General features: G+C 43.7%; 7 protein-coding genes across 8 annotated transcripts; 3 read left to right on the top strand and 4 right to left on the bottom strand.

The window, feature by feature from the left end:
* The first annotated feature begins 27,076 nt into the window (after positions 1–27,076).
* Positions 27,077–27,525, top strand: LOC124677005. Its single transcript, XM_047213016.1, has one exon. It carries the CDS (start codon positions 27,115–27,117, stop codon positions 27,523–27,525), a length of 411 nt encoding a protein of 136 aa, XP_047068972.1. The 5' UTR covers positions 27,077–27,114.
* Positions 27,526–29,431: 1,906 nt separating this feature from the next.
* Positions 29,432–32,911, top strand: LOC124676995 (beta-glucosidase 24-like). Its single transcript, XM_047213007.1, has 12 exons — positions 29,432–29,480; positions 29,576–29,634; positions 29,704–29,779; positions 29,856–29,933; positions 29,999–30,086; positions 30,213–30,468; positions 31,366–31,481; positions 31,599–31,816; positions 31,905–31,936; positions 32,069–32,171; positions 32,299–32,407; positions 32,523–32,911. Exons 3-12 carry the CDS (start codon positions 29,719–29,721, stop codon positions 32,689–32,691), a joined length of 1,230 nt encoding a protein of 409 aa, XP_047068963.1. The 5' UTR covers positions 29,432–29,480; positions 29,576–29,634; positions 29,704–29,718; the 3' UTR covers positions 32,692–32,911.
* Positions 32,912–33,621: 710 nt separating this feature from the next.
* On the bottom strand, positions 33,622–36,711 carry LOC124689174 (CDK5RAP3-like protein). The gene is made up of 9 exons (XM_047222769.1): positions 36,404–36,711; positions 36,199–36,293; positions 36,010–36,104; positions 35,759–35,894; positions 35,503–35,652; positions 34,879–35,400; positions 34,408–34,616; positions 34,060–34,192; positions 33,622–33,850 (listed from the first exon to the last, which is right to left on the bottom strand). Exons 1-9 carry the CDS (start codon positions 36,597–36,599, stop codon positions 33,710–33,712), a joined length of 1,677 nt encoding a protein of 558 aa, XP_047078725.1. The 5' UTR covers positions 36,600–36,711; the 3' UTR covers positions 33,622–33,709.
* A 1,833-nt stretch (positions 36,712–38,544) lies between these two features.
* On the top strand, positions 38,545–39,435 carry LOC124676985 (thioredoxin-like protein Clot). Its single transcript, XM_047212998.1, has 2 exons — positions 38,545–38,881; positions 38,960–39,435. Exons 1-2 carry the CDS (start codon positions 38,719–38,721, stop codon positions 39,217–39,219), a joined length of 423 nt encoding a protein of 140 aa, XP_047068954.1. The 5' UTR covers positions 38,545–38,718; the 3' UTR covers positions 39,220–39,435.
* A 3,173-nt stretch (positions 39,436–42,608) lies between these two features.
* LOC124676975 (arabinogalactan protein 23-like) lies at positions 42,609–42,794 on the bottom strand. Its single transcript, XM_047212988.1, has one exon. It carries the CDS (start codon positions 42,792–42,794, stop codon positions 42,609–42,611), a length of 186 nt encoding a protein of 61 aa, XP_047068944.1.
* An 8,033-nt stretch (positions 42,795–50,827) lies between these two features.
* On the bottom strand, positions 50,828–55,217 carry LOC124688994 (E3 ubiquitin-protein ligase makorin-like). 2 transcript variants are annotated; one of them, XM_047222697.1, is made up of 7 exons: positions 55,093–55,217; positions 53,349–53,436; positions 52,413–53,263; positions 52,004–52,073; positions 51,327–51,415; positions 51,167–51,245; positions 50,828–50,959 (listed from the first exon to the last, which is right to left on the bottom strand). In XM_047222697.1, the coding sequence occupies exons 1-6, from the start codon at positions 55,104–55,106 to the stop codon at positions 51,212–51,214; spliced, it is 1,146 nt and encodes a 381-aa protein (XP_047078653.1). In that variant the 5' UTR covers positions 55,107–55,217; the 3' UTR covers positions 50,828–50,959; positions 51,167–51,211. The 2 variants fall into 2 exon arrangements, with proteins under 2 accessions (XP_047078653.1, XP_047078588.1); XM_047222632.1 differs by having other exon boundaries at positions 51,184–51,245.
* A 7,702-nt stretch (positions 55,218–62,919) lies between these two features.
* Positions 62,920–67,153, bottom strand: LOC124688887 (carboxyl-terminal-processing peptidase 3, chloroplastic-like). The gene is made up of 11 exons (XM_047222538.1): positions 66,669–67,153; positions 66,349–66,479; positions 66,158–66,244; positions 65,983–66,061; positions 65,644–65,732; positions 65,226–65,267; positions 64,900–65,019; positions 64,245–64,331; positions 64,008–64,157; positions 63,658–63,765; positions 62,920–63,521 (listed from the first exon to the last, which is right to left on the bottom strand). The coding sequence occupies exons 1-11, from the start codon at positions 67,069–67,071 to the stop codon at positions 63,258–63,260; spliced, it is 1,560 nt and encodes a 519-aa protein (XP_047078494.1). The 5' UTR covers positions 67,072–67,153; the 3' UTR covers positions 62,920–63,257.
* Positions 67,154–71,001: the final 3,848 nt, after the last annotated feature.

Here is a 71,001-nt window from a genome sequence, read left to right as displayed (position 1 = left end):
GCTTTGCATGAGATACGAATTTCGGACATTCGGATTTAGAGTAGGGTAATGCCAAGGTTTTCCACATAAAGTAAACCGGCATTAAGAATGACCAAATGTCGGGTTCAAATCACCTTCGCGGTTGCTCCAAGACAAGCATATCAAATAGGCAGAAACATAGTAAAGCATGGATGGCATTGCTATGGCTGGGTTCCAAGTGTTAATCTCTTGCATAAGGAACAATGCATATAGGTTATAGATAATAACGGAAGTAAACTGCCAAAGTTACCAACCAAGAACTCAGATTCCAACCTTCCCTAGCGTCCCCGCTGTTAATGTTGGATATTCTAATAAGTGGTTCGCATGATCAATCCCTAGGAAAAATAACATTGACAAGTTAGTCTACGATAATACAAAGACCAGACATGCACGCATCAATAACTATACAAGCTGTGCGACATGAGCATTCATGGAAAAAAATAGCTATAAGCTAAAGACGAGGTATAAGAGCAAGCAGATTGGAAATGCACATAGCATGATTATAAAAGCGAGTGTGAGAATAGCGAGACACGAGAAAACAGCTAGCGGCTAGCGGTGAGATAATGACGTGGTATAAGAACAACCAGATTGGAAATGCCCATAGCATGACTATAAAAGGAATAGCATGCGAGTACAAAAACAGGTTGGCGAGCAAATGAATGGGTCCCCTATAAATATGTGGATGCACACAGGTGTCGGTAGAATGAACAGGATGGTAGCGACCGGATAATGCTTTGGTACTCTGTACAATATTTAAACGAACTTCATGCGAAGTAACACATCAAGAAATTTAATGGCATATGAGATCTGCAAATAACTACACAAAACATGGCTAAAGAAACACCGCGATCTAACGGGCCAGCGTACTAACCAAGCTATGGCGGGGTGGACGGGGGCGGCAACTTGCATTCCAGGCGGCGAACGCGGGAGACGATGAGTCGACCCTCGTTTCGGTAGAAGCCGGCGTTAGTGAAGCGGATCCGGTTGGCCGGCAAGGGATTCGGTGAAGTTGATACAGCCGCTGCGCCGAGGTAGTCGGTGGAATAGATCGGCTTCGTGGAGGGGGCGCGGTGAAGTAGACACGGTTCCGTTGGAGAGGATCCGGTGCGTCGACGGAAAGGCGTTGATTGCTACGCTCGTGGATGAGGTCGGCGGTGAAGCGGCGAGATCCGTCGGTGGCGAGGTCGGCGGTGAAGCGGATCCTTCGGTGGCGAGGGCGGCGGGGGGAGCGGATCAGGTGGGTGGACAGCCAACACGATCAAGGCTACGCTATGGAGGAGTATGCCGGCGGCGAAGCAGATCTAGTACTATAGAGAGTCAGAGCTTTGGCGTGTGAGAGTATTTTTGAGCTAATGGGGCGAATGGTTGGTGGGTGGGTGTGAGCCTGTGGGGAGGGTTCGGGATCTAGGCAAGATATTTCATTGTTACCGAATGAGCCCTCCATGGTCGGTGGGTTGTAGCTTCCGGACCGGGGTTAAAAGGGTAAAACTGGTCACGGGATTTTCGAATGGATGCGGCGGGATGATTTGGCGCGCGGCCGAAATTTTCAGTTTCAAGCTACGAGCAGAACGACAAAAATAATGTTCTTCCCCAGGGAGCTCTCATTTCTTTCTCTTCTCTTTCTCTCTCGAGTCTCTCCCACTCCCCTGGCTCCTCTCCCCCTTCTCTCCGGCAGCCTCACCGAACGGAGACGAGGCCGACTTCTCTCTGTATATCGTACACCCTCTGAACTAAATTAATTGATTCAACTTTCCTTAGACGTGTATGTATCTCGAGTAAAAACATGTGTGGATACATCCATATTTAGATAAGCAAAGTTGAGTCAGTTAATTTGGATCCGAGGGAGTTCATGTTGTTGTAAGCTTAGATCCGTGTTTCCCATGAGCAGGAATGGCGCAATGGAGTCGGCGATCTCGTCATCGGCTTCGGATCCGGCCTGTGGTGAATCCGGCGGATCGGATCCGGCGGATCTTGCCGGCCAAACCCCGATCCGGTGCCATCAAGGTGATGGCGCTAAGCGGTGAGGCTTGCTTTGGTCAGTGCTTCAGATCTGGCCAACGGGGAAGTCAAGCTGCTAACGTTCACAAGCTCGGGGCATACGACGGCGTCATCCGTCTTGCCCGTGAACATCTTTGCCTTTCAGCGGCCCTTCTCAGAGCCAATATGCCGTTGCTGAGGCCCTTCTTCTCCTTCGTCCTGGCGACTACCGGCGACACCATCCCAAGTGGTGCGTCCCCGGCGACGGAGTTGCTGGAAAGGATGCGGAGCAGAGATCTGATGTGCGGTCAAGGACTCGATTGATTTTCTTCTATATGTTTTGGGGTCCTTTTTGTAAAGTTGCAGGTCCTATTAGTTATTGTCTAGTTCTCTTGGACCTCTATGTAATTTTTTGGACTAGTTTCCATTTGCACCGATAAACTTGAATTTTGACAAGTTCACGGGAAAAAAATTCCTTTGCACATATGGCCTATCATGTATGAACATTCTTGAGTTTTAAACTATATGTAATGGCCAGCACTTGCGCAAGGGGCTCGTCTAGTGCGCACTAGTTTCCATTAGCACCGATAAATTTGAATCTTGACAAGTTCTTGGAAGAAAAAATTGATTCACATATAGCCTATCATGTATGAACATTATTTGGATTCAAACTATACATAGATGGCCAACACGTGTGCAAGGGGGTCCTCTAATGTGCACTAGTTTCCATTAGCACTGATAAATTTGAATCTTTAAAGTTCTCGAAAAAAAATTGCTTCACACATATGCCCTATCATGTATGAACATTATTGGGATTCATATTATATATAGATGGCCAACACTTGTGCAAGGGGGTCCTCTAATTCTTGGGGATTTCAATCTATCTCTCTCTCTCGATCTATCGTTGGTGGCCAGAACAACACACATATGCATGCACTTTATGCGCAAAGGCGCGGGTGCCTCTAATAATTCATGTGTGTGCGTATATTTGAACATATTCTTGGGGATTTCAATCTCTATCTCTCGATCTATATATCGTTGGTGGCCAAGAAACACACATATATATACGCATGCACTTTATGCGCAAAGGCGCGGGTGCCTCTAATAATGTGTGTGCGCACTCGATCGATGATACCTAAACCTTAAGCCATAAAACCCTAAAACCCTAATCCCTAATTATACCCTAAACGTACACCCTAAATTAACACCCTAAACACTAAACCCTAAACCCCTAAACCCTAAACCCTAAACCCTAAACCCCATAAACACTACACCCTAAACCCTAAACCCTAACCCTAGACCCTAAACCCTAAACACTAAACCCCAACCCAAACCCTGCTAAACCCTAGACCCTAAACCCTAATTAATTAACCTTAACCCTAACCCTAAAACCCTAGCTAGCTAACCCTAAACCCTAATTAAACCCTACATATATATATAGGCCAACGACACTTAATTGCGCATCAAGCGAGCGACCAACTAATTAGCGCCGATAAATTAATTAACTTGAATCTTGACAAGTTCTCTCGAATGAAAACACATTTGATTAAGTTGCCTCATAATATATATACAATTAGTGTGCATGCGCGCATGGCATACCTTGCACATATCATTTGTGCATATATTTCAATATATATCTGAACATATTCTTTGGGATAAATATATATATTTCAATCTTTCTCTCTCGATCTATATATATATCGTTTTGGTGGCCAAAAAACACACTTATATATACGCATGCACTTTATGCGCAAAGGCGCGGGTGCCTCTAATAATGTGTGTGTGCACTCGATCGATGATCCCTAAACCTTAAACCCTAAAACCCTAATCCCTAATTATACCCTAAACGTACGCCCTAAACACCCTAAACACTAAACCCTAAACCCTAGACCCTAAACCCTAAACACTACACCCTAAACCCTAAACCCTAAACCCTAACCCTAGACCCTAAACCCTAAACACTAAACCCCAAACCCCAAACCCTAAACCCTAAACCCTAATTAATTAACCTTAACCCTAACCCTAACCCTAAAATCCTAGCTAGCTAATCCTAAACCCTAAACCCTAATTAAACCCTACATATATATATAGGCCAACGACACTTAATTGCGCATCAAGCAAGCGACCAACTAATTAGCGCTGATAAATTAATTAACTTGAATCTTGACAAGTTCTCTCGAATGAAAACACATTTGATTAAGTTGCCTCATAATATATATACAATTAGTGTGCATGCGCACATGGCATACCTTGCACATATCATTCGTGCATATATTTCAATATATATCTGAACATATTCTTGGGGATAAATATATATAGTTCAGTCTCACTCTCTCTCGATCTATATATATATCGTTGGTGGCCAAAAAACACACTTATATATACGCATGCACTTTATGCGCAAAGGCGCGGGTGCCTCTAATAATGTGTGTGTGCACTCGATCGATGATCCCTAAACCTTAAACCCTAAAACCCTAATCCCTAATCCCTAATTATACCCTAAACATACACCCCCTAAACACCCTAAACACTAAACCCTAAACCCTAGACCCTAAACCCTAAAACCCTAAACCCTAAAACCTAAACCCTAAACCCTAAACCCTAAACCCTAAACCCTAAACACTAAACCCTAAACCCTAAACCCTAAACCCTAAACCCTAACCCTAGACCCTAAACCCTAAACCCTAAACCCCAACCCCAAACCCTGCTAAACCCTAAACCCTAGACCCTAAACCCTAATTAATTAACCTTAACCCTAACCCTAAAACCCTAGCTAGCTAACCCTAAACCCTAAACCCTAATTAAACCCTACATATATATAGGCCAACGACACTTAATTGCGCATCAAGCAGGCGACCAACTAATTAGCGCCGATAAATTAATTAACTTGAATCTTGACAAGTTCTCTCGAATGAAAACACATTTGATTAAGTTGCCTCATAATATATATACAATTAGTGTGCATGCGCGCATGGCATACCTTGCACATATCATTTGTGCATATATTTCAATATATATCCGAACATATTCTTTGGGATAAATATATATATTTCAATCTTTCTCTCTCGATCTATATATATATCGTTTTGGTGGCCAAAAAACACACTTATATATACGCATGCACTTTATGCGCAAAGGCGCGGGTGCCTCTAATAATGTGTGTGTGCACTCGATCGATGATCCCTAAACCTTAAACCCTAAAACCCTAATCCCTAATCCCTAATTATACCCTAAACATACACCCTAAACACCCTAAACACTAAACCCTAAACCCTAGACCCTAAACCCTAAACACTACACCCTAAACCCTAAACCCTAACCCTAGACCCTAAACCCTAAACACTAAACCCCAAACCCCAAACCCTAAACCCTAAACCCTAGACCCTAAACCCTAATTAATTAACCTTAACCCTAACCCTAACCCTAAAACCCTAGCTAGCTAATCCTAAACCCTAAACCCTAATTAAACCCTATATATATAGGCCAACGACACTAAATTGCGCATCAAGCAGGCGACCAACTAATTAGCGCTGATAAATTAATTAACTTGAATCTTGACAAGTTCTCTCGAATGAAAACACATTTGATTAAGTTGACTCATAATATATATACAATTAGTGTGCATGCGCGCATGGCATACCTTGCACATATCATTCGTGCATATATTTCAATATATATCTGAACATATTCTTGGGGATATATATATATAGTTCAATCTCTCTCTCTCTCTCTTGATCTATATATATATCGTTGGTGGCCAAAAACACACTTATATATACGCATGCACTTTATGCGCAAAGGCGCGGGTGCCTCTAATAATGTGTGTGTGCACTCGATCGATGATCCCTAAACCTTAAACCCTAAAACCCTAATCCCTAATCCCTAATTATACGCTAAACATACACCCCCTAAACACCCTAAACACTAAACCCTAGACCCTAAACCCTAAAACCCTAAACCCCAAACCCCAAACCCTAAACCCTAAACCCTAGACCCTAAACCCTAATTAATTAACCTTAACCCTAACCCTAACCCTAAAACCCTAGCTAGCTAATCCTAAACCCTAAACCCTAATTAAACCCTACATATAACGCATCAAGCAGGCGACCAACTAATTAACGCTGATAAATTAATTAACTTGAATCTTGACAAGTTCTCTCGAATGAAAACACATTTGATTAAGTTGCCTCACAATATATATACAATTAGTGTGCATGCGCGCATGGCATACCTTGCACATATCATTCGTGCATATATTTCAATATATATCTGAACATATTCTTGGGGATAAATATATATAGTTCAATCTCTCTCTCTCTCTCTCTCTCTCTCGATCTATATATATCGTTGGTGGCCAAAAAACACACTTATATATACGCATGCACTTTATGCGCAAAGGCGCGGGTGCCTCTAATAATGTGTGTGTGCACTCGATCGATGATCCCTAAACCTTAAACCCTAAAACCCTAATCCCTAATCCCTAATTATACCCTAAACATACACCCCCTAAACACCCTAAACACTAAACCCTAAACCCTAGACCCTAAACCCTAAAACCCTAAACCCGAAACCCTAGACCCTAAACCCTAATTAATGAACCTTAACCCTAACCCTAAAACCCTAGCTAGCTAACCCTAAACCCTAAACCCTAATTAAACCCTACATATATATATAGGCCAACGACACTTAATTGCGCATCAAGCAGGCGACCAACTAATTAGCGCTGATAAATTAATTAACTTGAATCTTGACAAGTTCTCTCGAATGAAAACACATTTGATTAAGTTGCCTCATAATATATATACAATTAGTGTGCATGCGCGCATGGCATACCTTGCACATATCATTCGTGCATATATTTCAATATATATCTGAACATATTCTTGGGGGTAAATATATATAGTTCAATCACTCTCTCTCTCGATCTATATATATATCGTTGGTGGCCAAAAAACACACTTATATATACACATGCACTTTATGCGCAAAGGCGCGGGTGCCTCTAATAATGTGTGTGTGCACTCGATCGATGATCCCTAAACCTTAAACCCTAAAACCCTAAATCCCTAATCCCTAATTATACCCTAAACATACACCCTAAACACCCTAAACACTAAACCCTAAACCCTAGACCCTAAACCCTAAACACTACACCCTAAACCCTAAACCCTAAACCCTAACCCTAGACCCTAAACCCTAAACAAGTAAACCCCAAACCCCAAACCCTAAACCCTAAACCCTAGACCCTAAACCCTAATTAATTAACCTTAACCCTAACCCTAACCCTAAAACCCTAACTAGCTAATCCTAAACCCTAAACCCTAATTAAACCCTACATATATATAGGCCAACGACACTTAATTGCGCATCAAGCAGGCGACCAACTAATTAGCGCTCGATAAATTAATTAACTTGAATCTTGACAAGTTCTCTCGAATGAAAACACATTTGATTAAGTTGCCTCATAATATATATACAATTAGTGTGCATGCGCGCATGGCATACCTTGCACATATCATTCGTGCATATATTTCAATATATATCTGAACATATTCTTGGGGATAAATATATATAGTTCAATCTCTATCTCTCTCGATCTATATATATATCGTTGGTGGCCAAAAAACACACTTATATATACGCATGCACTTTATGCGCAAAGGCGCGAGTGCCTCTAATAATGTGTGTGTGCACTCGATCGATGATCCCTAAACCTTAAACCCTAAAACCCTAATCCCTAATCCCTAATTATACCCTAAACATACACCCCCTAAACACCCTAAACACTAAACCCTAAACCCTAGACCCTAAACCCTAAAACCCTAAACCCTAAACCCTAAACACTAAACCCTAAACCCTAAACCCTAAACACTAAACCCCAACCCCAAACCCTGCTAAACCCTAAACCCTAGACCCTAAACCCTAATAAATTAACCTTAACCCTAACCCTAAAACCCTAGCTAGCTAACCCTAAACCCTAATTAAACCCTACATATATATATATAGGTCAATGACACTTAATTGCGCATCAAGCAGGCGACCAACTAATTAGCGCTGATAAATTAATTAACTTGAATCTTGACAAATTCTCTCGAATGAAAACACATTTGATTAAGTTGCCTCATAATATATATACAATTAGTGTGCACGCGCGCATGGCATACCTTGAACATATCATTTGTGCATATATTTCAATATATATCTGAACATATTCTTTGGGATAAATATATATTTCAATCTTTCTCTCTCGATCTATATATATATCGTTGGTGGCCAAAAAACACACTTATATATACGCATGCACTTTATGCGCAAAGGCGCGGGTGCCTCTAATAATGTGTGTGTGCACTCGATCGATGATCCCTAAACCTTAAACCCTAAAACCCTAATCCCTAATTATACCCTAAACGTACACCCTAAACCTAAACTTAAACCCTAAACCCTAAACCCTAAACCCTAAACCCTAAACCCTAAACCCTAAACCCTAAAACCCTAAACCCTAAACCCTAAACCCTAAACCCTAAACCCTAAAAACCCTAAACCCTAAACCCTAAACCCTAAACCCTAAACCCTAAACCCTAAACCCTAAACCCTAAACCCTATACACTAAACCCTAAACCCTAGACCCTAAACCCTAAACACTACACCCTAAACCCTAAACCCTAAACCCTAACCCTAGACCCTAAACCCTAAACACTAAACCCCAAACCCCAAACCCTAAACCCTAGACCCTAAACCCTAATTAATTAACCTTAACCCTAACCCTAAAACCCTAGCTAGCTAATCCTAAACCCTAAACCCTAATTAAACCCTACATATATATATAGGCCAACGACACTTAATTGCGCATCAAGCATGCGACCAACTAATTAGCGCTGATAAATTAATTAACTTGAATCTTGACAAGTTCTCTCGAATGAAAACACATTTGATTAAGTTGCCTCATAATATATATACAATTAGTGTGCATGTGCGCATGGCATACCTTGCACATATCATTCGTGCATATATTTCAATATATATCTGAACATATTCTTGGGCATAAATATATATAGTTCAATCTCTCTCTCTCTCTCGATCTATATATATATCGTTGGTGGCCAAAAAACACACTTATATATACGCATGCACTTTATGCGCAAAGGCGCGGGTGCCTCTAATAATGTGTGTGTGCACTCGATCGATGATCCCTAAACCTTAAACCCTAAAACCCTAATCCCTAATCCCTAATTATATATACCCTAAACATACACCCCCTAAACACCCTAAACACTAAACCCTAAACCCTAGACCCTAAACCCTAAAACCCTAAACCCTAAACCCTAAACACTAAACCCTAAACCCTAAACCCTAAACCCTAACCCTAACCCTAACCCCTAGCTAACCCTAAACCCTAAACCCTACATATATAGGCCAACGACACTTAATTGCGCATCAAGCAGGCGACCAACTAATTAGCGCCGATAAATTAATTAACTTGATTCGTGCATATATTTCAATATATATTTGAACATATTCTTGGGGATATATATATATATTTAAATCTCTCTCGTTATCTCGATCTATATATCGTTGGTGGCCAAGAAACACACTTATATATATACGCATGCACTTTATGCGCAAAGGCGCGGGTGCCTCTAATAATGTGTGTGTGCACTCGATCGTTGATCCCTAAACCTTAAACCCTAAAACCCTAATCCCTAATTATACCCTAAACGTACACCCTAAACACCCTAAACACTAAACCCTAAACCCTAAACGTACACCCTAAACACCCTAAACACTAAACCCTAAACCCTAGACCCTAAACCCTAGACCCTAAACCCTAGACCGTAAACCCTAATTAACCCTAACCCTAACCCTAAAACCCTAGCTAGCTAACCCTAAACCCTAAACCCTAATTAAACCCTACATATATATATAGGCCAACGACACTTAATTGCGCATCAAGTAGGCGACCAACTAATTAGCGCTGATAAATTAATTAACTTGATTTTTGACAAGTTCTCGATCTCGAATGAAAATACATTTGATTAAGTTGTCTCATAATATATATATAATTAGTGTGCATGTGCGCATGGCATACCTTGCATATCATTCGTGCATATATTTCAATATATGTTTGAACATATTCTTGGGGATATATATATTTCAATCTCTCTCTTTCGATCTATATATCGTTGGTGGCCAAGAAACACACTTATATATATACGCATGCACTTTAATTTATTTGCCTCACAATATATATAATTAATATGAATGCATGGCCTAACCATGTATGCTTATATATGTGTTTAATTTGGGGATTTCAATCGCTCTCTCACCGCTCTCTCATTGGTGGCCAACAACACACACATGCACTTTATGCGCAAAGGCATGTGCCTCTAATAATGTGTGCGCAGTCGATCGGTCTAGTTTTGATTAATCATAGCACACAAATATAGAAGTTGTATTTGAATCCACACAACCCTAATCTAAAACACATAGCCCCTAACATGGCCTAATTAATCGACCCCTTCTCTCTAGCTAATTAGTGGAAATTGCACAAAATCAAAAGGGGTCCCTCACTAATTATACATATATATCTAGATTGTGATAAACTTTTGCCCCATATTTGGTGGATGGGTGCATCTTGGCATGTAAAACAATTAATGTTTGCAAATGGCGTTGTTAAAATTTATGTACAAATGATTTCTTTCCATCCAAAGTGCATAAAATGGGAGTTTTAATGAAGAAGGTACAAATAAAACAGCTCAACATGCCTCCACACCCCGATTTTCACACGAAGTAGAGCATATTTAAAGGATAATTCCAGAGTTTTACTATTTTTCAAGCAACTTTGCTAATTTCCACCCACTCACATGACTTTATGTCGATTTAACGAAAACAGGGCGAATTTAAACTACATGGGCGGGATAGTTTGAATTGTGCGCGCGGCAAAGGGAACCGCCTATTCCTCAACCTTGTGCACGGCAAATTACACACGCAACTCCATTAAACACCACCTACCGGGCGGCCCGGCCGCATGACCCCCACCCACCGCTACACAACTTATCCCCGTCCGTGCGAAGAGCTTCCCCTCCCCGTCCCGTCCGTGCGAAGAAGAAGCTTCCCCTCCCCGTCGTTCTTCTCGAGACGCACCGGCGGTCAAGTTGATCCACGGTAGGGTTGCTATCTCTAGCTCAATCATGCATCGGGCAAGACGGCGTAACGATTTATATTTTCTTGATGCTGCTAAAAAAATCGTCGGTATGCTCGAACTAATTGGCACTTTATAGTTTTCCGCTCGATTTGTCCTCGTTCAATTTGTTCATTTGCGTGGGCATATAGAGTCAGTTCTGCACTCGATCCGTTAATTTGCTGAAATGCCATGGCAGAGTTTTGTACACGATCTGTTTGCTAAAATGTCGATGGGCATTTTTTATTTTGTACTCGACATGATTGCGGAAATGCATAATCATGTACTAGTATAGTTTTGTACTCGACGGATATACATTTCCTACTTCGCCTTAAATTAATCACCAACCATTGTATCTCATAATTAAACATATGGATAGAACTTGGATACTGCATGGACACTTATGTTCCCCTTCATATATAAATGGTGTTCAACCCTTTATGGGGTTTATTAGAGCTCATGAAGGTCACGACCTGGACGTGTATTGCCCGCGCTGCACATGTATGAATGGTGAGAAGAGGCCTCACCATGTAGTGGAAGATCATTTACACATTTTTTGGATGGACCGCACATATGTTAGGTGGGTTTATCATGGTGAACCACATAATGATCCTTCAGCGGGAGAAGCAGATCTTGCTCACACTGTATGTGTGCTGGCATATGTAGTTAATTATTTATATTGATGCGGCCGCTGTTTCGATCAATAGTTTGCATTGCTGTGCAAGGTTCTGTACTCAAATTTAACTTGTTGCAGATGGATGGACGGGAAGGAGAGAAAAAGCGCTTGCTTCAGGAACCGGGTTTCAGCTCTGGGACATGTGTTGTGCCAGATGAGAAGGTAAATATGTAAAACGGCATTTGTTCAGAGTTGCATCCCTTAGATGTTTGTCTAATCTGTTGATGTACTAATTGCGTAAGCATAGAGTTGAAGAGGTCTCTCGGCTTGATGGGAGATTTGAAGATGAATCTCGGCTTGATGCACTCGTGGATGGTACCGATGACGGGCCTTTCATAGATGAAGATCCCGCACCCGAGATTATCCAGCCCTACGAAGGAGGCCGTGGACCGAGTACACAGCTTTGCGTTGAAGTGGATGCACGCCCGGAGATCATCGGTGGCGTCCGGGTAGTCTCAAGACCACCCAGCCCCGATGCACCCGTGGATGGTACCGATGACGAGCCTTTCATAGACGAAGGTCCTGCACCCGAGATTATCCAGCCTACAGAAGGAGGCCGTGGACCGAGTACACAGCTTTGCGTTGAAGCGGATGCACGCCCGGAGATCATCAGGGGCGTCCCGGTAGTCTCAGGACCACCCAGCCCTGATGCAAAATGTTGAGCTACTTTATGATTCGTACTCTTATGTTCTGGTGCTGTAGTTGTACTATCTTTGTTATGATTTGTACGCCTTTGGCGCTAGAACTATAATTAATCATTCAGTGGATGATCGCGTTGCAAAATTTGACACCCACACAATCAGTTCATCGTATGAATAGTAGCACAATTACTTCTACAGACCGGTCCTGCCAGCGCATTAATTGGTAGCATGAAACACTTTCAGGCACTCCCCTCCGATTCATATTAATTGACTCAATTTTGTCTAGATATGGATGTATCTAGATGCATTTGTTAACTAGACTAACAAACTTGAGTCAGTTAATATGAATCGGTGTAAACCGCCCAAGTCCTCGAGCAGCTAGTTTATTGACTCTGGACTCCAAGCCTCTCGCGGCAAGCCATCGACGAAGCTTTGACCAGATCTTGGCCCGCTTTTTTGCGAATAGCAAAGCTTTGACCAGTTCCTCTCGGGATACAGCACGCCGGTGAGCTTGCACGGTTGCCATGAGCACTTTCCGGCGGAACTTCCTCTGCAGCGCCCTCAAGCCGCCGCTGCGAGACAGCACGCAGTGCCTCGAGGTGGACGGAACGGACGAACTTGGGATCTCAGGGCGGGGGGTCCGCCTCGTCCGGGAACGATCTCCAGCGGGTTAACGAGGACATGCATGGCGGCCAGGGGATTTGGGTTTTTTTTGTTGTTGTTTGAGCTTGGGATTTGGTGTTTTTTCGGATAGGGGAGGAGGAACCGAGGAAGAGGAAGGAACAGCCCGCGTGCTTGGTGCGTGGCAGTGTGCTTGATTTTCGAATTTTTGTGAAATGTTTCATTTCCCCGCTACAATTCGGGGCTTTTCTTGACGCGCCAATGCGTCCCGCCGGGCAGGTTCAAGTGAATTTGGGGTGCCACACTATGGGCCCCAGTTTCAGTGAGACATGTAATGACTAGTCACATCGGTAAGTTCACCGTGTAATAAAATATGTTACCCCTCCCCTTTATGTAGCCCCCTTGTCTCTCCCGATCGAGTGCCGACAGCCGACGGATGCAAGCCGCTAGCTCGATCCCCTCCTTTCGCCTCCACCGTCCAGGCATCCAGCTTGGAGGGGCAAGCTGCATCTAGACCAAGCGGATTAGGTAGTACTAGTAATGCTCTTTCCTTTCTCGAGATCGGTTCTTTTTTCCTCACCTCGATATCTTGCGCATCTACTATTTCCTATTCCGGGCGAAGGGGTGTCTTTCTCGGTCACCCTCGCGCCGGGAGTGATTGATGGGGGTGGGGGCGGGGGCTACCTTTGCTTGGATTGGGGTGTTCTTCCTTTATTTGTCGACATTTGCAACCTTTGTAGTTTCGCGGATCCTCAATGTATCTTTTGTCAGCTTGTGCACGGAAAGGAAATACCTCGGTGGTGGTGGGGGGGCAATGGAGCGTAAGGCCACCACGCATGTGGGTAGTTGGCTGAGCCTCGAGCGGCGTCCCCGGCCCCGCAAAGCGGGTACTCCGTTTGCTTATCCACTCTGTCCGTCCGCATCCTCAACTGCGTTCTGTTCGGAAGATGCTTAAAGTAGCACATGTCTTCGATCTGTTTGTGCATAAAGCCTCCGTGACACCATGCTCTATATTCTCCGTATCGAGGTTGGTACCTCCGGGTTCCGTGCTGAGGCTATGGGGAACGAGAATAGCGCCCCACCGCTGCGGGAGCATGGCCCGATCTGCAGGCACAAGAAGCGAAATGCCACCTGCCGAGCCGGGCAGGGACCGCCGATACGTCTCCGACGTATCGATAATTTCTTATGTTCCATGCCACATTATTGATGATATCTACATGTTTTATGCATACTTTATGTCATATTTATGCGTTTTCCGGAACTAACCTATTGACGAGATGCCGAAGGGCCGATTCTTCGTTTTCTGTTGTTTTTGGTTCCGAAATCCTAGTAAGGAAATATTCTCGGAATCGGACGAAATCAAGGCCCAGCATCCCATTTTTCCACGAAGCTTCCAGAACACCCGAGAGTCGCCAGAGAGGGGCCACTGGGCCCCCAGATGACAGGCCGGCGCGGCCAGAGGGGGGGCCGCGCCCCCCTATTGTGTCGTCGCCCCGTCAGCCCTCCGACTCCGCCTCTTCGCCTATATAAAGGTCCCTGACCTAAAACCTCGAGACGAAAAAAACCACGGTACGAGAAACCTTCCAGAGCCGCCACCATCGCGAAGGCAAGATCTGGGGGGCAGGAGTCTCTGTTCTGGCACGCCGCCGGGACGGGGAAGTGCCCCCGGAAGGCTCCTCCATCGACACCACCGCCATCTTCATCAACGCTGCTGTCTCCCATGAGGAGGGAGTAGTTCTCCATCGAGGCTCGGGGCTGTACCGGTAGCTATGTGGTTAATCTCTCTCCTATGTACTTCAATACAATAATCTCATGAGCTGCCTTACATGATTGAGATTCATATGATGATGCTTGTAATCTAGATGTCATTATGCTAGTCAAGTGGGTTTTACTTATGTGATCTCCGGAGACTCCTTGTCCCACGTGTGTAAAGGTGACGAGTGTGTGCACCGTGTGGGTCTCTTAGGCTATATTTCACGAGAATACTTATTCACCGTTATGAATGGCATAGTGAAGTGCTTATTTATATCCCTTTATGATTGCAATGTGTTTTGTATCACAATTTATCCATGTGCTACTCTAGTGATGTTATTAAAGTAGTTTATTCCTCCTGCACGGTGTAATGGTGACGGTGTGTGCATCCGTGTTAGTACTTGGCGTAGGCTATGATTATGATCTCTTGTAGATTATGAAGTTAACTATTGCTATGATGGTATTGATGTGATCTATTCCTCCTACATAGTGTGAAGGTGACAGTGTGCATGCTATGTTAGTACTTGGTTTAGTTGTGTTGATCTGTCATGCACTCTAAGGTTATTTAAATATGAACATTGAATATTGTGGAGCTTGTTAACTCCGGCATTGAGGGTTCGTGTAATCCTACGCAATTAGTGGTGTTCATCATCCAACAAGAGAGTGTAGAGTATGCATTTATCTATTCTGTTATGTGATCAAAGTTGAGAGTGTCCACTAGTGAAAGTCTAATCCCTAGGCCTTGTTCCTAAATATCGCTATCGCTGCTTGTTTACTTGCTTTTACTTGCGTTACTACTGCTGCGTTACTATCGCTTGTTCATCGTCCCGGGCAAAGCACTTTTACGGTGCCGTTGCCATCGCTCATACTTATTTATACCACCCGTATTTCACTATCTCTTCGCCGAACTAGTGCACCTATTAGGTGTGTTGGGGACACAAGAGACTTCTTGCTTTGTGGTTGCGGGGTTGCATGAGAGGGATATCTTTGACCTCTTCCTCCCTGAGTTCGATAAACCTTGGGTGATCCACTTAAGGGAAACTTGCGGCTGTTCTACAAACCTCTGCTCTTGGAGGCCCAACACTGTCTACAAGAATAGAAGCTCCCGTAGACATCAACCGCCGAGGGGTAATTTTTTTTAACCAACTTACCATGATGTAGTCTGAATCTGATACTCCCTCAGATCCAAATTAATTGACTCAACTATCTGTAGATACGGAGGTATCTAGACAAAGCTGAGTCAACTGGAGTAGTTTTTTTTGTCTGTCCATAGCTAGTGTTCATGGTGCAAAAGGCTAAGAGTATCCACTATATGCATCAGTCTATCTCATACAGTAATTCAATATCACTGCCGAGGTCTGCCTTTTGTTTTTCTATTCATATGCAGACTGAAACTTTAGGGCCTTTACTCAAAAGGAAGATCAAAGCTGCGGCTGATCGGGCTGCCAGTATGTTGATGCCGCCCCCATCTTCTAAATGCCTCTACAAGCACAAGGCCACGCGCCCACTGGGTGGTGATCTTTTAATGAATATGGTATATTTTCTTAATCCACAAAACATGCCTTGATTTTTGTCTGTTTATTGTCGGTTTTTTCTAATGCTTGCCAAAAGTTTACAACAATAACAACAACAACCATGCCTTTCAGTCCCAAACAAGTTGGGGTAGGCTATAGTTGAAGCCCATAAGATCTCGAAGCCAAAAGTTTAGAAACACCAAATTCGTTTGCTTACAATCATCATACAGTAATGTTCATCTACTCTCCAGTTCCCCTAACCCAACAAAAAATGATGTTAACTACGATTTTTAGATTAAAAGAGCACCATTAGGCGCTGTTAATTACGATTTTGAGATTAAAATGTCATTTACAGTTGCTAATTACAATTTTGAGGCAAATGATTAGTTTAACCTTGATCTGTTCTGCTCTCCATTTTTCCCAACCGAAAAAATGTAACCATTCCATTCCTCTGAAATGGAACCATTCCATTCCATTCCACGCTGTTTCAGAACCGTACACACCCTTGCATTGTTGTGAACTGTTGTCCATACACAGCCATACCCTTCCACTTACATCCAAGCACTATATGCATCGGTCTGTCTCGCAGTCATTCAATATCACTGCTGAGATCTGTTCCCATTCTTATGCAGGCTGAAATCGCTGCGCCTTTACTCAAGTGGATGCAAAATGAGGTCGATGAGGTCTGCTGTGAGGACGATGGTGCCGGCACCATCATCCAAAAACCTCTACAAGCACGAGGCCATGGGCCAGTCGGGTGGTGACCTTTTAATGAATCTGGTATATTTTCTTAATCCACATACATGATTTTATTATTATCTCGTTTAATTACCGTTGGCTTTGCCTAATGCTTACCAAAAGTTCGAAACACTCGCGTTTGCTTACAATCATCATACACTAATTTTTCACTTTTCAGTCTGTCTCATCCAGTATATAAACTGTGGAGTTCCGTTGGCTTCTTTTGTAATCATTTGCATTGTTGTCAACTGTTGTCTATGCACAACCCTATTCTTCCACTTATATCCCGCAGTATTTGCATCAGTCCATCTCATAGATTTATTAAATATCAATGATGAGTTCTGTTGTTATTCATATGCAGGATGAAGCTTCTGTGCCTCTACTCAAATGGATAAAAAATGATCCTGATGAGGCTGCTGTGAAGACGATGGTGCCGCCACCATCTTCTGAAAACCTCCTCAAGCACAAGGCCACGGGCCAGCCGGGTGGTATCCTTTTCGATAGCAAGGTATATTTTCTTAATCCTCATACATGATTTGATTTGTCTCGTTTATTGTCGGCTTTGTCTAATTATGCTTACCAATAGTTCGAAACACACACAACCCTATTCTTCCACTTACATCCAGCACTATATGCATCGGTGTCTCATAGATTCATTTTATATATCACTCGCTGATGTCCGTTGCTCTTCAATTTTCATATGCGATCGAAACTGCTAAGCCTTCATTGGTCAAAAGGATTGCAAGCTCGCTGTCGATGAGGCATCCGCAGAGGCTGCCACCAAGTTACTCGTCAGCCCCACCTTCCGGATGCTTATATAAGCTCAAGTCCAAGGACCAGCCGGGCCGTAACCATCCAAGGGTTCGGGTATATTTTCTTAAGCCACATATACATGCCATGATTTATGTCTGATATTATCACCGGCTCTGTCTAATGCTTCTTGGAATTCGGAAACGCCAAATTAGCATGCTTATATTCATCATACACTAAATTTTGATCTGTTCGGTTTGTAACATAGTGTTATGCACTCGCTTGTCAACATTTGCATTGCTCTGAACTATGCACTTTACACAACCTAATTCTTCCACTTACATTCAGCGCTACGCACCGGTAGTACCTCCCATGTTTCCTTCACCATCCCGATGCCGAGCTTGCGGGAATATGGCGGGCCCATGTACATACCCCGCATATAACACCACCTATGGCTCTATCTACCTTTCTAATAACTCCTTCACAGAGTTACATGTATGTATTCTCAGTGGTTTAGCATGAATTGACATATAGTAAAGTCTTGTTTTTAGTCTTCCTGCTTCTTACTTTACTATCAATTTTCACCTGCAGACTGTACCTTGTGAACTTCGTCCAATGATTAACCGGATGTGTCCGCATGAAGGGTCTTTCACTATGCATGGCAATGGCAAATTGATGAACACCTACACGGTCTATGAGGTGTATGTCTACAAGACGCGAGGCCATCACATATTTGTATGGACATGATTGGAGAAAGTTTGCTTTTGACTACGGTCCGAAGAAGGGCGACGAGCCGAGGATCGAAACTCAAACGGGCGGATATACGTAGCTTGCTACGAGTTGGAGACACTTCCAAATATATAATATGTAACTTTTTTGTACTCATATCCTTTGATTACTTGCATTACGAGCGGTTGTTCTAAACCATTCTCTCTGTTCTAGCTTGCTGGGTTTAACATGATCAAAGCTGCCGATCCCCCGATGGAACGAGAGCGGATGTCACAAAGGGCACCCACACCAGAGCACCGGCACCGGCTTCCCACTCTCTCGCATCGGCACCGGTTCCCGTACCAGCACCGTTTATTGCATCTACCCAGCAGGCCCCTACATCGGCATTGGTTCCTGTAGAGGCCCCATATACTACACCCGCCCAACGAGGCTCCCGCATCGACATCGGTTCCTCTAGCTGCACCGTTCATCGCACTCGCCCAACGGTCTCTCGCATCGGCACCGGTTCCTCTAGAGGCACCGTTTATTGCACCTCGCCCAGCGAGTCTCCCGCATCGGCACCAGCTCGTGTACCAGCCCGAGCTCCCGCACCTGCCCCACGCGATCACCGAGGTCTCGGCTCATTGATGTGGCCACCCGTGTGGTGACCGGGACACATCCGAAGGCTATGTTCGTGAGTATATGATAGCATAACTCGCTCTTATCTTGATGTCTTCTCTACTCAAAGTCTCACATGGTTCGGTCTTCGATGCATTGGTGCCATTGACTAATTTTTGTTGGTATCTCTTGCTTTGAATCAGAAATTGCCTAAAAGTATCGCCAAGGATCTCAATCCTGGCCGAAGGGGCAAGATTTCCCTCGTCATGGAGAGTGAAGGTCTCACCGTGGAGGGACGGTACTCCGTCGAGTCCCACAGATGGCCGCTTGGCTGTTACTTCCAGGTGGAAAAAGTTCATTGACGGTGCCAAACTTCGCATTGGATCAAAGTTGAAGGTCAAGATCTTTCGATGCCGCTGTGACATGCTGGTCATCAAGTTTGCGGTTGTCTAGTTCTATTATCCCATGAGCCCTTAGCAAATGCATTTGTAGTTATACTTATATAAGGTTATCTTATCTGAACTGCTAATTAATTGTATGGGTGGTAAAACTCTGGCAAGCTTTTGCTCTCAGCTAGTATGATAACTAATGTTTGTGTTCATCTTAATTTGCATTTCCGTTTTAGAAAAAAACTTAATTTATATTTTGGCTGACCTGTTAGAGAACTATCAGATTGAATCCACAACATGATTCAAATAGATTCATTACACCAAGCCACATGTCTTGACCTTCCTATACACTAGTTCCATTAATAAGTGCAAGAAGACTTACCTGAGCTGCCTGAACCACGGCAGATTCGAATCCACCTTAGCTATCTAGCTAGAAATACAACCTTTGCAGAAAGAGGATTTGCAGTACGGGGAGGCTGACATTGGGGACCCATGAGCCAGCAGCGTCGTCAACGTTTTAAAGGCAGTAGGAGATCGAAACAAAAAAAAATAAGCCAAAAATCAGTTGGTAAACAAAATCCAAGAAATGAAACTTTTACCTTTCTGAGAGGATGACATGCGGGACCCATGAGGCAGCAGCATCCTCAACTATTCCAAGGCGGCAGTGGATCAAAATAAAAATAGGAAATAGCCAGAAATTAATTAGGGTCAAACATAAATCTATCAAAGGAAACCTTTATTGTTCATAGAGGATGACATGTGGGACCGACCTGCCACCTGCGTCGTCATGGTTTCAAAGGGGGCAGGGGATCAAAAGAAAAAGGCAAATAGCCTGAAATTAGGGGTAAAAAATAAATCCAACAAAGGAAACTTTTATTGTTCATAGATGATGACATGCGGGACCCATGAGCCAGCAGCTTCCTCAACGTTTCAAAGTCGGCATGAGATTGAAAGAAAAAGGCAAGTGACCAAATATCGGGAGCCAAAAATAATCCAAGAAAAGAAATTTTATTATACATAGAGGATGACATGCGGGTCCCATTTTGCGACAGCGGTCTCAACGTTTCCAAGGCGGCACAGGACCAAAAGAAAAATGAAGTAGCCAGAAATCAGGGGGTGAAAAAAATCCAAGAAAATAAAGATTTCAATTGGGCTGCATTTGGACATCTGGGCCTTCGAACTATCCTGCTGGGCCTTTTGACTCGTACAATTTCAGCCCACTCCAAAATAGGAAAGTTCGGATTTTTCTAAAAAAACAGGAAAGTCCTATGCTTCGCAAAAACACAAAACAAGGAGATTCAACATATAAGTTTGTTTATGTAAAAATAAAGATTTAATTTATCCGTTTGCAATAGCTCAGAGCGAAATACAATGTTCATTGTCTGCAAAATAATCAAGATATCACATGTTTCTTGTACGGGAAGGCTGACATCGGGGACCCATGAGCCAGCAGCGTCGTCAACGTTTTAAAGGCGGCAGGGGATGGAAAGAAAAAATAAACCAAAAATCTGTTGGTAAAAAATCCAAGAAAAGAAACATTTTCGTTCTGAGAGGATGACATGCGGGACCCATGAGGCAACCAACATCCTCGCGCGTTTATTGGTCATAGAGGTTGACATGTGGGACCCGTGAGCCAGCAGCGTCCTGAACGTTTTAAAGGCTGCAGGAGATCGAAAGAAAAAATAAGCCAAAAATCGTTTGGTCAACAAAATCCAAGAAAAGAAACATTTACCGTTCTGAGAGGATGACATGCGGGACCCATGAGGCAGCAGCATCCTCAACGATTCCAAGGCGGCAGGGGATCAAAGGAAAAAAAGGAAATATCCCGAAATTAATTAGGGGTTCAAAATAAATCCATCAAAGGAAACTTTTATTGTTCACAGAGGATGACATGTGGGACCGACCTGCCAACAACGTCCTCATCGTTTCAAATGGGGCAGGAGATCAAAAGAAAAAGGCAAATAGCCGGAAATTAGGGGTCAAAAATAACTCCAAGAAAGGAAACTTTTATTGTTCGTAGAGGATGACATGCGGGACCCATGAGCCAGCAGCTTACTCAACGTTTCAAAGGCGGCATGAGATCAAAAGAAAAAGGCAAGTGACAAAATATCAGGAGCCAAAGATAATCCAAGAAAAAACTTTATTGTACATAGAGGATGACATGCGGGTCCCAATTAGCAGCAGCGGTCTCAACGTTTCAAATGCGGCTTGAGAAATAAAGTTGATTGTACATAGAGGATGACATGCGGGTCCCATGAGTCAGCAGCTTACTCAACGTTTCCAAGGCGGCAGGGGATCAAAAGGAAAAGGAAATAGCCAAAAATCAGAGGGTGAAAAAAACCCAAGAAAATAAACTTTTATAGCACATAGAGGATGACATGCGGGTCCCATGAGCCAGCGGGGTCCTCAACGTTTCAAACGTGGCATGAGATCGAAAGAAAAAGGCAAGTGACCAAATATCGGGAGCCAAAAATAATTCAAGAAAAGAAACTTGATTGTACATAGAGGATGACATGCGGGTCCCATTTAGCGACGAGCGGTATCACCGTTTGAGAAGCGGCAGGGGATCGAAAGAAAAAGGCAAGTGACCAAATATGAGGTGCCAAAAAAATCCAAGAAAAGAAAGTTTTATAGTACATAGAGGATGACATGCGGGTCCCATGAGCCTCGCAGTGTCCTCAACGTGGCATGAGATCGAAAGAAAAATGCAAGTGACCAAATATCGGGAGCCAAAAATATTTCAAGAAAAGAAACTTGATTGTACATAGAGGATGACATGCGGGTCCCATTTAGCAAGCAGCGGTATCACCGTTTGAGAGGCTGCACGGGATCGAAAGAAAAAGGCAAGTGACCAAATATGAGGTTCCAAAAAAAATCCTAGAAAAGAAAGTTTTATAGTACATAGAGGATGACATGCGGGTCCCATTTAGCAAGCAACGGTCTCACCGTTTGAGAGGCGGCAGGGGATCGAAAGAAAAAGGTAAGTGACCAAATATGAGGTGCCAAAAAAATCCAAGAAAAGAAAGTTTTATAGTACATAGAGGATGACATGCGGGTCCCATTTAGCAGCAGCGGTATCACCGTTTGAGAGGCGGCCAGGGATCGAAAGACAAAGGCAAGTGACCAAATTTGAGGTGCCAAAAAAATCCAAGAAAAAAAGTTTTATAGTACATAGAGGATGACATGCGGGTCCCATTTAGCAGCAGCGGTATCACCGTTTGAGAGGCGGCAGGGGATCGAAAGAAAAAGGCAAGTGACCAAATTTGAGGTGCCAAAAAAAAACTCCAAGAAAAGAAAGTTGATTGCTCATAGAGGATGACATGCGGGTCCTAATTAGCGACAGCGGTCTCAACGTTTCCAAGGCGGCAAGGGATCAAAAGAAAAAGGAAGTAGCCGGAAATCGGGGGTCAAAAAATCCAAGAATAGAAAGAATTTTGGTTCATAGAGGATGACATGCGGGACCCATGATCCCGCATCGTAAACGGCTCGATCGGAGAGCGTTGAACGAGATGGCGCGATCGAGAAAAAAACAATGCCGTAGAGGCTGCCATCCGGGCCCTACATCCCTCGGCGGTGCGGATTTGCGTTGACTCGGCCGGCGAACCCGAGAATTCGAGATGCACCACGTCCCGGGCCACCATACGCAACGTTTTGGCCGTTTTCGTCGGGCTAGGTGACCTCAAAAACGAGAAAAAAAACGTTTTGACATGCACAACGGACAGACCCAAAATCGTCGGCCATGGTACACCAGCAACCACGGCGCGACTTCAACTTCGTCGGCCATGGCAACTTTTCTTGTAGTGTAGGAAAATATATTGATGTGCTTGTGTTGAACAACTCGGTGGCTTCTGCTGCTCTTAGATCTGCTCATGTGATGCCTCCCGGTGGAGTGTACATAGCAGTAGATCTAAACAACATGATCTGCTGCTATTTGTCCCTGCCAATTTTCTATGATCCAATATTGATAAGAACATATGCGTGTGCTTGATCTCTTTGTCCTGCATGTGATGCAAAGGCTGAGGCTAGATTTTTAGACAAGAACAGATACTAGTTGTAAATTTCCAAACTCTAGGATGAGCATAGCATAACACTTCTATGCTAGATCTGAGAGAAATACATCTCTCTTTTCTCCTAGATGAAAATCTAGTGGAAGGATATTTAGATTGGACAAATGTGTATCATCATTCTTCCTATTTCCCAAATGTGACTGTGCGAAAGCTTAAGAACAGATACTGCAAGATCTAGCTCATGCTTCTAGCTAGTTTCTACATGCTGAACTTTATAGTTTGGACTTCTGGGATGCTTGTCTTCTAGATTTTGATATAACCTACTTGTGGTAGCCTCCTCCTCCTCCTTGCTTCCTGATATTCTATTTGGCTCTTGAGAACAGATACTGCAAGATCTAGCTCATGCTTCTGGCTAGTTTCTACATGCTGAACTTTGTAGTTTGGACTTCTGGGATGCTTGTCTTCTAGATTTTGATATAACCTACTTGTGGTAGCCTCCTCCTCCTCCTTGCTTCCTGATATTCTATTTGGCTCTTATTTGTGTGGAACAAAATAGGATACTAGTGATGTGTTCTTGCTGTTCTAGCTACTGGAGCTGCTGGTGTGCTTTACATCAGGGAGAAAAGGATGATGCGACTGGAATGTGTGGTGTGCTGCTTCGGCTATTATACTTCTTTGGTGAAGCCCGAGCCAAATGATTTGACTGGGTTTTGATGCCCTTGCTTTTATAGTATTGGGCTACTGTCTGTGGTATCGACAGCTATGCCATGCAAGGTTGTGAGTGTGCTGCATGTGTGTGTTTTCTCCACCTAGTGCAAAAAAACAACTTGACTTTCTTTTCCCCCATATGCAAGTCACGACTGAAGTGGTGCTTATCCCTGTTTGAACATTTCTTTGTGTACTGCCAGGTGGAAATATACTTCCGTGGCCTGCTATTGGTATCTGACTATTATCTATAGACCTTTCTTCTTTATCTTAGTGGTTGGTACCATTATGTCAGCTAAACAAATTAAGTGTGACTTTCACGTTAATCAAGTTTCTGCTTAATTAATAGATGCTTTTAAGTATTATGATCATTTTGACTTTTCAATGTCAATCGTGATCTACATAAATACATTTGTGGGCATTATGGTTTCTAGCTAGATTAGAGGGAGATTAAAATAATTATCTTGTTGCCTAAAAATAAATGAAATCAAACAACTGTTGCCTTCATGTCCCTGGTTGCCCGAGATTTTGTTAGTGGTTGTCCTTGATAATGCCTCGTTGATGCCTTCGATGGAATAGTGATCAAAAAGCTTTGATTGTCCCTTGTTGCCTAAATCAGATTTACTCCCTCTGATCAACATTTGGTTATTACGACAAGTTCCTAATTTCCTATGGCTAGTCTCCAACATTTAGCATTGCCTCACCAAAGGTGAAGAAAACATTTTAACATTAACCACTATTATTTCTCTTGTATTTGTTTTGTTTCTTTTATTGCAGGGAAAAGAAGAATTAGAGGATTGAGAAGATCAAGATTTAGTTTTAGGAATTCTTTTTATTTCTATTTTGTATTCTTTGTAACTTGATTTCCTTTATGGAACTTGTAAATAATTGAATAATGATATTTATAATAAAGTTTAAATCGGTTATTCATTTGGAATTGTCAAATGTTTTTACTTTTACATATTGTATTTATATACTTGTGTAAATTTCAAATTGCAATTCAAATTCTTATTTGAATTTCTGTCTTTCATATTTGAATTTGAATTCAATTTGTTCCCCCCTAGAACACAATAACCCAACAAAGGTCGTGTCAAAATTTATCGCACTCGCCTCGATGACCTAAATCAATTCCACCGACGCGAGAGAAACCTCAATCTCTTTGTGTTTTAAATGAACGCGCGAAAATTCCCCGGATTTTCTGTGCATGAATGCAATGCACACATGTGTATTCTCTCTATTTTGTAGCCTCTAAATCTGGGATGTTACAAGATCCTATTCGACTGGCAAGGCCATGTATACCTCCACAATGGTTGGCAGGAGTTCGCACGCGCCCACAACCTAGACGTTTGTTGTGTTCTAAACTTCATGTTCGAAGGTACTGTCGAGATTTGCGTCGATTGGATGATCTACCGCATGCAATACCACAAAAGCGACGACTGCGACTGCGGCGATGCCCAGAAGCCTCTAGTTTAGGTTTGAGGACGACAGCGAAGGTGTTCGACGATAGTCGCTATGTTTTACTTTATTTTCTTCTATATAAGCGATTGAATCATGAATAAAATATTAACATTTCGTTAAAAAATATTTGGGACCGCCCTTGGAGGACAAACAGACATACCAGAAACGATGCCACTAAACGGTCCCTTCTTCAGCTGAGGACACCAATGGAGATGATGTTGCTCCGCGAAAGAAAGAAACAGTTCCTTATGGGGCGGAGCCACTTTTTAACACGCAGACGCAACGATGGATCTTGGCTCCCGTGGTTTTCTCGGCAGTCAGTCAGTCAATCAGTCTTGGGATCCTTCCTGTCTTCTCCCAATTTCCTTTGTTTGAATCCTTCAAGAACACATGAAAGATTATGGAAACACTAGCACTGCCATGACGCAGCGGTAAGCGCGCTGTGCTCCGCCTGGCTGCACGAATAAACATTTGTTACTTTGTCGGGCCAGTTGCATCGCTACAGTGGAGCAGCTCGGTTTCAACGGTTGGTAAACAAAGTGAAAACTACACGAAAGCAACCCAACAAAGCTAGCAAAGCCCATCTGCACTCTCCCTCTCCCTCTCTCCTGCTCGTGGTGTGGTGTGTAGGCTGTCCCTGCAGCAGCAGCTACAGCTGCTGTCTGCTCCGGAGGAGCCCCAGCAGCACCACTGCCTGCTGCCTACTCGTTCATTCATTCATTCAGGAATCATCGAGCTTTCCACAAACTTCGATACTACAGCCTTCCTCCTCCGCTTGATTTGCTACTCTTCTGTCAATCGATAGTTACAGTACTAGCAAGACCTTGCTTGCTTTCCTCTGGGACTGGGAGAAGTACTCCACTAATCGGTTGCAGGACGCATCTTGAACCAGATGCTACTTTGATGATGATGATGCGAGGTCAGCTCTCAGCCCCATCCTTCCTCCTCCCTGTATTAGATTTTGGATGATAACTCCTTGTTCCCTGAGTAAGTTACTGGTTTCCTAGCATCTCCTGGGGGTGTTCTACTGGAGTATCCCAATCTGAGATTTGAAATGGGGATATTTCTATGCACAGCTATAGATCTCATTACAACACTGCTAAGATAATGTTTATGTATCTTTTGGTACAGCAAGATACTGATTAAATCCATTCCACCCAATTAAATTGTAAATTGCTGGTCATTCATTTTTCTTGCAGATTTGTAGCCTGCTCCCACCAAGGTTTTAGCAGCCAGAAACCTTTGCTTAGAACAAGTAACCAGAGAACACAAACAGATTCAGCTGCATCTGGCAGTGAAGCATCTAGTTTGTGCCCATAATTTCCCAACACAGCTCCAGATACGACAGCTACTGGGTTGGATCAATGGGCAGGGGAAGAGGCAGAGGGAGGAAGATCATCCCAAACAGCAGGAGCCACGAAGACTACAAGGGGAGCGGCAGCGAAGAGGTCGCGCCTGCCAGGAAGAGGAGAGGGAGGCCCCAAAAGCAGAAAGTCGATCCAGCACAAGTCAAGAATTTGGTAGAGGGTGTCTTAAATGGCAATGCAGACTATCAGCAAGTGGAAGGAGACGATGCAAAGCTCGAGGAAAATGGGAGCAAGAGGAACAGGGTGCCCCAAGAAGAGGGCTCTGACCATCATGACCTGGAAGAGAACAGCTCAAGCACCACCCGGTCTAGCAACGATGAGTCAGCAACTAGGTCAAGTGGGGGGTTCCGGCTCAACGGGAGCCGACGGAAGAGCACTCCGAGGCGGGCGGCGGAAGCAGGCCTGTAGTTAGCAGGTTCTTGGGTTATTATCAGTTATAGACAGCTAGATGCTCTTTAATTTTGTCAACTTCATATTTTTAGCTTTCTTTCCTGTCATTCTTATGAATGTAAACATTATATGCTGATTTCAGACCATGCAAGTTTTGCTTATGGTGATAAGGAGTATGTGAGCCACTCTAAATCCACAGTTGGCTCTTCTTGGCTGACCAGTGAGTACTGTCTCACATCACAGCTCACCAGTTGATGGTGATCTGAGATCTTGCAAGTCCACATTGTGTATTTACCTTTGCAATTCCATCGTCACGAGTATTGGGAAGTACTATATCTTATGAAAAGGCCCTTTTGATCTCGGATGCATTTGTTGTTTATCCAAAAAAAAAACAATTTTGACAGTGTTACAAAAATATGATTTTTTTCCTCATGTATATCTCCATGTTCTATGTGCCCACGTAATGTTTCTCTGAAAACCGCCATTTTTTGTACCCTTTGTAAAAATACAAAAAAATGCCTTGACAAATTCCTTATTTTAGTTCTGAATTTTGCCTTATTTGCATATGCTGCACAAAAAGTCGATTTGTGCTGAAACAACTTTGTGAGCATGTAGGATGTTCAGATATACACGAGACATTTTGTTTTGGATTTTTTGCCATTTTCAAATATGTTTACATGTTATGGTGTCAAGGAAATTGTAAGCAGGTATTGATCCATGAGCTCGCTGATTCATCACTGATGACATCGGCAAAGAATGCGACACCATTAGCTATCATATACAGTGCAACACAAGATTATTGTGCCATCTGAACCAACTCGGCACAGGTGCAACCAGCAGCATAAACGATCCAGACATCATGATATCCTTTCCACAGGCAGAGGTGTGGCCATTATCTCTCTGCCTGATGGACTTTACGCTTTCATTTGAAGTGCAAATTAAATTGCAGCGCACCATGCCCAGATTTGGCAAGTACCATGGGCCTGAAGCTCACCCGGACCGTCCAGAGACCAAGACTGGATGAGAATTCCAGGGTGGGTGCTCCGGCAAGCTGTAGTGCTTGCGCCCTACTCTACAACAGGGGAGAAAAGATGGATCAAGATCTCGACATGCTACATTATTATTATTACAGATAATCTAGTGGAAAGAAGATCTGCTTAATTCAGCTGGGTGCTGCAGCGATCTGAGTGAAGGTTCCACTTTCTGCCTCCCCTAGATTGCCTGGCAATGGGATTATGGGAGGAGAATCGTATCCGCTGTCGAGTGGCGCATAAACTCGAGAGACCGGGAATATGATGCCTTCTGTTGGTTGACTGTCCCTTTGATAATTGGGCCGTTTCATGTGTACTTCATCCAATTCTCATGTGTTTGGACTTTGTACAGTAATCTCCAAATCCCACCTTTCTAAACACATAACAACTGAAAGTACACCTGAGCCACCAAACAATATGGCAACTTGCATCCAACATGTCTGAGATGGATCATCAATTCATCATCATGCAATCCATCACACAAAAGGTTTCCTCCACGGCTGCTCACTGGGTGGCATCACTATGTAATAAAGCAGCTGGGCATCATGATTTCCATGCTTTTCTGTTTGATTGTTGCGTCTCCTGAAACATTCTATAAAGAGAGCGCCCTGCTGACCACATTATAGCACAAGGAGAGGAAGAAACAGGCCAGAAGCACAGCCATGTCCCAGCTACTCGTGATCTTGCTGTTCTCCTTGGCGGCATCGCAGGCCGACGGGAAGCCATGCGACATCGCTAGGAGTCAGTTCCCCAAGGGCTTTCTCTTTGGCGCGGCGTCCTCTGCGTACCAGGTAAGTTCTGGACCGCTCTAGAGGACTGACTACTGGAAGGGCAGTACCCAGCGCTGATGTTGCTTTGTGGCGCTGGTGCAGTATGAAGGTGCTGTGAGGGAAGGCGGCAGAGGGCCCAGCATCTGGGACGCCTTCACTCACAATCACCCAGGTAATTACATCTACTCATGCACAGGCTTATACAAAGTGGACTCCCAGACTTGCTACGGTGATCTGTAATCGTACTTCAATGATTTACCCATTCAGAGAAGATAGCAAATGGGAGCAACGGAGACGTAGCAATAGATTCCTACCACCGGTACAAGGTAAGCTAACTTAGTGACTGACCACCAATCTACATGTTCATCTCAATGCCTACATTACACCAAGTGCAGGAGGATGTTAAGATCATGAAGGAAATGGGCTTCAGTGCCTACAGATTCTCAATTTCTTGGTCACGTATTCTGCCTAGTAAGTGATCCTCCTATCCATTTTCTAGTTTCTCATGCATGTAAGGTCTATTTCCTCAGCTAATGCATGGGTACAGGTGGAAAACTGAGTGGAGGGGTCAACATGGAAGGTATCAAGTACTACAACAATCTCATCGACAAGCTCCTTTCCAAAGGTAAAGATTTTATGATTTCTGATACTACAATATGTTCACATCCTAACGTCTAACCAATAATGCAGGTGTTGAACCATTTGTGACCCTTTTCCACTGGGACGCCCCACAAGCATTAGAACAGAAGTACGGTGGCTTCTTAAGCCACCTTATTGTGTAAGTAAACATGACCTATATGGAATTATGGACCCAAACTCACTACACTGATGACTAACAAGAAACATGCTGATATTATAAGAGAACAAAGAACTGAACTTTATCGAGCTGTGTCTACATTACCAGGGAAGATTTCCAGGACTACGCCAACATCTGCTTCAGGGAGTTTGGTGATAGGGTAAAGTACTGGATAACATTCAACGAGCCTTGGAGTTTCAGTATAGGTGGCTATTCCAGCGGCACATTAGCACCGGGCAGATGTTCGTCATCACAAAAGCCAGGTTGTAGCATGGGAGACTCGGGAAGGGAACCTTATATAGTAGCTCATAATCAACTTCTGTCTCATGCAGCAGCAGTTAAAGTGTACAGAGACAAATATCAGGTACGAGTTAGTTTTATTTCATTGTGATTATTTTCAGTAACAGAGCACAGGCGAGGAACTATTGTGAATAGGATAAATGCATTCTAGTATGTAGAAACTGTCCTACAGTATTACTATATATTGAGAGGACATATGGCGCTTTCGCTCTTGGGTGCATATGATCCCTTTATTTAAAATGCATTTTAAACATATTAAAAAATGTTAAAGTATTCCAAAAAAAATTGTTGCGCGTACATCCCACATCCTTCGAAATTGTCACAAGAAACTGAAGTTTTACGTGGCCTGTGCAAAAAGCTCAAAATTTGCTGCTAAAGCACGGCAAGCGGGAATATCGAGGAATAAATCAACGGTACAGAACACACCCACACCCATGCATGTGTACAAAATCCATTCTCTTTTGCAAGGAAATTTTGTATATTTTTTGCAGAGGCCACAAAAAAAAATGTCAGTTTACAAAACTTAAAGCGAGCACATAGAATGTGGAGGTACCGTAAAAAAGGACTTTTTGACATTTTGATTTTTTCGGGGGGTAAAAGGAGCATATGCCTGGGTTCAAAAGTGCATTCCAGTCTAATTTATGGCTACCGAACAATTTGCATGTATGCGATTTCTCGGAGTACAACCAAGACACCAAAGACATTGCCTACACAATCTACCCTCAGAAGCAAGCCACCGAACTTCTAGATAAATGTCAACCATAGACAATATAACGGGGGCAGACAAAATATCCAAAAATGCATCTCAGACTAAAGACAGTGATGGAGCGAAGGAAATATTTAGACATGGTACCTCCTAATAGGAACAAGGAATGTTTAAGTAGTTTTTGCAGCTAAACATCCATATATTTTGCCAGCTGTTGTTTTACAGTGATAAATCAATTAATTCTTGATCACACAGATGGAGCAAAAAGGAAGAATTGGTATTACAATAGTTAGCAATTGGATAATTCCCTACTCAAATTTCAAGGAAGACAAGGATGCTGCGAAGCGTGCATTGGACTTCATGTATGGATGGTGAGTGTAATAAATCCAATATGTGGTTCAGGTTCGTCCATGAAGTTTCAAGCCACTGCAACTGGCAAATTCTTAAGATCTTCTTATTCACATGTAGCTCATTAACAAATTGAACAGGTTCATGGATCCCTTAACCAAAGGAGACTATCCACTCAGCATGAAAACACTGGTTGGAAACAGATTACCAAAATTCACAAAAGACCAGGCAAAAGCTATAAAAGGATCATTTGATTTCATTGGACTCAATTACTATTCAGCAAGATATGCTCGGAATGCTAAACGCAGCAGCAATAGTAACAAAAGCTACAGCACTGACTCACAAACTGAACAAGGAGGTATGCAACTATGCAAGCAATCTCATCTCTATGCTGGTATTCGAATACATTAGGTGAGCTAATAGTTTTGCTCTGCATGAAACAACAGTGGAGAGAAATGGAACATATATTGGCCCAAAGGTATGACTTGCACAGAGATATCATCCTAATTCATGTTTGGATAGCTGTAAACGGTGCCAATCTTATAATAAACTCAGCATAGAAAAATATTTCAAAAGCATGGAAAAAAGTAACAGAATATTTTGTCTCTAGGCTGGCTCTTCTTGGCTCTACATCTATCCAGAAGGAATAGAAGAACTCTTGCTATACACCAAGAAGACATACAACAACCCTACTATCTACATCACAGAAAATGGTAGGTCAGCCTAACTACTGCAAACAAGGGCAATTTACTCCACCCTCTTACCTGAGCAAACCTCTTACCTGAGCAAACGATGGCAATTTACTCCACCCTCTTGCCTGAGCAAACAATCATCTTGCAGGTGTTGATGAAATTAACAACGAAAACTTACCTCTTCAAGAAGCCTTGATTGACAATACCAGAATAGAATTCTACCAGCAACACATATTCTATGTTCAAAAGGCCCTAAGGTAAGTCTGATGATTGACTACCTGTAGATAACTAGATAAAATAACAATTAATATCACATTAGTGCTTTAACTCAATTTATGTCAAAACAATAAAGTGTCTACATGACAATGTCAGGGAAGGAGTAGATGTACGGGGATATTTTGCATGGTCTCTGTTTGACAACTTCGAGTGGATGGATGGTTACAGTGTTCGATTTGGTCTTAACTACGTCGACTACAAGGATGGTCTGAAAAGATATCCAAAGAGATCCAGCCAATGGTTTCAGAAGTTTCTTCAGCACTAAAATTTGTACTGTATAAGTGAAGTTATTTATGCAGTAACAGTGTTAGGTAATGTACACATCAGACTCTGAGTGGATCACTTGTACCAGAATAGTATAGATAGCTTGATTGTAATTGTAATTTCAAGGAAAATGCTAGTGCTCCAAATAATTGCTATGTAATAAGGCATAACAGACGTGGTCAGTCTTGCTGTCTTACCAAATTAAAAACGTGTTGGAATGACACAAGACATTTGTAAGCAAGAAACAGATGATCAAATCACTTCAACGCAGCATAAAAATAGCAACAATTTCAAGGGTTCTAAAAACCAACCAGGGCTTACTACCTCCGTTAGGGATTATAAGACCTCCACGTATCCCTAGATCGTAAATTTAACTAACATTACATGGATTATACTATATAAAAATTATGTCATTGGAAAGTAGAACAACTAAACTTTCTAATGATATATGTTTTGTCATATATATCTTTTATTACGTTAGTTAAATTTACGACCTAGGAATACGTGAAGGCCTTATAATCCCTAACTGAGAGAGTACCATTTTATACTGCAATTATTTTTGTTTGTAGTGGCATACAATGTAGACTGGAGAGCATACTCATAAGATCGAGTCCGACACTCCATATGCAACTGAAGTCATACATTCATAGTTTAAGGGGCTGTTTGGATTGTGCCCATGGGAGCCCTGCCAAATTGGGGCGAGCCAACTTTTTGGCGGAGGATTCACCACCCCAGGCTGGCCAACGAGTTGGCTACGAAACTGAACGGTGTGACCAAATATTTGGCACAGATCCAAAATATCGGTTTCCATCCAAACGAATGCCCAAGCCTTGAGTCAACGCCAAAAAATTGGCTGGGCAATGTGTGGCTGTAATCCAAACGGATCCTAAGAACATATGTGGCAGCAAAAACAACACAAGTACAAGTACCATAGGTTAGAAAAGTTTATACCATAAGATTATCAACTTGCTTTACATATCATTTATTTTGGTTCAGGGACGAAAGATACAATCGATAAATCATCCAGCTAATTGACTAACACTCGAACTTAGTAAGGTATTGATCTCTCCAATTATATGCACTGGCCTGCCATCGAACATAGATGAAAGTGTTGCCTCACAGAGCTTCTTTAGTTCCCTTGTTTTTGTAATCGCTGCCTCCTGTAACATTAGAAAAGTAAAATCATTAACATACAGATGGCTACAGAAAACACAAGGAGAAAGTAATAGTTTTTTGGTTCATGGGGATGGACAAAAAATTAGCCCTTCGGTAAGTTACCAGAGATTGTAAGTCATGTATCTGCAGTCCAGTGAGAACAAGAATATACATGTAATTAAACACTATGACAGGTAAAGAAATTATGACTTACTTGCTTCGGCCAGGATGATGATAGTGCATTTTGCAGCTCCATGCGCTTAACTGATAGATCACCTAAGCCTTCTCGCAGTTTCACCTCATGATGCTTCTTTTCTTCCAAGGTTGACACTAATCTGTCCAAAAACCTTGGGAATGGCAAAGGAAGCAATGATAGGTCAAAGAAATGTTAAAATGGGCATGTATTTATGAGGGAAACTGCTTTATTATGTAAGCTTTCAAGACAATGCCATGAGGAATTATAAGTGCCCCACTGCAGCAACAGTGGAAGACACAAGTAAGTATCACTTGTTTAAGTGCATCAGATACGCAAGACTGAACTTTCAGAATAAACACTCCTTACCTTTTAGAGTTGAGGATCATTATAAGGTCAAGAGTTTTCTGGTTAGTGAGCAAAGAGATTGCTGAGGAGATCTCTACAAGCATATTCTCCAAACTTTCAGCAGCATACTGTTGAAGAACAAAAGGTGAGACAGCTTGCACTTGATGCTGTAGAGATGATGTATCAGCATTCCTGGCCTCCCCTAAGCGTAGGGTCAAAAATGATTTTATCTGTTTCAAGTGTCAGAAATTCATGAGCTATCCTCGCAAAAAAGCTAAATTATTAACTATTTTGCTATACTAGAAGGGGACAGGTTGGCAACGCAGCCTTGTACAAGTACAATAACAGAAGTATCATCTCAAATATTTAAAGAGAGAACTTTGATACAAAAACAATAAGAACATACTTCAATAAGTGTTGTAATTATATGGCATGCATCTGAAGTATTTGCAACTTTATGATGTAGAAGGGGATATTAAAATGTCTAAATACCTCAAGTAAATCATCTAGAATGTTGTTTCTGTATTCCTTCTCCAGCAACTGACTTCTTTCTTCACACTGTCCTGATTCAGTTGGAGCAATCTCAATAGGAGCATTTTCTTCAGGATTGTCAGTAGAGATGTCCCAGCAAATCTGATCAGATGTATCACATGCAAGGCCTTCTTTGTCTGCAGATGGATAGGCTGAAACACCAACGCCATAATTTTCCGAACCTGCCAATTCTACATTGGCATCAATGATCTCATAAGATCCAAAACCGTTGCCAGATTCTTCGGTAGGTTGTTCCACTTCACCAATGTCCCAGTCGATACCATTGTTATCGACCGAGATGTCCCAATCAATATCATCTGCAGGGACATTGAAGTCAATGTGCTCTTCTCCGCCCATATTAGACCCATGAGCTTTTGATGCGTCTCCAAGGGAATTCTGCACCTCTTTGCACACTGAGACATGCAGGGAAGGACGATTAGCCCGCAGCTGTTTCAGATTCTGTACCACAGCCTTGAAATTTTCCTATACAAAGAAAACCACGGTTAAAATAAGATTCACAAGAGTTGTATAGCACATTTTTCTGCATTCAGTATCTGATATTTCTATCTGTATATGCCTGACTACCTTATCCTCTGTATGGCATTCCTTGACAAAAACCGTATAGTACTCAACGGCCTGCGAGACAGGATCGCTGGTCAGAACTTCCAAGATTTTGCTAAATGTTGATGGAAGTGTTTTCGCAGACTCTATCAGCTCTTGCCGCACATCTACTCCCTACAAAAAAAATTCAAAGCAAACAATACATCAATACAACAGATCAAGCAACACAATCAGCATCATGAACACAGGAATTGTCTCTTAGATATATAGAGAAGCAAACCTGCAAGCCGAGCTCCTGGCAAGCCTCCACGTACCGAGTTGCCGAAAGAGCAGCCAGCCGCTTGATGTCAGCCTCCCTGCGGTCCAGCTCCGTGAGCTGCTGCTGGTTCTTCTGCATCTGCTTCCTCTGATACGGTCTTGAGGCAGCCAAACAAGCAGATAAAAATTAGCCATGGAGATGCTAGGTCAAGCACAAGCGCAAACATTGGCGCAGCGGGCGAGAGGTCTAGGAAAGGCTTAGTTTAGTAGTACATGTCATAGTTGACATTCTGGACCATGATCTGAGCCGCCTCTCCGAGGAAGATGTGGTCCTTCTCGTACGCCTTGACAATCGACTCCCATTCGCCCTAAATAAAGCATTTGCATCGAAGCATATGTCAATCCCCACACTAAACCTGGACGTTTATATCTATCTACAAAAAGGGAACATCAAAATCCTACCGCGGATCCTGTGAGGCGGCCGAAGATGTTCCTGCTCTCTGTGTTGGATTCCAGGAGTATGCTGTAGATCTTCTTCGCTTCGAGATACCCTATCTCTACAGGATGAAACGAGACAGCAAGCAGACTGAGCGAGGGTTTCACCCTCCGGATTCCGCCGTACAGATGACAGGGAGAGCCTAGGGCGTGGGGGAGAGGAGTGGGTTACCTTCGAGCTCGAGGGTGAGGAGATCGGGATGGAGGTCCCGCGGGAGGGAGGCGAAGGCGGCGGCGATGCGGGCGCGGAGGGCGGCGAGGCGCTTCCTCCAGTCGTGCGGCACCCGCTTGCGGTCGACGAGCCACTCCTGCAGGCGGGCGAAGGCGATGTCGATGGGGAGGCTGCGGATATCCGAAGGGTCGCGCATGGTCGCCGGCGGGCGGCTGATCTCGACGGCGGCGAAGGTCAGGGAGTGGTACGACGGCCGGAGCTTTCCGTCGGGAAGATGGGGACTCTGATTTCGGAACTTTTTTTTGGTGGACTCTGATTTCGGACTGGTGTGTGGAGTTCGTGTGCTAGATTAGTACGGACTACTAGTGTTTGGCCCGGTCCAGCCCAAAACCTTTCTCTTTCTCTCCTTTCTTTTTCTTTCTTTGAGATTTCAGAAGAAAATCGACGCCACCAAGGCACCAACATTTCCTACAGTGCAGCAGCGTGTTTATACTGTATAAGTGTCTTTTAAAATAAATATATTAATATCACGAATATATCAATCACATCTAGCCTATAAATGAAATGTCCTAAAAATATCACGGATGCACATAATTATACTACAAGAAGAAGAAGAAGAAGAAGAAAAGAAGAAGAAGAAGAAAGATCCTGTTACGATAATCAAACCCTTGTGACTGCATCTTTCCACATAGGATTCTAGGGTTCCTCGTCTCTAGGTTTCGGTGCCAAAGTAGATCGGTGCCGACACAAACAAACTTGACGCCATCCTAGCTAGCGTCGAATCGAGGCACCAAAGGCTATTTGGGAAAATATACACAACATAAGCATGAAACTTCAAATGAAGGTTGAACTACACATAACTCTTTATTTGTAAACGGTCAGAATTCGTGTTTTAAAGTTTCAAAATATCTAGACTGAAATTATAAAGATGGCCAATGATGTATAATATAAGAGCATCTCCAATAGTGTTTCTATAATAGCAATCTAAAGTTTTAGTATAAGAAGGGAAGAGAGAAGATATAGAAATCCTAGCCAAAATTGTTAGCATTGCTATAATAGCAATCCAAAACTGGCAATGGACACATGGGACCCATATGTCAGCAGATTACACATTTTCTTTCCTTTTCCTCTTCCTCCACCATCGCACAACTGGCCATTGCCCAAGCCTGTCATCCACACACTGCCCACGCATACCCGCCAACCGCAAATGTCGGCACCCATCGCCAGCCCATGCCGCCACCCGCCACCAGCCCATGCCGACTGAATCGAATGGCGATGCGGGCAGGGCGGCCTTAATTTGGACGGTCGCTTTGGGGCGACGAAGCACAGGCACGATGGGGAGGAGGCTTGGGGAAGCACGAGGGGGTCGAGGAGAAGGTCCACCGCGCACGAATCGGCCGCCGTCGACATACCTTGCGGGAGATGACGACGACAAGGTTGTGGTTCGGTGCCGACGCTGCAGGGTCGCGGACAAAATAGTCCCTCACATGTGATTGGTCCTCTACCACGTAGGTTTTGAAAATATAGCAAGTGCCTCTAGACTTTGTATATATATACAAAGTGGAGGTGCAAGGATAGCAAGCTTGCTATAATTTTGTGTGGGGAGACCACTTATACAAATACTGTTGGAGCAATATTTTTGAAGCAAATTGTTGTATTTATAGTTTTTACCAATCCTAGCCAATTGTACAAAGGCTGATGGATATGCTCTAATAGTGTAAAATCTCAATACAAACTAATTCATATTCTAGGCTACACAGAAAGTGATAAATTCAAATAAATTTTATAGTAAATAGTATGCATTTCAAATTTTCAATACTATAAAAAATTCAGATTTTTCAATTTCGTGTAGCCTAGAATACAAACAGTTTCTATTGAGATTTTACACCATTGTAGCATTCACCATTGCTTACTTCCAGAATTTATTTCGATTTTTAAAATACAAATTGAGTGTTCGAAAATAAAGAGCTACATGTAGCTCGGTCACACTGAGCATGGAAAACTTCAAACTATAAAATTTTGTTGCTTGCCACAATTTATTTGACATGCCCTAATCGGCCATAAAATTTTGTTGATTGCCACCATTTATTTGACATGCCCTAATTGGGCGTTTCTGGGCCGAGCGGAGTGGCGAAGGCCCACATCCCGATCAGATTCCTGTGCGCGTAAGAGGCACGCGTGTCGAGGAAGCGGAAGGGAATAAAGTCGGCCGTGTCTCTCCCCAAAATCAACCCCATCTCCAAGCAAGCTTCCATCGCCGCTACTCCAATCTCCAACCCAATCCAAGCCCAGGGCACGCGCGCGAGGCGGGGGAGATGACGGTGACCAAGGTGGACGCGGCCCTCGACAACTTCGAAGACCTCTTCGCCGGCCACTTCGCCGCCGCCGACGGCGCCGGCGGCAGCAGCAGCAACGCCGTGAAGCTGCTGCTCTTCCTCGCCGACCGCGAGCCCTCTTCCAACCTCACCTGGTGCCCCGGTAACTACCCAAACATCTCCCTCTCCCTCCGATCTGCTGCCGGCTGCGAGCTAACCCCGCCCGAATCCAACCGCGCAGACTGCAACGTGGCGGAGCCGGTGATCTACTCGAAGCTGGACGCGCTGGAGGGCAGGGACGTGGTGCTCCTCCGCGCCTTCGTCGGCGACAAGCCCACCTGGAGGGACCCGGCCCACCCCTGGAGGGTCGACCCGCGGTTCCGCCTCACCGGCGTGCCCACGCTGCTCCGCTGGGACGCCTCCAAGGGCGAGGCCACGGCCAGGCTCGGGGACGACGAGGCTGGCGTCGCCGACAAGATCGACGCCCTCCTGCTCGATTGAAGTTCTGATATCTCTTCCTGCGCTATCGCTGGTTGAACAGACTATGTGTGATCCCGAGCGTTAAACCTGAACATGCCCGCTGCGGAAATAAATAGAAACACTGGAATTCGGTGATGATCAATTCCAGGTGCTCTTCTTCTCGTATATATTCCCTCTGCTACCTTTGGGTACAGAGTATTCAAGGAGTTGAAGTTCTTTTTTTCCAATTTTCACTGACCGCGGGTTACAAAAATCCAATGGGAGAGAGAAAACAGAAATTAAATTTGATAAATGGGCCACATCGTCTTCAAAACTCGTTGCAACATTGGACACACACAACACTCATCCCTTGAACCCACTTCTCTCCTCTAAGTCAGATACCTTATGTAGGTAAGTGTGGTCCTGTCATGCTCCTCGACAACTCGGTGTCCCATGATGCCGATGGCATTGCCTTGGAGGTGTCTCTAGGCACACGTTGCCCTCGGACATCGCCACCACCACTCACTCGGAGGTGTCTATAAGCACTTGTTACGCTTGGATGTCACTGCATCGGTACCGTAGGTATCTTGTTGCCCTCGGACGTCATTGCCATCGCTCCCATGGGTGTCGTTGGAGACTTGTTGCCACTGGATGATGCTATTGTAGGTTTCTTCGATCACTTGTTGCCCCAGGACGACACCACCCCCGTAGGTGTCTCTAGTCTTTGGAGACTCAGTGCCCCCAGACGTCGCCCCCGTAGGTGTCTCCGGAGACTCATTGCTCCTGGACACCGACCCCATATGTATCTTTGGGCACTTGTTGTCCCCAGATGCAACCCCCATAATTATCTCTGAGCAACCATTGGCCTCAGACATCACCATCGTCGCCCTCATAGGTGTCTCTAGGCACTCGTTGCCAATACATGTCACCATCGTCGCCCCTGTAAGTATCTCCATCTCTAGGCACTCTCTTGCAATCATCGCGCCCGTAGGTGGGGTTTCCCAAACGCCGATCCTAGATGTCGTTGAGCGGGTCAATAGAGCCAATCTAGGAGTGGTTGCGCACATATGTTGCCCTTGGACGTCGTCGAATAAGGGGATCTAGGTATGGCAGCAGTTGAACACATAGTTCCTTTGGACTACATCAAGAAAGGTGACCTAGCCTTTCTAGGGGTGGTTGTGCACACCTTGCCACCCGACATCGCCATTGTGGAGCAAGGAGATGAATCCCTTGTAGGTGTCATCACACCGAGTGATCCCTGGCTAGTGTTGACCACATCGCAAAGCCGACCAGGTGTGCCCTCATTGTTGCCCTTGTCGATCTTAGTCACTAATACATTCTTCTTGTCGTCATCATCCTCGTCGCTTGACATTGCGCGCATGCATCCTATGTCTATCAGAAAGGGTTTGTTCAGAGCCACTATATAGTGCCTAAACCGGGAGAATAAATATGCCAAGCGAAGGGTATATGAAAGTGAATCAATAGAATAAATGAGAGATCATGGTCATAATAATCATATTGAGCTGAATAATAATTCTTGGTCTAATTTATTCTTCTCATTTATGGTAGTAATGACCATAATTACGGTCTAAAAAATTCAATTGCATGATCGTAATTACCATAATTACCAAGGATTAACATGACTAAAATAGAATAATTTCTGGATCTGCAGCAACTAATTTCGATTTGCAATGTAAATAAAACTTAAGCCTCCACTTGTCTATTCTTAGGCGACGTATCCGGTGAAAACCACCGTTCGGTGCAAACCTGCAAACTATCGTGTTAGACCATCCAATGGCGAATGGAGGGAGCAGATGAGAAGTGGAACTCCCGGTCAGAACTTGACTCACTTTTGCACTTAACCCCCACCTATTACCCTCGATCAGCTTATTTTCTCCTCTCGCGCAGCACCCAGCCCAGCGCCGCCGCGGTGGTAAATCCGCACGGAGATGTCGCGCCGGCGAGCTTGGTGTCAACAGGGAAATAAGAGGGAGGCGGATCTTTGTAATTGTTTAATATCCATAATCTGTACATTTACTGTCTTGGTTTGGTTCAATAGGTATGCCAATGCGGAAATACAAGAAAGTCTAGCTAGCAACCGCGTCATAACATGCTGACTGGGTTCGTCCCTCTCCCATTGGCCAATGCGGCAACTTCTTGGGTAGCTTACTTTGACGTCTGGTTCACTGCTAGTAATTTTTGTATTATATGACTATATTCTTGTTATGTTTCTGATAGTAAGGTATATAATTATTTAACGAAAATTCAATTCGGCTTTCGGGTGCGCATGCTCCCTCTACTAAAAAATTATATTTCGAAATGTCGAAAAATTTGGACAAAAAATTCTACATGTACATCTTCATAATATACGTGCGTTCGTCAAGTTTCATGAAAAACCAATATTTTGTGTGGTCTATATAAAAAAGAGAAAGTTTATCTTGTGAAAAGCATTATTTTTAGCACTGAATTTTGTCTTTTTTACACACGTCACATGATAAGTCGATTTTTTATGAAACAACTTTGTGAGCACGTAGCACGTGAAGATATACGTGCGAACTTTTAGGTTCAAAATTTTTTTTAAAATTTTTTTTAAATGTATGTAAGATGAATTTCGAAATATAGAGTTATTTAATTGTAGTATGTTTGCACCAGTTGTTTCATATTGATTTTACATGTACTCCTCTAATAGAGGGGAAGTTAAAGAAGTAAGACTAACTGACTTGGTTAGGGAAGTGAATGTGCAATCGTCTCATAGCCCTGGCCGCCCGGAGGATCCCACCACCCGTCCACCCAGGCATGACCACCACCTCTCCGCCCGCCGCACTCTACTACGAGCCGAGCTCGAGCACCTTCGCCATGGCTCTTGAGGCCAACTCCATGCCCTAGCCTGTTGGCGCGTTCCGCACCCGCGCTGGCCTAGCGAACTCGGCCGGATTTCGCCCGGCCACACCCCCAGACGCGACAAGGAGGGTGAAGGGGGAAGGGTGGCGGGAGGTGTGGCTGCCCGATCTAGGGTTCACCTCGGAGCGGACATGACAAACCGTTTTGGAGAGGAAGCATATCAACATGCCATTATACCATATGTACAGCCATCAAATGCTAAAAATTATAAATCAATACTAAACACAATGTAAACAAACAGATGGATAAAGATTAATTTCCAAATCTCATATCAAAACAAATAAATACATGCCGCCTAAACTTCCATCGGTATACATACAGAATTATAGATCAATACACAAGGATGGGAAAGCAAAATGATGAAATGAATGGATCAATCAACATGGTCAAACAATCCAGATTTTTTTAAACAAAATCAACGGGTACTTGCATGTATAAGAAAAATCCAGCGCGCATCAGATTAATGAAAATGGCAGCATGAACAGTAGTCCTCTTTCCTCCTCCACGCGTACGCACGTCTCTTTCTCCCCTTACTGCAGGTAGTAAGCGAAGAAGGAGACAAGGGAGGCGCCGAGCACTGCGCCGACTGCCGGGAATGCACCGGTCGCCGCGGCTGTGACACCTGCGGGGGAGGGTGCTGGGGCATCGGCGGCGAGGGCCACGGTGGTCGCCGACGCGGCGATGAGGACGGCGCAAGCGATCTTCTTCATCTCCATGATCTCTAAGCCGGAACGCGGAGATGAGAGGAAGAGGAAGGGCTTGTTGGCAACCAACCAGGGATTGATTGCTTATTTGTTGCTTGCGTGGGGAAGGATGGTATGGCGAAAGGGGTTGTCTTATACTAGCTGAGATTAGAAGGTAGCTAATCTTGGGGCTTGATCTGAGGTTGAAGATGGGCATACGTGCGTGCGACTGCGTGATGTGGGTGGGCGGGAAGTCTGTTGCAGATGAACGCTTCTCTTGGTTGACTTTGAACACATCCTAGACGTTTGATTGGCGACCTTATTTTTAGCTAGGGAGATTATTCTAGTAGAGCAATCTGCTTGTGGTTTGAGCGGTTCAGAAGCCAGCTATATTATTGTCGGCCCAAACTGCATTTTTTCCTGAAGATTGTAGCAAAAGGCGACGACCAAAGGGCAAAACATGCAAAAGCAAATTGGTTTAATAATAAAGATTATTTGTAATCTAAGGCAGTACAAAATGAAGCATTTACCTGGTTTATGGAAAGAACACTAATCTTGTTAGGTGATTTTGGTTTATAACAGCTTATAAGTTCATGACTAGTTATTCAACCATCCTGAATTTGACAAAGAGAAATATAAGATGAGGAAGTATCTAATAGCTACTCCCTTTGTCCGGGAATAAGTAGGGATGTAAACGGATCGGATCGGATCGGATATTGCTCTTACCATATCCATTACCATATTTTTATAACGGATTCGGATCGGAGCGGATAATGGTCGGATGCGGATTATATCGGATTACGGATATGGAGCGGATTCGGACCGGACTCGGATCGGATGCGGATTTTGGTTTATAACAGCTTATAAGTTCATGACTAGTTATTCAACCATCATGAATTTGACAAGGAGAAATATGAGATGAGGAAGTATCCAATAGCTACTCCCTCTGTCCGGGAATAAGTCACACAACTTTATCTAGATACATAGACACATTTCAGTGCGTAGATACATCCGTATCTAGAAAAAATTGTGTCACCTATTCCCAAACGGAGGTTGCAGAAACCTTTTTCTTATAAAAACATGGAAACCGTATCTGGACCATTGAATAAATAGTTTTATCAATGTTTTTGTTGAGTTTTGAAAATAAAAAATTCCCAAATTTCAAAATATAATCAAAATCTGTCTTGTTTAAAGTTCTCAGCAACATGAAGATGATGGTCTAAATAAATTAAATCAGACGATATATTTTCACTTATAGCTTGCGTAGAAGATACAATGCATGTTTCGATGGATTGGGGGAGGGGGGATGCACATCGATTTTAACAAAATGCATGGTTCTAAATGCAAAAAAGCATGAAGAGAATGGTGTGAAGACTTGATCCAACTATTTTTAAATCTAACGGAGATGAAACTATGAAATTTACCATACATAACAAGTAAGGATGTCACTTGTAAGGCTAAGGCATACTATGTGTGATATGTACCAAGAGAGTAAGGCCATGTTTGGTTGCATGCATCAAGGCCAATCTAGCCCACGAACACATGTTCTTGTTGTTTATTGTTGTTTGGTGCATATATCGGCCGACAGATGCAGCCGTGTGTGGCTTGTTTGGGATTGCCCTGCACAAGGCCTCAGGTGAGGCCCAACACGAATCTTAAAGTGCCCTTAGACCTGCTTTGGGGGAACGTTCATATCGATCCCTTCCTTAGTGCATGGTCCTGAATTTTTTAAGGTGCATGCTCCCTAGATTCACATGAGTCCATGGTAAATTTGGGAAGCAAAGACTTGGTCCATATTATCCTTTTGTTACATTGTAATTCAAATTTTATAAATTAGACTAAGTTCTGACAAACGGAGCGAGACTCGTCGCCAAGAAGCTTAGGACGATAGGAACGGAGTCTAAAGTACGGCTAGGGTTGATAATTTCAATTATATAAACAGTTTTCGATATAGTAAAGTTTTGCTAGTTGGTGCCAGTGGTTGTTTTTCCTCTTTGGGTTTTCTATGTTAAAATCTTATGTCCCGTATGTTCTTGTTCGTTCTTCGTTATTTGCTTATAGTTTATAACACATTTAATTAGTAATTAACTTACCATATTATTTCATATGGCTTGCAAAAGCAACATGGAATAGTTTGAGGGGAGTGACTAATCCTAAGCCAGGCGATGTCATCGAATCTGAGTTGCAACTTACTTTATAACTATGATTAGCATGAATCACGACAATCCAATGGGTTGTGCATCGTTTTCCACGCGCTTGGCGATGCTCCTAGATTGTAACACACACACGTCCTAGAAATGTCTTAAAGCCATATGTATTTCCCTTTTTCCTTTATTAAGTCAATTCACTCTAGCTCTCTTCCTCCTTTTTCTTTTCCAACCTGCTCGTCGTGCAGATCAAGTCCTCCTTTTTCATTAAAGAAGCAAATAAATGACTTTAGGGCGGCGTTGTTGTGTGTTGATTTTATTTTGAACACATACAACATTTCTGCTAATCACAACCTTACTTGTTTCAGGATTCCACAACTTATATCCTTTAACACCTGATTTGTAACCAAGAAAGAACGAAATCACTTAAGTCTTCCTACTACTACCGCTCCTTACTATTTTCGTTTTTTCATGATCTAAAGAAGAAGAAGTTTTCTTAGCAGGCGTCTTCGTCTGGATTAGCCAGCCTAGCCTAGTAGGTTGTTTGAGTTTCAGGAAAGGCAGAGGTGCTTTCTAAAACTGCCGTTACCGCTATGTTCTCAGTCCAAGATCAAATCCCTATCTATGGTTGGGGGAGCTCGGTATGCCAACGCTTGCCCCTGTGTTAATGGATCAAATCCAGCAATCATTACCCTATCTCATCGGCTATCTCGTCGGGTAAGTATACCTGACCCTTTTTTAGCTAGTTTCAGGTAAGAAGTTAAGTAAGTTAAGCCCTTCTAAGCGAAGAATGACGGAGAAAATGGTAACGTATAAGGGAAAGGGAGCTGATGAACATTCCACGTACATTTCTAGAGTAAGATTCATGTGCACTCTTTCTCTTTCGTTTATTCTCTCGAATAGAAGATGATAAAGATGCATACCCCCTCCTCATTAACTATGTTACTTATTTCTTCTCAGCCTCTTGATGCAAAAAAAATACGTACTCTTTCAAGGAAAAGACCTTTATAATTCAGCATAGTTTTTCACTATGACCATTCTAGATTTCTAGTGTAGTTTGACTCAAGTAGTCACATGTAGCAACCACCCCTGCTATGTCCTGATGGGGTGGCACCAGAAGCTCTCAATCCTCTTCCTTGCATGCACCGGATGACTAGTCTCTACTACTTATAAAGGCACGAAGTGCCGTAGGAAAATTAAATCTAACCCGTCCATCTGCATGGATCACACGGTCGAGACTTGTCTATTCTCCCCACCCCGATCATCTATTCTCCTCACCCCGATCCCGCCCGCATCGCATGCACTTCCCAGAAACACCGGTGCCGACGGTTCTGGCCTCTTCCGCTCCTCCTGAGATCTCCTCCTCCTCGCTGGTTGCTGCCGCCGGAGGTACAGCCTCCGCCTTCAATCACCACCGCCTAGCCATGTTCCTCGGCGCATCTTCCTCGCCAACCCCACGCCTCGCCGGCAGGTACGATCGGCTGGCAGAGCTCCTCACCGGCCCGCCGCGCTCCCCACCGGCCCGCCGCGCTCCCCACCAAACCACGCTTAGCCCCCTCTTCGCGCGGAGGCGTTGGTCTGGATGCGCCTGCTGCCCCACTCGCCGAGTTTGCTCTGGGATAGTCTGCAGGAGCAAGGTTAGACCGCATATTTTCAGTTAATTTCCTGTGTAAACTCCGTGTAGCCCTGCATCCACGCCGCCGTCCGTCCCCAACGCAGCGCCGCCCTGCGTCCAACCCGCCGCCCGTCCCCAACGTCGTCCCTCCCATCCCCAACTCCCCATCACCCGTCCCCGTCGCTGCCCGTTCTCAACGGCAATGCGCCCGTGTCCGTCGCCGCCCGTCCCAAACTCCGCGGCGCTGACCGTCCCAAACGTCGCCGTCGTGCCCCCATGCCGCCTCCCTCTCTCCGCGCTGCAGGCCCGTACGAGTTGGGGTATTCAGCTGACAGAAAATGCAAGAAAGTGCGATCAACAAAGATTCGTGAAAGAAGGAATGGTTTGGATCTGGGCAAGCTTCCATAATTAAATAATCTGATCCTCTCTCATAGTAGTATCAAGTGTCATTTTCAAGAAACCAGGTCTTGTGCTTATCTTAGTTCTCCTTGTGGCTATTCTAGCCCATCTCGGTCTAGAGTTACATACAAGTTTTAACAGTCATTGTGAATTCCTAACGGGATTTGTAGCTAGAGAAGTATATGTTCTTCCTTGCATGGTCTGCATTTTTAAAACTTCTACTGTTAATGTCTTTTTTTTCACTTGTTAGTGCACGGGCTGGATTAAAACTCATGCATGCTGCACAAGTGCTGAATAGCTACTTACAGTTGATTGCAACACAATCTAATGCTTGACTGGTTTTCTAGCTTTCTTCCCCAAAATTGCATGCTGTCTAATCAAGTATGTCTTTTGTTCAATTGGTAGCGACTTCATCAGTTTGTGTGCTTCTGTTAGAGACCAAGCCCAATGTGTATGCTACAACCATTGCAATAAGGACATGGTGTTGGTTCCGTGTGTATGATATGATCTTTTACTGTTATATTTGATTTTCTTTCAGTCCTGACTCATTTTTTACTTTAGGTCTTCAGACTAAACCTGAAAAGAGCCGCAACAAATCAACTCAGAATAGGGTGTTTGGCTTAGTAGATGGTAAAAGAGAGTAACGATGTAGCAGGCATATTAAAAGTATTAGCAGGCATATTTGACCGATATTGTTGATGCAACTTTGCTGAAACCATGCTATATTATTTCTATAATAAAGGACGATTCTTCTTTTTTTGTACACTGTCCTATGGAGGGGATCAGTGGTAAGAGTCAGTTACCTATGTTGAAGAACTCAAGCATCGAGGATGATCTGAACGTTGTACAATGGAGGATGTCAGTGGTAAGAGTACACATGTACCATAGGCAAAGGTCTGCATAACACATAGTCCTCCATTTCTTTCCGTTTCGGTACATAGGATTGGTTGGTATTATTAGTGTGATTTCGTCAGATAAGCTTCAATTTAGTTAAGAGTATTTCTCTATTATTTCCACTCAGTATATCACATAGCATGCATACACTTGCCAATGCATTTGATTATAATCATTCTGGTATTTTACAGGCAAGTGATGCCAGAGGAGATGATTCCAGTCAAAATAATAAAAGATGATGCCCCATTTCCTTTAGCATGGTTTGAAGTTTGAACTTCCTCACAAGATTGCATGTTTTGATTTGTTTATTTTGCAACATCTGTTGTTACACTGATAGAATTATTATCCAGTACAAACCGCATGGAACATCAGAGTGGGTTTGGATCTAATTTTCGGATAAGATATGCTACCATGGTTAACCTGCTTTTCTTCTCTGTTTACTAAAATGCAATGTAGTAAATCTGAAGCTGTTATACTATGTATAAGCCGCTTAGCATTTACTTCTATGCGCAGTCGCTTGATAACTTTTACGCTAATTCGCTTCATAAGATATCTTCTATCAGCTGCAAGTACTCCAAGAGTAGTTTTTCCTTTGCACTATTTAACGTTTGTACTCCAAGAGTACAAGTCGATGATTGCTGTTTTTCATATGTTTTATCCCATGTGTGGAATCAAATGACTTAACCCCAGTCACTGGTGCAAAAGATATAACATTGCGGTGTTCTTATTCCTACGATTTTACACTTATACCTGACCATATATAAAGCATTGTCTTCTTGCATATATAAAGTCTCCGATCTATATAATGTTTTACACTGGCAATCTTCCTCATGAATTATGGATTGTCTTGGTTGGGCACTTGGCAAGACAGCAGCACGATCTGCTCCCCAAAGTGATCACCAACCTCTAGGTTGCTCAAATGTGATCAACTATGATGTTGTTTATACTTGATAGGTCACAAGTGTAGCATGCATCTTCTAATGTTATATCCCACTATAGTTGATTGATGTCATTTACAGAAAGAAGAATCTGACTATTTGAAAATAATCGTGGTGGTTTCTTTCATGAGAGTTGCAGTTTATGCAGATTGTGTTCTTTTCAAACAAGGTAATGCACTTCACCGTATTGAATAATTCTTAGGGTGCAAATGACATTGGATTTTTAGGCTTTAGCACTCTTCATAAATAAAGTTCCATTTTTGCCATGAATTGTTTGGGTCGACACGGTCTTTCATCGCCATAAGCCACAAACAAACTCATATTTATAACAGGCTGAGTTGTTTTCATTTTGGTTTTTAGGAACAAACTGCATTTAAAATTGTAATAAATGATTTTGCCTATGCCACTGTATTAGGAACGGCCGGAGAAGACAGAAACTTGCTTGACTGCTTACCTCTTGGGTTTATTTGTTATCCATTTGTGACTATATTTGTTGCTCCTTATAAAATCATTTATTAATAACAATGCCCACTGAATGAAAAATTGACAATGTTTACTTATCTTTGTTGAATTGCTGACATTTATAGTGAGTATTGAGCAAGTTTCTTGCCCGGTGACACGGTTGTTTGATAGAAGACAGAAACTTGCTTGACTGCTTACCTCTTGGGTTTATTTGTTATCCATTTGTGTCTATATTTGCTGCTCCTTATAAAATCATTTATTAATAACAATGCCCACTGAATGAAAAATTGACAATGTTTACTTATCTTTGTTGATTGTCTTAGGAATTGCCGATATTTATAGTGAGTATTGAGCAAGTTTCTTGCCCGGTGACACGGTTGTTTGATACAAGACACAAGATTTGAGTATTCAAAGCTTTCACGATCTGGCCATCCTTGTAAAAACAATTTGCTAAATTAAAGCACGATTATTTCAATAATAGTTTAACAGTTTGGTTTATGCATAAACATGTTCTGAAATTATTGTTGTAATCAGCAGACTATTCATATGAGATTGTGAAACTATCATTGCAACGAACATTCTATTCACGTGAGTTTACGTGTTGCCATTCTGAAAGGTTTAAACATAGTTCTAAATATAAAAACCATGTTGACATGTATAGGTTGGGTGTTCTTTGATTGTTTGATTCTTTCACATTCTGGTTTGTGTCTAGATAAAGAGCGTGCGTTGCACGTGCATACTTACTAGTTCCATAAGGTTGCAAGCGATATCCCGCATAAGCCCTCTAAGCTATTATTTAGTTTACACTAGACTAACTTGTTGAAAAAGGATCGCAACTAATCAAACTGATTTTGCCTACAAAGCAGGGCAGATCAGGCTGAGGCGTTCACCTACCCTCGTCCTGGACGAGGTGTTCTACGTTTGGGGTACTTGCTGCATCAGCACGGTTTGTACAACCTTCAGTAGAAAAACACACGAGTCAAATTTCAGAAATACAGTCAGAAACAGTTGCAAAATTGACGGAGCCATATCTCACCAACAGCGAAACACAACCCGGTCATAGTTTGCAGATAGCAAAATAGGGCATCTGAACCTCAGTGCATTTTCTCATTCTACATCATGCAGTATCAAAGAGTGATCTTGTTTCTTTTCCCCTTACTGGTTTCCTCCTCCGTACAAGTTATATAACCAAACCAAACAGTCTCGCAGTTCAGCAGTCGTTGGTCTGGGTGCCTTCCTCAACAGGGAAAGCAATATTTGTAAAATGATAACATTATACACCCATCCTTTCGCACGATGGCCAGGGAATGTTTGTTGTTCTACCGAATCACCGGCGGCGAACCAGGAAGCAACACAAAGCACATACAGCAAAACCTGGTTCAACAGGTGCAATTTTTTGATTTATTTTTCCGATTTTCAGCAATACTTCTTTTAGATTGTTCCACGGGTCAACATTGCTTCTATTATATAAGGCCATCCAGGTGTCCCGCGGTGAGCTTCAAAATTCCTGCACCCAGAACAGGGTTAAAGTTAGCCACAGATAGTTATATGAAAAGAGTTTATGCATGGCAGGAGAAGGAATTTCGCAGATTTTAGAGCATATGGATTGCCTTTGTATGACTGACGACAAATCAACCACCAAAATTGGAGTTAATAAAGCAACACTTTTCGAAGATGCCTCAGTTTAAACCAATGCCTTCAGAAGACTTCACATGTTTGGTAGATAGCAAAATCCCAGAATGCCTGGATACAAATTTTTCAGTTCACCAAGTCAAATAATGGTATGAATAGCTTGGTAGAACAAAAAAAAAGAATAGGTGCAATGATGTTGATGAAACTGGCAGGGGATCAGTGGAACAGCACCATGACCATATCTACCATTACAGCAAATAAAGGACACAAAATTTGCAGGGACCAACCAAAACTAGTAAAATTTAGCTGGTTGCCTACCCCTCAAAAGATCTTACATTTGATAATATATACAGCTGCTGGTCCCTATAGATGCAATCGACTGAGGAAGTCTGACAATCTGCAACATAAACAGGATATCAATAAAGGAGAAAAATGAAGTATAGTATTCAGATTGCATAACAAAAAACAGAACACATACCTAATGTTCTTAGCAATAAGTGTACTTCCATCATCACAATCAAGATGTCGCAGTGTAACTTCTTCCAAGCGGCCATCTCTGTAAGCATGCTGCAAAAAGTACAAGCCCCAGGAATAAGCAAAACATAGAAGGGGAATGAGGATTGGGGACAAAGACCAGTTAGTAAACAACTTAACATTGCAATCTACAACAATCATTTCCATAGCTTCTATAAGCATATGTAGAAAAATAATCAGCAGGAAATCAAATAGCATGTCCCTGACAACCCAAAAAAGTACAATGGTCGCATGCACACTTAACATAAGCTCCCAGTCTTTGTATATGCGAACTTTATCCACCAAATAACGAGCAAGGGGCTAATAGGTAGTGGGACTTACGGAACATATAATTGATGATAAAGTAGACAGATTACAAAACACTCTTGAAATCAAAACAAAGTATTGGGCTATACAGAACATTATACTTTTGAAATATAAAAAAAGTATGTTGGGATGTTTCTACTTTCTAGTAGACCAACTGACAAAGGAGAACGTTACTAATAGCTACCAGTGTTCTGTTTAAACCAGTTAGTGCTAATAGCTAGATGGGGTGGAGCTGGTCTGGCAGAATACTATATGGATAGGGGCAGGCGGATACAATGCATTCACACGTTCATAGAATGTGAGAAGTATGTATACCTTGTAGAAACAGCTAGTCCCAAAGGGGCAAGTACCCGTTCCAAAATCAAAGTACTTGCAATCTATAGACCTGCAATGGTACACTTCAAGGTTAGACAGTAGAATGCTAATCCAAGTACTAAGGTGCATAACATACTTATCTTACATCACTTCTCCTGAAACATATCAGCTCATATTTTATAAAAAAAAAGGAGAATGAAGTGTAATACATGAGGGCAAGATAATAGGAATGCCATCTGTAGTATATGGCTAACTCATTTCTTCCAGTAATGACAAGTTTAATGCCTAAATAAAATACATCAACTGAAATATATGTGACATTCTAATTTTACTTCTAAAAGTTAGGGCACAGATCACACAAGAGGAGCATGCCACAAAAAGCTTAAAGGATGAATAATGCCAATCTTACTTGAGCTTTGCTTTGTAGTTTTCAGTTATCTCCAGCTTTTCCTCCTTCGAAAAGTACCAAAGAACACTTGGAATGACATAGTAGGATAGTTTGCGACATATTGGGCAAGCCCTCAGTGCTGAGTTCACATCCATACCAGATGAAGGAGAGTTGCCACGCCAATTTCTAATGCATGAAATACAGAAGGGATGATCACATTCAGATAACAGCCCAAATTTCCTTTCAGCGGCAGTAGGCTTTGAGAGCACACGGTCCAAGCAGACACTGCATTCTATTTCTTGGCTACGTTTCAAAGCCTCAAGACGCTTATGGTTCTTTTCACATAGCTTGATATGCTCCTGCCTCTCATCGGGACGATAGGGATGCAAGCACATTTTCCCACAGACTGCGCACATATCTCCATGCATGTTAGGGCACTCTTCCGCATATGGGCAGTTACCAGCAGCAGCAAAAGAACAAATTGGCATATCAGCAAGTTTGATGGAAGTTTGGTTTTGCTCAGTTTGATTGAACGACCAGTCAATCCCGTCCTCTACAAGTTGGACCTCATTCTTCCATGCAGGCTTACTTCCAGAAAGTGGCAGCAAATCTGTAGATACCTGTTGTCTTTGGTTGCTTGAATTTGTTTGGTGTCCCAAGTGAAGAGGACGTCCAGGACTTAAGAGTTGTAGAGAAGTAGATGCAACACGTGTTGCGGTATTTGATGATGGTGGCAGAGGCGCTAGGGAATTACGTGCTGCAGTACTTGATGATGGTAGTGGAGGCACTGGGTTCTTACGAGAAACTTTGACATGATCATATCTGCAACGGCTACCATAGGAGCATGAGCCTTTCTGGTAAAAGGTGCAAACCTGAGGAAACAAGCATCACGGTAAGGAACACTACAATATGCATTGTGACGTCTGGCAAGTAGATCCACATCCAATGTTTACTTACATTATTTGATTGGTCACTCCAGTCATGGGAGAACTCACAGTAGTCTCCTTTCAAGCAAGCTCCATGCATGAAGAACTTACAAAGAACCCTGAAAGAATATCAGTAGAAGCACAAAAAAGACATGTAAGTGAACTACCATATTGTTAATTTCATCTCAGGCAGGACATATTCTGGAAGGAAAAAAATAATGAGATTTATGGAGCTATTTCCTGCCACAATATTGCTTCTCAAATAAACAAAATGCAAACAAACTCAAAAAAATGTAGGAACATTTTATGCTTAGATAGATAGTCGAATTAAGAATTGGAAGTAATGCCTGCCATGACAGAGGTAAAAGTAAGGTACACCTTCCCCGCAAAAAAAGGTACATATTTGTTTCCTTATGTGTTACACTTCATGTTTTTACCTATTATATTAACAGCAGTAACTTTATGCTATGCAGGACAATAGAGAAAGGTTAACCAGTTGAATGTTCACTACAAGTTAACACACAGGATAACTCCATGGAGAAATTCTGAGGCCCTAGCTATGTGAACACATAGTTATTGCTCTACCAAGTTTGTATGCCCGTCGCTTTCAGCACAGTTACAAAATGCACGTCACTACTGTTAATAAAATTCATGATAGACATTGTTTTGTCCACATGGAGGAATATCCCACTAGATATCCAACATCAACATCAGAACTCAGCGGCCATTATAACCTGATAATTGTAACCTTGAGCCTCAAATTCGGAAAGAATGTTCCGTGAAATCCTCAGAACCCACCCTCCATGAATAATCTGGTGGTTGTAGAACCGAAGAAGTAACCTGAATCTAGCCGTTTAAATTTAATCTACTCGGCATTAGAGTATGTATAACCATTCAACAACATATTTTCTGCCGGGCACAATCCAAAAAAAACATACGTCATGCAGAACCGTGATGTCATCATTAGTACCAGTTGATAACAAACAAGATGCATTTGGCTGTAAATATACTTCCGTACAAGACCTCCGGACAAAAAAATCCCAACCGGCGCTGGATATTCCAAAAGAAGACAAGAAAGAACGTTACGCATTAACATGGTAATGCAACGAAATCACATCATCCACATGAACACGTGGAACGAATAGAGGACATGAGCAAGTGGAACGAATGGAAGGTTTCAGCTATCCGGCTCAAAGATGGACATCCCATTCATCCCCACGGTATTCAAGTCCCAATTCTAAGCGTAATAGGTGCGCCCTCCTCAATCCTCAAAATCGCAAGCTCGTGGCACCCTGAAACCCATCCAGTGCTCAATGGAGCCCCACGCAATTCTCTGCCTAACCTGCGCTTGAAGTCGACAGGATGAATTTTTTCTGAGGGGGCACAAATCATGCAGAATCCTAAATTCGTAATACCATCATCACTATGAGTTGGTAACAAAGAAGAGGCACTCGACAGGCTTTTTCTCTAAATAATCTACTACTTCCCATTCAGCCTAACGAATCGGACAAAATGTCTGCAGATTTCATGCTCCAAACGGACCGAAATCTATGCGGTGGCTGGACTCCCCATCTCGTCCCACGAATTCAAGCTCCAATTCAAACAAGCGTAGTAGTAATCCTAGGACCCAGGCAGATGGTACGACCGGCAAGCTCAACGGCCCGTGCCGGAACCCCACGCGAAGCAAATATACATCCTAAAATCGCGCGAAGGAGGGGCCAATCCGCTAGAATAGGTGGGCGAGGAGGGGGGCGATGATCAATCGCGGCGGTTACCTCTTGGTGGACATGGCCGGGTCGCCGGGGAGAGCCCGAATCCAGCGACGGTGAGATGGGGTTCGCCGCCGCGTCGTCGCCTAGGGCTTGCTCGTCGCCGCGCCGTCTCTGTCTCTGTCTCGGGCGGAGCGAATCGGGGATTGGATCATCCCTAAAAACGGGAGGCATGCGAAATGGCGGTGCTACCCCGGACACAGAGGGCAGAGGCCGGAACAGGGCCCGGGGCATGGGCGTCCTTTCGCCGACCGCGTCCGGAGACCGCGCACCGATGCTCCCCCGCACACATGCTGGGTCGGTCGGACCCTCGGATATGGCCCACCTCTTGTCGGCCCACAAACCCTACTATCCGTCAACTCCAGCCCAGTCCCTCAAAGCGACTCCGCAAGGATAAAAAAAAAATTGATAAGAGGAAAATAAGGGTGAAAGTATACAAGGTCAAAAAAATATGGAAGTACAAAACACAACAAAGTGATTCGGATTTTTGGATAATAAAAACTCAAAGCAACATCGAGCTCCTTTATGAAGGTACTATAGGAAAATCTTACATTTGGGTGGTACTTTTAATTTCTAGAGTTTTCATTATTATCTGTCCGTACACTAAGGTGTAGTAGAGCTAGGACGATAAGAGCCATACTAAAATCTTAATAGAAATAGCTTTAGTTTCACAGGTATTTGTGAAGATGTCTAGTGTAACCGTGTTTAACCCAAAAGATTATGATGTGGTAGGAAGGTGTACCCTCATCAACCTTTTGAACTAAGTGCAACTATGAGGTCCACTTATTACTGGTCAAAGTCGTCTTCTTCAAAACCTGATATTCATAGTGAATATAGATAAACATTAGTCGTTGAAACTTTTTCGGTTGTACAATGTTATACGACATACAAGGTCGTTTGATATTGCTAGGAAAGAGGCACGTCTTACAGCCATGTGTCTTCCCAAGTAATCATTCTATTTCCTATGATGATGTTCTATCTACTAACGAAATCCTCTTTAACTTGTTCGAATGCATATTGCCCCTGAGTGTATTTTTTTTAATTATGACAACTACTGAGAACTAATTTTTCATTAAATCATATTTGGCAGGATTTTTCATAGGCAATGCTTGATGACCATAAGGCTTGCCACTAACACCTTCCCCAGACCCCGCACAGTGCGGAAGCTCTCAGCACTGGTCCTTTAATATTTGATGACCATATGTTGGTTTTAAGGTTGAAAGTACAAGAAACAAAGATGGATTTCATGGTTGTGGCACTCAAATGAAACATGCTCTAGCTTATGAGTTAATACATGGAGTATCAAGGAGAAGACGATTAAAAGAAAATAATTCATGATATGCATGCTATCAGTGGCGGAGCCAGAACTTAAAGTCTGTGTTGACATTTCAAATCCGTGATATCATATACATGAAATTTTTATGTATTTTAAATATCTTCCACAAGATTAATATCAACATACAAAGTGTTTGGCAAAAAGCTGTGTGGTCAATTGACCACACAGCCCTCAACGTGGCTCCGCCACTGCATGCTATAATTCTTATAGAGAAATCAAACCTTTTCTATTTAAGCTTTAACCCCTCCCCCTCCTCCCTCACACCCCACCTCCCTCTGTTTATAATTACTTCGCGTTCTAGGTTTGTTCAAAGACAAATTTTGTAAACTTTGACCAAATATTTACCAATTTTTTTTGACAAAACAACATTTACTGTATGTACCTAGTGACAAGAAACAAAATCAACTCGCTGCAATAAAGTGCCTGGTTGTCTTAGTATGATAATTAAGTAAAGCATTTAATTATCCGGTTATGATTTCTTTCTCTTTTGTGACATTATTTATTTTTATGTAGGCAATGAAGTTGACTGATGGAAGGAATCACGCGGACCTAATTGAACCTCCCTAACAAGACATGTTGTCTTAGAGTATATTTTCAGGTTATATTTATTTGGTATCATGGATATTGATATTTTTCTTTATATTTTTAGTCAAATTTTATAGAAAAATATCACATTGAAGTAAAGTGCCTGGTTGTCTTAGTATGATAATTAAGTAAAGCATTTAATTATCCGGTTATGATTTCTTTCTCTTTTGTGACACTATTTATTTTTATGTAGGCAACGAAGTTGACCAATGGAAGAAATCACGCGGACCTACTTTTTTTTTTTGAGTTGTAATCCACTGCTTTATTAAACGGGACGGTGGTTACAATCCGACTGAATCACGTCAGCCAAAAAACCAGGTATTACATCAAAGCGAACAAAATCTACTACGCTAAGAGCTTCCTTGGCACACATATGTGCCGCCTTATTTGCATCACGACCTAAGAAAAGAAGCTTGACTTCCGGAAACTAGAACATAAACCCTTCATCTCACTAATAATGTGAGCACCTTCTATGCGAACTTGCACCTCCTCCCGCCAAACCCTCTCAAGGGAGAGGCGGTCGGTTTGTATAATCACCTTCGGAATACCCAGCCGAGCTGCCGCCTCAAGACCCTCCCCGGCTGCCGGGATTTCACCGACAAAAGGGTCATCGACGTGATTCCGTTTCCTCGCAGCTCTGCCTCCATGAGCTCACCATTGTGATTCCGAATAATGTAACCCGACCCGGCCACCTTCGGATGTGAGTTCGGTGAGCCATCAACATTCACCATACACCAACCAACCGGCGGTTTTGACCATTTGCAGGTCCGAACCGGCCTCACTGCTTGCCGTGGTGGTAGCTCTAGAAGAGCCATCTGTTCTTCAACCAGTTGCATGGAACCCAGAGGCTTGTATTGCTCTTCACCATGCACATATTTGTTACGACTAGACCAAACACACCAGAGCACTGTGATAGCTATAGGTAGTTGATCTGTGCCAAGGTATGAGCCAACCAATATATCTTGTATCCAAGTATTCGGGTGCAGCCTCGGAAAAGTAAAGCCGAAGTAATCCGACGCCACCGACCAGAACTGCTTTGCATGGGCACAAGTCACCAACGCATGATGCAGCGTTTCGTCTTCATGACCACATAGCTTACATGTAGCATGATCCATCACATGCCGTCTCTTCGACTCGGCAAAGCACGGGAGAAAACCTTTCATCACCCGCCACCAAAAACCCTCACCTTTGGTATAACTCTTAGCTTCCACTGACTTTTTCCACTGCTGCTCCGAGTTGGAGCTGCACGGATTATCGGCAACATGCTGAACCAACATACGGTATGCCGACCGGACTGTGTAAGTTCCTGTCTTTTCTTCATTCCATGCCCGAAGTCTTCACCACCATTTCTTGGACGTGGTAGGCACAAGACTCGTTGCCGCATCTAGAGGGCACAAGGTTGCATTGACGGCAGCCTCGTCCCAATTCCCCGTATCATGATCCAATAGCCCCGAGACTCTTGTGAGCTCGGTGCCACTAATCTGCTTGGCCGCATCGCGATACAAGGGTTTAAGTCCTCGGGACCCCCGTGATCCACCGATCATCCCAGATAAGAGTATCCTGCCCATCACCAATACGCCGGACAAGACCCTTCATAAGAACCTCTCTACCACAGATGATTGCCCGCCAAACCTTTGAAGAATTTTTCGGACATCTTGCAGAGAGTATATCACCATTAGGGAAGTAACGCCCTTTTAGTACTCGAGCACACAAACTCGTGGGGTTTATTAGTAGTCTCCATGCTTGCTTACCTAGCATAGCATCATTGAATTTCTGGAAGTCTCTGAAGCCTAGACCTCCTTTGCTTTTAGCAAATGACATCTTTTCCCAAGCCCGCCAATGCATACCACGCTTATCAAGTGATCCACTCCACCGGTATTTGGACAGAATTGCCATTAATTTGGAGCATAAACCTTTTGTGAGCTTGAAGCAGCTCATAGAATAGGTTGATAGAGACTGAATCACCGATTTTATTAGCACCTCCTTTGCCGCAAAGGACATAAGTTTCTCACGAGTAACCTTGGACCCTCGATCTGGATCCTTCCACCAAATGATCAAACCGCCTATCCGTGAGCCTACCCGAAGCTGTGGGTAGCCCTAGGTATTTTTCGGACAGAGCCTCTCTCTCAATATGGAGCTCATTCCTCACTAGAATTCGACAGGAACCAAGCAATTAGGACCGAAGTATGTAGAGCTCTTACGCTTATTTACTTTTGCCCCGATCCCTTGCTGTAGATCTCAAGGATCTCATCTAGGCGACGTGCACTTCTTACATCAGCTTTCATAAACACAAGACAGTCATCAGCAAATAACAGATGTGAAATCCATGGAGCCTGGAAACTCACCCTTATGCCTCTGTCTATCCATCCAGCATCATAATTCTTGAGGAGCGAGGAAAGCCCTTCTCCACACAAGAGAAATAAATAGGGCGAAATTGGATCCCCCTGTCGAAGTCCACGAGTTGGCTTGAAGGCGGGAAGCAACTCCCCATTCACTTTCACCTCTAGGCTCACTGTCGTAACACACCTCATAATGAGTGAAATCCAGTCCTCAGCGGAAGCCCAATTTCCTCATAATCCCCTCGCAAATAGGGCCACTCCACACGGTCATATGCCTTCATCATATCGAGTTTAGCCGCACAAAAAGCTGCTTTCCCTCGCTTCCTCCTCATGGAGTGGACACACTCATAGGCGAGTGATCACATTATACGTAATTAACCGCCCGGCACAAACGCACTCGTTCCTCGGATATAATATCATCTAGCACAACTCGAAGCCTATTGGCTAGAACCTTAGAACAAAGCTTATATATAACATTGCATAAAGCAATCGGGCGGTACTGGGTTATATCTTGTGGATTCTTCACCTTTGGAATTAAGACAATAACAGTCCTATTGATAATCTCTGGTAAATGACCTCCATTTAGAAAACCCAAAACCGCATCGGTGATCTCCTTATTTATAAGAGACCGGTGTTTCGGTAGAAGTTGGCATTGAAACCATCAACACCCGGTGCCTTTGATGGCCCCATAGAGAACAGGGCCTTCTCCACTTCAAGCTGCTTGTAAACACGGCGCACGAGGCTAACATTCATATCATCACGTTACCTTTCTCTCCACAACATTGAGCACGGCTTGTACATCAATCTCCTCCCGAGCCTTGAACAAATCAGTATAAAACAATTGTACAATACCCTTTACCTCCTCCTTCTCAATACAAATTCTACCCGTATCATCTTTTAAAGCTTGTATTCTGTTCCTCCGTTTCCGAGTGGTAGCTTTTGCATGAAAAAACGCTGTATTCCGATCACCCTCTTTCAACCAATCAACCCGGGAACGTTGTTTTGCCATTACCTCTTCCGTTCTCAATAATTCAGCAATATTTGCGACAAAGTCTGTTTCTCCCGGTTTGATGGACCCCGATGAAGCGCACGCCGACGTTCTTTTTCAAACTCAGCACGGGCCTTCTTCGGTTTCTTCCGAATATTACCAAATTTATCCGCACTCCAAATCTTGAGTGTGTGTTGCATACGGCCCGGCCGCTCAGCCACTCCAAGCAGCCCGGGACTCGACAAGGACCGAGACTCGGCCCAACCAGCCAAGACCGTTTCTTCATAAGTATCATCACGGGCCCATGCATTTTCATACCGAAAACGAGTAAGGACTACGCTCCCCTGTCTCGAGCAATGGAACGGACGTCGATCACAAGCGAGGCAATGATCCGATTTTGGAGAGGAAACATGCTCGACTATCGACTCCGGGAATCTTGAAAGCCAACTAGGAGAAGTCAAGACCCGGTCCAAGCGGACCTTAATATTTGCCTCACCCTGTTGCTTATTATCCCATGTGTAGGGAATACCCACATAGCCTAGATCCTGAAGATCACAGCTATCCACCGCCTCTCTGAAACCATTCATTTGCCACTCAGCTCGTTCATGTGTTCCAAAGTATTCTGAATTATCCAAAATTTCATTATAGTCACCTCCACAAAGCCACGGCAAGTCACTTTGACCGTACAACCAATTGAGAAGATACCAGCTATCCTTCCTCTCCTCCCTCCGCGGCTTCCCATAGAAGCCCGTGAATCTCCAAAGAAGACCATCGCCCTCTAGATTCTGGACATGCACATCCAGATGTGAGTTGGGCTGCGATTGGAGAACGACATCCACCTCGCTAGTCCAAAAAAGCGCAAGGCCACCACTCAGACCATCGCTATCAATCGCCAAACAACCAGCGAAACCCAATAACCGAGTCATACCGCGAACTCTCTCAGCTGTTATTTTTGTCTCACTGAGAAAAACAACAGCGGGCGCTTCCAGCCTCACCAGATCGTGAAGCTCACGAACTGTCTCAGGGTTCCCAAGCCCCGACGGTTCCACCATATGCACCTCATTGGGGCAGGCGGGGCTGATCATCAGCCTCCGCCACATTGTTAGTTTCTTCCATATCAACAGCATTTTCCACTTCTTCCTCATCCCCGAGTGCTCTTTTCTTCCTCGCATCTATTGCATCCGAGTCAATCTTGCTGGGTGAATTTAAGAGAGCAGTCCGCTTTGTCCCTTGTCGATCATCTACCAGCTCACCTAAAACAACATTTTTCTTCGGAGCATACATCAGGTTTTCCATCGGCAACCTGCGGTTAACACGTTGCCTTCCACCTCCCCTTCCTCCAAGTTGTGCATTAAACTGTATTGGATTAGAAGGACCAAGGTTGGAGGGGTCCATGAAAGAGCCAGATGCAAACAGCCTTCCCGGCCCTTCCTTGGCACTGTAATTGAACGGGCCAGTCCTCGATGGTGTAGCATGCCTCATCTTCCCTCCATCATTTGGTGTAAACTCCCTTTTCACCTTCCTCAGGTCTATGGCTCGTATGGAAGAATCATACGGCCAGTTCCCCTCCTCATCTCTTTCAGCCGGGGTTAAGCAGAACCCCGCCGAATGGCCAATCCTCCCGCAGGAGAAACAGAAGTACGGCAGCTTCTCATATACAATAGGATATGGGATCAACTCCTTCCTCTTCTGTGAGTCTATCTGTATAAAACGTTGGATGGGCTCCTCAACATCCAGCCAAATTCTCGCCCTCAAGCTCTGACCCCATCCTCTGCTATTCCCAGATGTATCAAGCTTAATGAAAGTACCGATCTGCTTTGCTATATTTTCCGCCCTTTTTGCATTGAGCCAGTTGAAAGGCAGATCATGGCATTGTATCCAGATCGGAATTCTGCTAAAGCGGACCTCTGAAGGTCGCATACTGGACACAAAGTCGTCCAAAACCACTGCATGGTTATTAATCATCCATGGCGCCCCCTCCCAGATACGTTTCCGATCTTGCTCCCTTTCCAGAGTCGCCATGAAAACATTGTCCCCCATTGCCTTGAATTCCAGGCCCTTTGGATTACCCCATTGGGGTCGAAGCGCGCTAATGATCGTCTGGATGTGAAATTTTGTGGGTGACAGGATCTTACCCACCACTGCGATCTGATCGCCTTCTTCGTCCTCAAGATCCTCCATTACGAGGACTTTCTTCTCCTTCTCCGTCAGCACCAACTTCTTGAATTTCGCTGTAAACCCTCCATCAATGGTGGAGTTACCTCCCTCCTTCTCCTTCCCCAGGTCACCCGATCCACTAGCGCTGGCCATCCCGAGGAATAGAGCGTCCGCAGGACGGGGAGCACGGGAAGAGACGGCCGGGTGCGCCTTGGAGAGTCGAGATCGCCAAGCGCCGCCAGTCGCCACTCGAAACCCTAGGAAAACGTTTCGGGGCTGATCCTTGACTAGTGTACCACGCGGACCTACTTGAACCTCCCTAACAAGACATGTTGTCGTAGAGTATATTTTCAGGTTATATTTATTTGGTATCATATATATTAATATTTTTCCTTATATTTTTAGTCAAACTTTACAAAAATATAACATTGACTAAACCTAGAAGGCGTATCTAAATACAACAGAGGGGTCTACTACATCAGGTTCTTCATATGACAGTTAAGCTCGCCCAACGGTATGTAGCCAATGTGCTGTACATAAGCAATACGCTTTTACAATTTGCGAAACCCATGAAGCACTGAGCAGCTAGATTCCAGTGCCTCATCATCCTACAAATCTAACATCAGCCTATACTTTTTTTTAGGGAAATCAGCCTATACATTGTTACACCACACTACTCAGCCGTCGTCAATACTACATCTGCAATGCCAATTGCAGGATATATATACAGCAATACACACATTGGAGCCCCTGATCGGTAAACCTTCTACGAAGCGGACCCCTTGGACTGCTGCTGGATCTCCAGCGCCTGCTCCGCCACCATGATACATGAATCCATCTCTAGACCCGCCGCCACAGCCTCGCTGCCCTCACTGCTGAGTGGAGGCGCTCTCGGCAGGGACGACAACATGTCGGGGGAGCACTGGATGTCAGGCTGGATCCCGATGTGGTCGATCTCGTGCAGCGCCGGCGAGAGGTACTTGGCGACGGTGATGAACAGGGCCGAGCCGTCATCCAGCTCTGTCACACTCTGCAACCAAGGGATGCGTATGTCTGTCAGATGAAGGGGTTAGGTTATACACGTTTCTGAACTGGATCTCTCGATGTACTGATAGAAAGAAGCATTTTACAGTAACATTAGTGCCTAGAGGAATCGACGGCCTTGCCTGTATTCTTCCTTTCCCGAAGGTTTTGTGGCCTACCAGGATCGCACGGCCGTTGTCATGCAGTGCACCAGCCAAGATTTCGCTTGCACTTGCACTTTCTTCGTTCACCTACATGTTGAAACCCATGAATACTGCAGTCATGTAAATAAAATGTAAGTATTTAATTTGATTTTATTACTGCAATGTGTCTATTTCTTCCTACCACATAAATGTTTCTGTGCTAATAATCAAGTTTTAGATATTGGCCTGGTACTTTTCTGCTTTTAAAATAAACCTTCCTGTGATTTTTTTTAGCATATCCTTCTTACAAGAACTAAAACGACATGAACAAAAACTGAATGGGAACTCACAAGCACCACGAGAGGATCGTGTGTTAAGGATTGTCCCTGGACCATATTTATCGCCCGCACATTCCCCTCACGGTCAACGGTGTTCACAAGAGTCTCATCTCCATCTAACCATATTTGAGCCACATCAAGACCAGCTTTTACCAAACCACCCTGTTACACACAGTAGCATTAATGCACTAACCTTTTTTTATAGAAATTGAAAATTGTATATACGCGTTGTGATAAGAAGAGACTGACCGGATTATTCCTCAGATCTAAAATATATGATTGAACACCTTCATCCTCCATCTTTTTTATGGCACTTTCCATTTCAGCAGCTGCAGTCTGTTTTGAAACAGAAACAGAATATGACATGAAATAGATGTAGCTCAAATATTAGCAAAAATATTTTCATCTTGAGCAAATTCATTAGGCCCCGCTTGATCCGGTCGTTTTTATTTTCTGAAGATGCAAAGCAAGGGAGCTCCATGTAATCCGGTGGTTTTGGTTAAAAAAGAACATTCCAAGCGGGGCCTTAGTATCAAAACAATCAGATCAATATTAGGTTCATAGGAGGTGTTTTGCAATATTATAGAACATAGGTAATATATTTTGGAGTTGGAGATGATATCAGTGCTGGACTTTTTGGTGGTTTTGGGGTGTGTAGACTAATAGAAGAAGAAAAACATAACATGAGCATGTACATTGGCAATGAACAGCCTATCACTTGGATTGTGTTGTTCAGTATGACTGCTGGAATCCTCAAAACACTAGGCATGTCTTTAGTAATATTTTGTCATATACAAAGCAGTGAAAGAGCTTGTTATTTATTTTTGGTACTAGGAAGAGCTATTACAGATTTTCTTATCGATAACAAGATTCAGGAACCAAATAAAACGAACATTGGTATTACCTGAGAAAAGGCAGCTAACCTAACATACCCAGTCTTGCCCTCAAGGCCACCACCCATCCTATGAGAGATGATTGCAGTTGATAGAGGTGAAAGATTGATAACCTCACGAGATAGCTGGACCTTTTGGAGAAAACTTGGTTTGATTAGAAATATGCAATATCATATACTTAAAGAGGGATACAAAACTAATCTCGAACTGAATTGAACAATGCAACACTTTCCGAATTGCATAAATGGAGGATAAGAGAATTTAAATAATATGTGCTAGTTACTACCTCTCTCTTTGGAGGTTTCTATCACACATTGGAAAGAAGTTAGGCATATACCTCTTTTGGCTTTATCCTCCCACTCCTTTCATTTCCAGTAACCTGGAGATATGATGATGATATATTATTTAAAAATAAATACAGCAAGAAGAAGAAAGTTATTTCTGCACATAAGTTGAAGAAAATATATAATTGAGAATTTGGGATGTAGGATTAGCGAGCTATCGTTAGTTTTGGTGGCTTCGGTTCGATCTTTGTAATTGTTCTTGTAAGGTGTTGTGAATAATCTAATAAAAAAGCTGTGTGCATCCCTTGAATGCAGAAGCTGGGGTGATATTTCTCCAATTTCGAAAAAAAAGTGTTCAGTAAAGGATTCAGTCATGTTGCTTTTCCAATACAGATTAGAACCACCTTAGACGAACAGAAGAAAAAAGACACATTAAAAAACACACTTCTCAAGTTAAGAGTTTGGGCATACATCCAATAGTTTCACTTGCACTGTCGTTCCAGCACGACCTCGAAGTCTCTGAGCCACAGCTTCGCCGTCCAACCCCAAAACACTATTCCCTGCAAAACGAGCCAAGATTAATAGCATATCAAACAACGAAAAGAAGGAAAGCTCGTGAATTCATAAACAAAGAATTCTAGGCTGTGTAATCCAATTTAAGACATACATGTCACTGGTGTGTGATGGGCATACAGTGCATTTAGCAACACCGGAAGCAAACTGACTTTAGAAACGAAGCTTTTCAAGGAGTGCAAATGTAAGGCCTTGTTTTTTCACGAAACCAGAGTATTTGAACAGGAAGTGAAATACCGTCGATCTCAACTAGCTCGTCGCCTTCACGTATGCCTGCCCGATCCGCCGGGCCTCCCTGAACGCAGTTCATGACAAGCTGCAGCAAGTTTTATAGGTAGATGAGATTGTAACACTCTTCTAGTCTTCCGGTGCCCTCTCAGGCTCTCACATGAAAACAACAAAGTGAACTTACCAAGCGACCGGAGCCAGGTTCCGTGTTTATGAAAATGCCAACCCCTTGAAGGTTCCCGTCGCTGCCGATCCTGAAGCTCTGGTACTCCTGCATCTCACCAACCATGCATTTACTAGCCTGGCTTGTTGCATTTCATTCAACGTGTGTGAGAACAAGCCTGAACCCAGACAGTGCACCTCTAGTACATATACCTTGGGGCTGATGATCTTTGTGAAAGGGTCGCCGAGCGTGGAGACCATCCCGCTGATCTTGCCATAGGCAGCGTCGGCCGACTTCAGAGGGAACATCTCCACCATCGTCTGCTGAAGCTTCTGGTCCCAGTCTGCATCCACACCAAAGCAGTATCACAGACTATATTACTGTATTGCACTATTGCTAGCATAGCTACAACTATATGCAGAATCAAAAACCAAAAAAATTACACCTTTTGCAAGTTATTATGAATTCAGAAAAGCAGCAAGATCAAGAATAGGTGGTGTGTGCAATCAGGTTCAGGACTTCAGGTATATACCTTGGTGGTTGAAGGTGGGGTCAACGAAGGTCTCGCGGATGAGGCCCCACGCCTCCACCAGCGTCCTCTGCACCCGGTTCACCTCCCGGGCCTTGGAGACCGGGAAAGCGACGGTGAGCGACTCGGCCCGAGCCGGCGGCGGGGCGACGACGTCCCCAGCGAACCCGGTCAGAGACACCACGGCGGCGGCCGCAAACCCCGCCGCCGCCTTCCCCAGCGCCCTGACTCCGTCGTGCTCCCGCGGCGCGGAAGCCCTGACTGCCTGGGGAGGCCGCTCCTTCCTCTCCGACCGCACCCGGAGCCTGCTGGCCCTCCCGGCGCCAAGAACTGCCCCCGCTGGGGTTCTGGGTAGCATACGCCGCGGGGTGCGGGTGGCGCCTAGGGAGCACTCTACCATTTCCATGGACGCGAGCGAAGCAATCACGCAATGTGGCAGTAGTGACTCGTTGCGAGTTATAACCCCGCCGGCCGCCGGAGTCCACTGGACGGAGTGAGGAGGCGGAAGAATCTTCTGGCCGAGTTTGGTGGACAGGAGGAGATCCGTGGTCTCGGGATCTCCGAGCCGGGACACGTGGCTAATTTGGGACAGCACACGTGTGTCCCGTCGGGTTTGTGTGGCTATGCGCGGAACAAATATGCAGCCGCATAATAACGGAAAAAGGATTTTTTTTTGCGGAATATAATATAGATGAAGATGCTCATAAATAGGTACATACACTCACCTCTATGAACGCACGCACATCCTACCTCTACGAGCACTTCCGAGAGATTGAGTCCAAAAAATTGATGCGACAAGTTTTGGGAATAACGAAGTTACCGTGAATGCCTCACTGTCGACGGGAACACCTCATCTCCCACTAAAGAATATTTCTTCTTTTAATAATATTAAATCTGAAATTTGAACTCTCATGAGCTGCCATTACCATCTAACCATCCAATCATAAGCTGGTTCTCAAGGAAAAACTTTGCCTAGGAGTACAAGCACAAGAATCATTGCTTTTCCAAGTATTTTGTACAGTCATGGAAGGCAGACAAAAGGTACATTTGGTTACCTTAGAATTAATGAATGATCATGCTCACAACCATAAATATTGCATTGCCGATCTTATCGTTAGAGTCGACCCCAAAGAATGGCAAACCGACTATTCCCTGGATAAAGGAGATAATTCATTTGGTAGTGACAACAATAAATAGATATTTAAAATTTATCCTTCATAATTTATTACTTCTATTAAAAGTTGGGAATCCACAACTATATCCTCACCAAGGGTGCTCTACGCAAGGAGAAACATGAAATATATAGGAATAAGAACATGGAGGCCCCACAGAAACTAATCATTTGCAGTTCCAGCTTTTCCCTTGAACCTAGAGGCACAACGGCTCCTCACACGAAAACACATTCTCTAGCGCAAATAATTTCATTTAAATAGCTATAATCGGTGCAAAACACATTAGTATAATTTTGGTGAAAAATAATAACCCGTCCATTACTTGCCATGGTACATCAAAGAGAATCCATCTAGGCACGTATATCCCATTATAGTTGCATATGGTATATCTTTGGTTCTAAATAATCAGAGTAGGACAGAAACATATAAATAAATAAATTCTCAAGTTTATGACTGGATACTAAAAGCATGATGCTATCGATGGCACTGGTGAACTTATAGTGCAAATCGGTAAATGTTATGGGCAAATTGATGGACAAGTTGTCGAACTTATTCACCAAAAATACGCTCATCCTTTGGACAACATAGTAGTTAACTAATCTAGCCTACAAAATGATGCACACATTATAGGCTTGTTCCATATGCTTCTTTTGTCATCCAGATTTTAGCTGCCGAGAAGTAGAGACCTTAAACAACACATATCACCAAGAGAACTGTGATTTTCGGTAAATGTACTGAGAGCATCTCCACTCGTCCCCCCGACGAGGCCCCCGAGCGACGTTTTTCCCATCCGGACGGCGAAATTCGGCCCAGTCGCGCCCGCGGTTCCTTGTTTTCGTCCGGATTTGGTCCTTCATCCATCCGGCGAGCCCACGCCATCCCCGGCCCCCCGGGGACCTATCGGGGACTCCGGACGAGTGAAAAGCGGGGAAGGGCCCGATCTGTCGGTGACTCGACGCACGAACCCCACCGCCACGTTGCTCAAAATCTCCCCCACCCCTCGTATCTCTCTCGCCGCCGGCACCACCCCGCCGGCTTGTTGCCCGCATTCCGCCGCCCCTCCTTCCCCACCTGCCTATATTCCGCCGTCTTTGGACGACGGCCTATCCGGCCGCTCTTCCGCCGGCCTGTTTTCCGACTTTGGCTCGCTCCTCGTCGCTCGCGGCTCGGGTTGCCTCGACCACGCCCGTCAGGTGTTCGTCCATTTGCCTCGCCGGCCATGGACTCGGACGAAGAGGAGGAGCAGATATTCGTCGAGCTTATGCAAGAAGAGATGGCAGCAGCCGCCCAAGACGACGAGCACATGATGATCCTCGGTTGCTTGGCAAGCATGTACGCCGGACTAGCAACTGGTCGACGTGGTGGGTCGGCACCAGGTCACCGGAAGTGCAAGCCGAGACAGCGAATGGAGGGCTACTGCATGTTGCACACCGACTACTTCGCCGACAATCCATTGCACGGTGAGAGTGTTTTCCGACGTCGTTTCAGGATGAGCAGAAAGCTATTTCTGCAAATTGTGTATGCCATCCGAGACTTTGATCCCTACTTCAGATGCAAGGCGGATTGCACTGGTTTGGTTGGATTTTTGTCACTGCAGAAGTGCACAATGGCTATGAGGATGCTGGCGTATGGAGCTCCCGGTGATGGTGCAGATGACTATCTTCGGATGGCGGAGTCCACCACCCTTGATTGTTTCTACCGGTTCTGCAGGGCCGTCATAGCAGTGTTCGGGGACTATTACTTGAGATCACCCACTGTCGAAGACACTCGGAGGATCCTTGCAACAAATGAAGCTAGGGGTTTTCCGGGGATGCTTGGAAGCATTGACTGCATGCATTGGCAATGGAAGAACTGTCCGTTTGCGTGGCAGAGAATGTACAAGGGTCACAAAAAAGGCTGCACTATGATACTTGAAGCAGTGGCTACCCATGATCTCTGGATTTGGCACTCTTTCTTTGGTCCTGGATCCAACAATGACATCAACGTCCTAAACTGCTCCCCGGTCTTTTCCAAGCTTGTTGAGGGTCATGCTCCCCCGGTGGACTATGTGATCAATGGTCGGCACTACAACAAAGGATACTACCTTGCAGACGGTATCTATCCAAAGTGGGAAACATTTGTGAAGACTATCTCGAACCCTAGCACCCCCAAACTTTGCGAGTTTGTCAAGAAACAAGAAGCTTGCCAAAAAGACGTCGAGCGTGCATTTGGTGTCCTCCAGCAGAGATTTGCTGTCGTCCGGTTCCCCGCTATGACTTGGTCCAAAGATCAGATGTGGGAGGTGATGAACTGCTGTGTGTGCCTACACAATATGATTATTGAAAATGAGCGAAAGCATCCAGTTCCTCTGGCTGAGCAAGAAGCACCATATGAGAGAGAGGGTCCTCTTGCACGACCTAATCACCAGGTGCCTCCATCATGGGCCGCCTTCATTGCTATGCGCCGGGAGATTCGAGACTCTACAATGCATCAGCTGCTGCAAGATGATCCGGTGGAGCACATATGGAGGCTCCGAGGCAACGCCAACGCCGACGCCAACTAGTCCGTCTTAATTTGTTTGAAAAATTGTGAAATTGTGTGCTTCATTTGTTTCAGCACTTGTTAAACATTGTACCGATTATCGCCGAATTTGTTTCAGCAATTTTCGTACTCTTGGTCGCCGAACTTGTTAAATTTTATGGTAAATTTGTTTGAAATATGTCAAATGGTCGAGGTTGGGGGTTTCCTGCCGGGGGGACGGCTGGAACTTCGGCGCTCCCCAGGTCAAATCTTCCTCCAATCCGGACGATAATTTCGCCGGATTTGGGCGTGGGGAGCGCCAACGAGTGGGGATGCTCTGATACAACTCCCTCCATATTGTGCTTTGTTGTTACTCCCGGTGTTGTTCAAGTGTAGTTCACTGATTTGCAGTAAATGCATCCAGATACAGAATACATTCGGAAAAAAACAGACTACATCAGTGGAAGTATCTACTTCCCCGTCTCGGTTTAACAGGGGTGCACATTGTTTAAAAAATTAGTTTGACCATTATTTTGGTCAATAAAATATAAATATATGTAAAAAAAAGTTATATCATTCGAAACCTTTTTTGAATACGAATCTAATGGTATAGATTTTGTAGATAAATAATTTCTATTTTATTAACTAAATTAATGGTTAAACTT

The sequence above is a fragment of the Lolium rigidum genome, chromosome 1, assembly GCF_022539505.1.
Source record: "Lolium rigidum isolate FL_2022 chromosome 1, APGP_CSIRO_Lrig_0.1, whole genome shotgun sequence".
Classification (NCBI taxonomy): domain Eukaryota; kingdom Viridiplantae; phylum Streptophyta; class Magnoliopsida; order Poales; family Poaceae; genus Lolium; species Lolium rigidum.
The sequence above is the reverse complement of the archived record's forward strand: the minus strand, read 5'-3'. Positions and strand labels throughout refer to the sequence as shown.

Coding starts and splice junctions, on each gene's coding strand:
- LOC124677005 (XM_047213016.1), top strand. CDS start 27,115: ATGGGCAGGGGAAGAGGCAGAGGGAGGAAGATCATCCCAAACAGCAGG.
- LOC124676995 (XM_047213007.1), top strand. CDS start 29,719: ATGAAGGAAATGGGCTTCAGTGCCTACAGATTCTCAATTTCTTGGTCA. Junction 29,780..29,855: donor TTGGTCACGTATTCTGCCTA/GTAAGTGATCCT, acceptor GCATGGGTACAG/GTGGAAAACTGAGTGGAGGG. Junction 32,408..32,522: donor TATGTTCAAAAGGCCCTAAG/GTAAGTCTGATG, acceptor TGACAATGTCAG/GGAAGGAGTAGATGTACGGG.
- LOC124689174 (XM_047222769.1), bottom strand. CDS start 36,599: ATGCGCGACCCTTCGGATATCCGCAGCCTCCCCATCGACATCGCCTTC. Junction 36,294..36,403: donor CCTCACCCTCGAGCTCGAAG/GTAACCCACTCC, acceptor TTCATCCTGTAG/AGATAGGGTATCTCGAAGCG. Junction 36,105..36,198: donor GCCGCCTCACAGGATCCGCG/GTAGGATTTTGA, acceptor TGCTTTATTTAG/GGCGAATGGGAGTCGATTGT.
- LOC124676985 (XM_047212998.1), top strand. CDS start 38,719: ATGACGGTGACCAAGGTGGACGCGGCCCTCGACAACTTCGAAGACCTC. Junction 38,882..38,959: donor CAACCTCACCTGGTGCCCCG/GTAACTACCCAA, acceptor CCAACCGCGCAG/ACTGCAACGTGGCGGAGCCG.
- LOC124676975 (XM_047212988.1), bottom strand. CDS start 42,794: ATGGAGATGAAGAAGATCGCTTGCGCCGTCCTCATCGCCGCGTCGGCG.
- LOC124688994 (XM_047222697.1), bottom strand. Junction 53,264..53,348: donor GGAGTGACCAATCAAATAAT/GTAAGTAAACAT, acceptor TTGTTTCCTCAG/GTTTGCACCTTTTACCAGAA. Junction 51,246..51,326: donor CTTATTGCTAAGAACATTAG/GTATGTGTTCTG, acceptor TTTATGTTGCAG/ATTGTCAGACTTCCTCAGTC.
- LOC124688887 (XM_047222538.1), bottom strand. CDS start 67,071: ATGGAAATGGTAGAGTGCTCCCTAGGCGCCACCCGCACCCCGCGGCGT. Junction 66,062..66,157: donor AACCTGGCTCCGGTCGCTTG/GTAAGTTCACTT, acceptor AACTTGCTGCAG/CTTGTCATGAACTGCGTTCA. Junction 64,158..64,244: donor TAGATCTGAGGAATAATCCG/GTCAGTCTCTTC, acceptor TGTGTGTAACAG/GGTGGTTTGGTAAAAGCTGG.